Source organism: Gymnoscopelus braueri, assembly GCF_963280865.1.
Source record: "Gymnoscopelus braueri genome assembly, chromosome: 12".
Classification (NCBI taxonomy): Eukaryota; Metazoa; Chordata; class Actinopteri; order Myctophiformes; family Myctophidae; genus Gymnoscopelus; species Gymnoscopelus braueri.
In genome coordinates this window covers 26,906,420-26,978,508 of record NC_137614.1, presented here as the reverse complement: position 1 = coordinate 26,978,508, position 72,089 = coordinate 26,906,420, and the positions used below count along the sequence as shown (strand labels likewise).

The window sequence follows — 72,089 nt, the reverse complement described above, 5'->3', positions numbered from 1 at the left end:
GCCATAGAGAAAATGCAGGCATTAGCAGAGCCGGCTGCCAATGAAACTGAGGGAGAAAAGGTGTCTCCGAAAAATGCTGCCCCCAAGGACGCTGAGAAGGACAGCCAGGGGGAAGGCACGTCTGACAAAATGGAAGAAGCTGAAGTAAAAGACGACAAGCAAGAGGGTGGTGAGCAAAAGGTAGACAATGGGGCTTTTAAATATCCTTATCTCCGTGAGGAGGATCTTGAACAGGGCTCTGGCGGAGGAGGGGACATCCTCAAGTCTTTAGCCAACACAGTAGCCTCTGCCATTAACAAAGCTCAAACAGGGACACCGAGCTGGAGTGCCTACCCCAGCATCCATGCTGCATATCAACTCTCTGGGATCATCAAAAGCGCCCCCCTCTCAGCATCTCCCCTTATTCCATTAAAGCAGACATTCAACCACAAGCTGAGGCCCATCGCCCCAAAGGAGAAATCTTACCACGGTGCCGTGGGAGTTGAAACTCCCCCGGGACAGCATCAAACCATGGACATCAAAAAAGAAAAGGTTGGCATTAGCGATGGTAAAGAAAGTCAGCACATTAAGTTTGATCTGGCGGAGAACGATGACAGCGATTGTCAGGATGACTCCTCTTCCTCTTCAAAGCTTGATGCCGACTGTGTGAATGAAGGGAGTGAAGCGATCAAAGGGAAGTTGAGCCCAGATTTCTCTGACAGAGGCAAGACGCCGAGTCCCACTGGCAGCAATGGACGCAGCGCTGCTTCAGAGCTCCTCAGTGACACTTCGGATATTCTTGGCATAAACCCTCTTAGCGCGCTGCAATCGGTTCTGAACAATCACCTGGGCAAAGCAAATAAGCCCCACCATTCAAGAGCCGATAAACTATCGGCTCGTACCAAGTCTATTTTTACAGAAATCAACCGCAGCAATGACAAACCTGCTCTAATGCTTGGAAGTCCTGTTAGAAATAGACCTAACAATGCCTTCTTGTTTGTTAGTGATGACCAGCCGATAGATCTGACGAAATCGAAGCATAGCAAGTCGAGTTCCTCACTGCTACAGCCCTCCACCCCGATGCCACAGAAATATGCTCTTTCTGACATCGCTGATATGGTCAAAGTTCTTCCTAAAGCCACCACACCAAAAGCCTCCATGCCAGCAAGGATCCCCACCATGAAACTGGAATCTGATGTCAGGCGCTTCGAGGACATGTCAGCTGAGGTGTATTCCGTCCACAAACGTAAAGGCAGACAGTCCAACTGGAATCCTCGCCATCTTCTCATCCTCCAAGCGCAGTTCGCTTCCAGTCTCTTTCAGACCTCTGAGGGGAAATATTTACTCTCAGATCTCGGCCCTCAGGAACGCATGCACATCTCCAAATTCACTGGGCTGTCTATGACCACCATAAGCCATTGGTTAGCAAACGTAAAATACCAGTTACGGAAAACCGGAGGGACAAAATTCCTCAAGAGCATGGATACCGGCCACCCGATCTTCTACTGTAATGACTGTGCATCCCAGTTCAGGTCGCCTCCCATTTTCATTTCCCACCTGGAATCCCATCTCGGGTTCCCACTCAAAGACATGTGCAAAATGCCAGTAGAGCACCTCACAAAGGTGGAGGAGCCAGAACTGTCAAAGGCCCTCAGTGTCAGGGCCACAGAGGCCCTGATCACAGACGAGGACACTGACTCAAAGTTCAGATGTAAACTCTGCTGTAGGACATTTGCCAGTAACCATGCAGTCAAACTACACTTGAGTAAAACTCACAGCAAATCCCCTGACAACCATTCACAATATGTGGAAATGGACAAGGAGTAGAGCTCTTAATATTACTGTCACATTTTGGTTTGTTGTTTTGATTTTAATACACGGGTCAGATATTTCAACTTTCTTTTTCCTTCCAAGTTGCATTGTATAGTATGCATCTTTTAAAACATTTCATTGAGTACAACAAGGACACACTGGTTAGAAATTGTATAAGGAAACAGTAAAAAGATATCTTTGCACCCTGCTCAATTGCATCACCACCAGTAATGAAACGTATTACTGCTTGAAGAAACATAATTGCTGATGTTTGCATGCAATAGCTCTGGCTATGACTACTATTTATTTGTATGATATGTCAAGTTTCAATTGTATTTCAAAGACCAAGTAATGAATTAATTGTACTTTACAACTTCTGTGATACGATACACCTGCATAAATGTGCAGCTGTTAAAACAGGTAGCCAGACACATAACACACATACTGAACTGTACAGTGTATTGCTATGTAAAGATGTTTTGTGTTGCAATGATAGAACAGAAAAAAGCACTTTAATAAATGTTTAATCACCAGTTTAGACTCGGATTCTGTATATGACTAAAACAAAAAATTAGATAGTTTGGAAACAAGAATATTTCACATGTAAATATATTTTACGGGAAGAAAACAGTGTGTTAAAAGAATAACAGCAAGACATGGTACCTGCACCTTTTTTACCTATTCAAATAAAGAGTTAACATTTGATAACAGCTTGTATCCTTTTAGTTTTTAAAGTCTTAACAGTTTTTTTTTAATATACTGCTTTTACATACATACATACATACATACATACACACATACATACATACATACATACATACATACATACATACATACATACATACATACATACATACATACATACATACATACATACATGCATACATATGTATATATATTAAGATTAGCGTGTGTGTGTGTGTGTGTGTGTGTGTGTGTGTGTGTGTGTGTGTGTGTGTGTGTGTGTGTGTGTGTGTGTGTGTGTGTGTGTGTGTGTGTGTGTGTGTGTGTGTGTGTGTGTGTGTGTGTTTTCAATTAAGATAATTGGTATGGTTCTACATTATTATGAAAAGAAGATATCCCTGAACAGCTAACCTTATATAACTCACTTAAAATGACATAAATGTTATATTCAATTTTGTATTTTCATAGTAAGGTTAGTACAATTTAACATAAATCATATCTAAAGTTGTTTTAGTTTGTTTACACTGCCCATAACTATCATACACAAACCATAACAATTAAAGATGATTTTATCGTATCCACCGTGTTGCACCCACAGATATGTTTTAATAAAGGCAGCACACTTACTGCATGAGACAAAGCACAACATCGTCATATTGCAGGCTACATCCTCTTTCTTACCTTTTGAATTCTAGATACATCTCAAAGATAGGCTATATTCTTGTCAGATGTTATTGCTTTACGGTGAATGCTGCTGATGCTACTGCTGCATTGTGTTATCATAACAATTAAACATATTTCCTCCAGTTCTATTATTTCAAACCTATTAAAAATAATTGCCTGCTAAATTCATAAACATTTTATGCAATTCATCTCTTTTCAAGCAATCAAGTCTCCAATTACCTCCGCCCATCAGATCTGTTTTATAACAGGCAACTGACATTTGATGGTAAATGGGAAAAAGCACATGGGCACTGTGATGATTTGAATACTGTGACACCGACTTGCCCCCTATTGTTGGAAATGAGCAGGCAATCACGTTGTTCATCAGATGACTCCTAATGCAGTTAAAGTATTCAGCTATAATTTCTCTCTGCATTTATAATTACTGTCATAGACCACACACCTCAGTGAGCAGATTAAAGCTATAAATTATTTAGTGCCTTTCTTCACCAGTGGATCTCTGATTTGTCTGTGCAGCCATTATGGTTTAGAATAGCGACTTATTCTAAATTGAAGCAAGCAATGGTCTAAGATATGGCAGAATGGCTTAAAAAGATTGCAATATCCTTGGCCGTTTATGTTAAGTAATTGTAATTAAAAGTGATGATTAACTGTATTATTGAAAGCATATACAATATGCTACTGTATATCACTCTATACTGTAATTCAGAATTTACCAATTTAGTTTGTCTTTTTCCTCTTCCTTTGAAGTTATGTCCTATATGTTTTAATTATTATTCATAGAGTAAGCTTACAAGTTCATTTTGAAGATTCAGCAAAAGGCTATCAAAAGAACAATGCTACATCAGTACAATTTGCAGAAAGAAATAGTTTTTTTGTTTTAGTTTTTTTATGTTCATTTAGCCTAATATAAGTCACAGCAATGTGTTGTTATATGGACAAGAAACAATCTATGAGGTCAATATGAATCATCACATAATCACTAAATCTTTAAACGGTGTAGAAGATGTTGTGGGTCAAAATAGAAAAGGAAATAGCAATTTGGTGACATCGTTCAAACATGCACTATCCACTTCAATATTATGATGATCAGTTACATTAATATACATCAGGTAATTAAGCATTTTTTTCTTTTGCTGATTTATATTCATTCATTTTGGATGTTACATATCAACAGTTAATCATACTGTATCTAACATGTCATGGCTAATTACAGACCACAGTGAGATCCACACGCATGCACGCACGCACACACGCACGCACGCACGCAAGCAAGCGCACACACACACACACACACACACACACACACACACACACACACACACACACACACACATTGCACTGATTTATTGATTTATTTATTGAGTGATTGACTAATTGATTGATTTTATGCACATACAATAACACATGCTAACACGTGCATACCTACACATGCTTATATGACACACAATCTTCACAGGGGGAAAAAATGCAGACATTTTATGTTCCAGCTCTGTGCACCAGACACGAAATCTGGCAAATGACTTGATTGTATGTTTCATGATTATACTCTAATACATACTAATTCTGCTGGATGGAAGATGATTAAATAGAACATGGGCTTTTGTCATGACATTTGTTTGTTTTTTAAACATAAGACTCATGAATGCCATTTAGTCTGGTTCAACATTTCAAAACCGCTTACATTTCCATGTTAGTGCTCCTTTATAAAACTGTCCTAATAGCTTAGTTGATAAGCTTAGTTGAAAAATCTAATTATGCACCTAAGTACACAAATGCAGTGAAAATTGAACATAGCAAAATTGATGCCATGTCATATTTGCAAATCCTTTGTCAATCTGTCATTAAACATGCTATCAAATAATGATACGTGTACACTCCTTGCTTGCACTAGCGTGCATCCCCCTGATGTTGATGTGCTGTAATAGGGCAAATGTGCATCAGAATTTTCCTGCTTGGATACACACAAAACATTTACAATGTGCCTGACTTTGCTTTGTCCTATGGTAGACAAGCATGGCTTGCATCATCTGGCCTGTAAACCAGGGAGGCGGAACGAGAATGTAAGTTATACTTGGTTGTGCGTGGGTGTCGCACACCGAAAATAGACGATCTACAAACTCACAACACGCTGCGCTGTGATGCATTGTGAGCTTGTAGATATGCTATTTTGGGTGTGAGACACACAAGCACAACTAAGTATAAATCAGGCTTAAAAAGGTTCATCACACAGCAGTCGGGTGACAAAGTAGTTCATGTGCTCATTGAAGGTATTTAGAACTTGTAGCTAGCATGGCCACAGGCAGCATCCTAAAACAACAACCGTTCTTCCATTTGTCCTTCTCAAAGTCTATACATTACCAAGTCCCTGTGAGAGATAACCCAGATAGAGCATCGCATCTGCACATACAGTATCACAGCTTTTTATTGTCCCTTTGCCTTTGGTTTTACAGAACAGGTGCTAGAGTGTTACAGGGATGATGTCTTTTTGTAGGCCAACCCGGAAGTTATGCCGCCATGGGTTCCTACCACCCCTACTGTATGTGAAGTTGTAACAGCATTTTTGCATTGTTTCTTGAATAAAGGATACAAAAAGAAGCTCTGTAGCAAACAAAGGCATGACATTCACACGTTTCATTGATCTCCACAAATCAAAACGCTTTAAATGATTTTCGGAACCACACATGCATTAGACTTAAAAACAACAACATTATAACGTCAATTGACAGTTGAGATCTTAACGCATGCAATTTATGTCATACACACAAAAACGTTTCTAAATTGCACTAAAAGCGGCTTATGGCTCATAATCATGGGGGAACATGTTATCAGAGATGGGCAGTATTTTAATTACATGTATTTATTATTAATTTTGTAATTTGTATTAGGCTGGGATGGAAAGAATGAGATGTTATTTGTATCAAGATACTTTCAAACCTAGTATTTTCTGTATTTTAAATACATAAAATACATCTGTTATTATGTCATTTTATTCTCAAATTGACACATTTAAACATTTACACAGGTTAAATAAATAAATAAAACACAATGTAAGATGTCACTTCTACTCCGCCTCTGATTGGCTTACCCACCCTCAGAACAAAATTAATCACAAATAGCAGTGTAGGGCGGGTCTTGAGACAGACTTCATCACCTTGCCTCAACTAGTGAATGAAGCCTCGTGGAAATGTCCTTATGCATCACATAACTTCATTACTGCATAACTCATAAATGGTCAGATAAGCCTTATATTTGATTATTTGTGATGCTATGTGTCAGTATACTGCTCAGTATCAAGGTCCTGGTGTCAGTATCCTAGTGTCAGTATCCTGGTCAATATCCTGGTCAGTGTCCTGGTGTCAGTATCCTATTCAGTATCCTGGTCAGAATCCTGGTGTCATTATCCTGGTGTCAGTATCATGGTGTCAGTATCCTGGTCAGTATCCTGGTGTCAGTATCCTGTTGTCAGTATCCTGTTGTCAGTATCCTGGTGTCAGTATCCTGGTCAGTATCCTGGTGTCAGTATCATGGTCAGTTTCCTGGTGTCAGTATCCTGGTGTCAGTATCCTGGTGTCAGTATCCTGGTGTCAGTATCCTGGTGTCAGTATCCTAGTCAATATACTGGTCAGTATCCTGGTGTCAGTATCATGGTCAGTCTCCTGGTGTCAGTATCCTGGTGTCTGTGAAGTACAGGCGTAGAGGGAGCTCTGCTCTGTGTAGCTCTGTGTAGCTCTGTGTAAGAACATGATCAGCCTCATGCCATAGTTCTTGTCTAGCTTAACAAGGTAACTCTGGTAACTCTGAGTTAACTCTGGCCTGCGCTCTCACACACAATGGTAAATATTTTTGTCTGCCTGCTCCAAACACCATGAAAAACACTCTGCTTGTATGATCAATTTATTCTTATAAATTCTGACATAGGCAATTCATTTAATATTTTGCGATCAATCTATGAATTGACTAATCATTTCATCAGCTACAAAATACGTATTCGTGTCTAAAAAAATAATCTCAGAGCAGTATTTTGTATTGTGATAATGTCCTTGTAGTCCTAAAACACAGTTTTAGGACTACAAACTGTAAGAACAGAGAGCAGATGCTTGGATTTAAGAATATACTGTATGTTGGTAAGCTTCTTCAATTTGAAAAACAATTTGTATAACAACCCTTTCGTTAAGTGTCTCACTCTCAACATTGAATTACAGCAGAATCATTCAGGGTATGTTTGATAAGACAGAAGAATACAAGTACATCTTATCTCTTATTAGATACATCTTATCTCACAAATACCCCATGGCTCTCAACTGGTAGATAACAGCATTGCTTCAAATATGCTAATTAAGCCAAACAAGTGATGAATGGAATATATTTGATCAATCAAGTAGGCCTAAGCCCCTGGTACTGCATATTCATTGTGCATCATGAATATGAAACCCAAGTCATTCATCAAATATCTATTGCACATTTGTATCTTATTAATCATACACGCTGAAATCTCTGTCTTGTCAAAAAGAAGTCTCAAGGTTGATGAAGTACTTGCAAGCAGGATAATATTCAACAAAACAAGGTGGAGATTTGGTTGAGGTGTTTTGAAACTGCCATTATCTAAAACAGACAATCCATAGCTTACAATTAAGGTAAGTTTCTGTTTATTTAAAAGTTATCTCTGAAGTTTTTCCTTGACCTTTGACAGTAGCATTACAGTGCACAGCTTGCATCTTATCCTGAGAAACATTTTTACATTAGCCACTTAAGTGGAGGAAAGATGTAGGAACTTTTATGTAGAACTTATGTGGGTTAACCTGCAAAATGTGTAATAATTGTGTTTAATTACCGACATTCTTGTTTCATTATCATTCTAGGAGCCAATCAGGGAAAAAATTACTTCAAGGATGTGACTGAAGAACATGTGCAGTCGTCACTAACTGAAAGGGGCTTCAGGTCGAAATGGCCGGGGGACGAAAACAAGGGCCGAAGGACAAAGAATGACCATACTATAGTTGCAAAGTGTGACACACTAGCAACCACCGTGTCAGAACCTCTGTGTTATTAACTTAGCTTTTCTTGTTGTATAATCAAAGGGCTTAGTCGGACTCATTCATGATAACAGAGCCACAAACGTCCTACTGAAAAACTGGAATAGCCTAAACATTCACTTTGAAAATATCACAAGAAAAAAACATTGTGATACGTTTGAAGTGAGTATTTATCCCCTCATATATCACTATATACTTACCATTTCCGTGTTTTGTCACTTGATGTATAAATAATGATTAAGCCCTATTCCTTTTCTTCCTTTTTTTTAAAGGTTCATGACTGAGTGATGTCATAGCTGCTGTATTTTTAACAGTATTTCATTTAAATACTTTACCAGTTTGAAGTACAATGAAGTAATTTGCACCATCAGCACAGAATACAAAGCTATGAGTAGCATTTTATTTTGAGAAAAAGAATCATAAGCAATGGACACATTCTCTAAAACTGTCATACAGTACTGAGTGTCCTGCAAGGCACTGCTTTATCAGCAAATTATTCTTTGTCATTTGTTCAGTGGTACAGGTCTTTCCCAACTGTTATTGCTAGTAATTGATAGGCTAGTGTCCGACCCACTGAACGTCTTTGCAAAGCTGTGCAGGGTTGCCTAGCCATGTAATGAGTGAAAGCCATGTGACTGAAAGGACAATTTATGAAGGTACTCTAGATAGGAAGGCAGGTAGCCTGTTTGCAAGTTTGGCACCATTATTTTAATTTAATCTAAAAAGCAAAACTATAAAACATAATGTGATAACATTTCTAATACAAAGAAAGAAAGCTGTTCTTGTTTTTGTTGGGGGTTTTTTTCTTCCCAGTTAGCATTATCCACAAAATCTCTTTGTTAGAATGCATGGAGGCTTTTATTACCATCATATACTGGTTGACAGAACTAACACTTGATTGCCAGCAGTTCATCAGTGCATCCTTCAAATGTGTCACCCAGCCTGCCTCAAGGCAGCATGCTTGCTCAAATTGAAGCTGACATCTCCCAAATATGAAAGCAACAAATCACACATTTTTATTGGGCTTAATCTCCAGCCTAGCCCCTTGCAGACGTCAGCACAATCATGGACGTTGCTCTAATTCTTGCCGACTGGCTGCTTGTGCCTCCCAAGCATCTCTGGACTCACAGGCCAATCGCAAAATGGCCAGGCGCCAGAGACGGGGGTGACACCTACGCTTATTAGAAGCCTTTAATACGGTGGTATGATCGTGTGCAGCTAAAAGAGACTAAAAGAGAGGCTTCCTCCTCGAGTGATTCATGGATGAGTTGGGCACAGAAAGTGCATTTGACATTGTATTTTGTGACACGATGTGACATGAAAGAAATGTCATATAGCACATACAGCATCATACTAGCATTACCCTATGTTTTTATTTATAGACTTTTCTACTACGCCTACGCCTGCCAATGGAGATGGATGGAGGGTATGTTTTCACTCCATTGTGTTTATCCGTTAACTTCTGTTGTTAACCTGCAAACAGAAGCAGATTATGTCAAAACGTTATGATCCAATGATTTGTATGAAACTTTGAGGAAACTTTGGTCACTGGGCAAGGAAGAAATTATAAACATTTCACACAGACTGACCAAAGGGGGTGGAGTGGGGTGGGGGGTGACTGCACATCTTCTCATAGAAACGCATACACGTACAGTAATGTAGCATGGCATTTTTTATGTTTTTTACATTGGACAACATAATGTGGCATGTGATTTTTGTCTCCGCCAGGCCGAAAGGCATGGCGAGAGAGTATGTTTTACCCCCTGTCCGTCCGTCCGTGTGTGTGTGTGTCCGTCCGTCATTCTGTCATTTTGTGGACAGCTAATCTCTGGCACCGTTGGCTTGATCGCAGCGAAACTGTGCACACACATTCCCTGGATGCCAGAGCAGAACCTCTGCTCCAAATTTTTCACATGGGCCTTTTATAGCGCCATCAGGAGGCCGATTTGTGCAAAACACATTTCGGAACAGTACTCCTACAGATTTTGGCCAAAAATCCCCCAAATCGGTACACAGTATCTCTATAGTCATTAAAAGAAACGGCTCATTTCAGATTTTTCATATTCCATCCTGATTGGCAAAAATTGTCTTTCAAAGTTTGCAGGAGTACTCCGTTTCGAACAAAATGCCTCAAATCATGAACACAGCATGCAATTTCCGTGAAATTTTGCACACACATTCCCATTAGGCCGAGGAAGAAATGCCATTTGAAAATGTTCAAATCAGCTTCATGGTGGCGCTGTAACAGGCCGATTTGTGTTTTTACCTATAACTGCACCAATCAGTGTAAAACTTTGTATGCACACTCTCTAGAGGCCAAGGAAAAACATTTGCCCTGCATTTTTCACATTTGCCTTTTATAGCGCCACCAGGAGGCAGACTTATGTAAAACAATTTTTTTGATATTAAGCCTTCAGATTTGATCCAAATTTCACGCAAATCGGAACACATGATCTTTATAGTCATGTGATCAAGACTGATCTGTTTGATTTTTCATATTCCATACTGATTGGCTAACATTGACAAGTAATGTTTGCAGGAGTGGCCCGTTTTGAACAAAATGCTGCAAATCATGAACGCAGCGTCCGATTGCGGTGAAACTTTGAATGCACATTTGCACTACGTTGAGGAACAAATGCCACCCTTTTAAGATTGGCCTGTTATAGCGCCACCAGTAGGTCAAATTTAGCAAAACACATTTTTAGAACAAAATTTCTCAAATCATGCATGCAGTGTCCGATTGCTGTGCACGGCCTAGGAATAAATGGCACCCTTTTCACATTGGCCTATTATAGCGCCACCAGGAGGCCATAATAACCTACCTGACCTGGCGGAGACTTGTGCTCCGAGGAGCACTTTTTCTAGTTTTAAATGTTTTTTACATTTGACGACATAGTGTGGTAACAGGAAGGGTGGGAACTAGGTAAAATTGGGTCAACAGCGTAGCATGGCCTTTTTTGTCTCTGCCAGGCCGAAAGGCATGGCGAGAGAGTATGTTTTACCCCATGTCCGTCCGTCCGTGTGTCCGTGTGTGCGTGTGTCCATCTGTCTGTGAACAGCTAATCTCCGGCACCATTGGCCCGCTCGCTGCGAAACTGTGCACACACACTCCCTGGATGCCAATTCAGAACCTCATTTTTCACATGGGCCTGTTATAGCGCCACCAGGAGGCCGATTTGTGGAAAACATTTTTTTTTATATTACTCCTACAGATTTTATCCAAACATCACGCAAATCGGTACACAGTATCTCTATAGTCATGTGATCAACATAGATCTGTCCGATTTTCCATATTCCATCCTGATTGGCTAAGATTGGCTTCCAAAGTTTGCAGGATTGAAACTTTGCACGCACTCTCCTTAGAGGCCAAGGAAAAACCTTTTTTCACATCTGCCTTTTAGAGCGCCACCAGGAGGCTGACTTTTGTAAAACAAATGTTTTGCTATTACTCCTTCAGAATCTGTCCAAAAATCACGCAAATCGGTACACAGTATCTCTATAGTCATGTGATCAAGATGGAAGATGGAAAACTTTTTTCTAGTTTTGTATTAAATTATAAACAGTTGAATAAACACATGAATGCATGTTTTCATTAACTAATGGTATCTGATGACGCACGTCTTCTCCTCCACGTCATCAGCGCACATACCCTAGGTGGGGTTGGCGAAAGGGCCTACTCTGTGTGGAGTTTGCATGTTCTCCCCGTATCTCCTAGGGTAGTTAAAGGAGAAATCCGGTCATTTTAAGTGTTATCTTTGATGTGTCGTTACTCACCTACCGACGTAAACAGTGGCATTGTTTATTTCCAGAGATTCCCCTGTCGTCATATTTTCAACCCCCTCTCATGATAGTCAAACATGCAGTGAAAGTTCCTGAGAGGCTACCGCTAATGACGAACGAGCTAACGCTAGTTGCTTGTTTCTCAACATGGCAACACCAAGTTGCCAGGTTCTGGGAGAGAAACAAGCAACTAGCGTTAGCTCGTTCGTCATTAGCGGTAGCCTCTCAGGAACTTTCACTGCATGTTTGACTATCAAGAGACTCCACAATGAGTAGTAGTAGAGGAAAAAATAACTTTTCATCGGTTATAATAGACGAATTTCCCTATGACACGCGCTCCCATTATGACAACGGAGGGGGTTGAAAATATGACGACAGGGGAATCTCTGGAAATAAACAATGCCACTGTTTACGTCGGTAGGTGAGTAACGACACATCAAAGATAACACTTCAAATGTCCGGATTTCTCCTTTAATACCCTCACAAAAACATGTAGTAATGCTGGTCGCTATACTGCCTCCCCCATGACAGACGGGCGCCTGATGGAGGGGAAAGGAACTGGTTGGAATAACGTGTTCCTTCCACACGCTACGTCCTACCGGGGAAACTCCCCGACACATAGCATCACAGATAATCAAATATTAGGCTTTCCCTTTATGGGTTATGTAGTAATAGTTATCACAAAAGTAAACTATCTATAATGCATAAGGACATTTCTTTGAGGCTTCATTCACTAGCTGAGGCAAGGTGATATGAAGTCTGTTTCAAGACCGCCCTACTCTCATTTGTGGTTATATTTGTTCTGAGGGTGTGTAAGCCAATCAGAGGCGGAGTAGAAGTGACATCTCACATTCTGTTTTTAATCTATTCCACTGTATAAACCTGTGTAAATGTTGAAAATGTGTCAATTTCACGTATTCCAAATTTCATGTATTTGGAATACGTATTTCAAATACATGTATTTCAAATACTGCCCACCTCTGACCATAGGACGCACCATAAGACACGGAAGCACCATAGATGACAGGGAAGAACCATAGCAAGTACCATAGAAGGCAGGGAAGCACAATAGGAAGCACCATAGAAGACAGGGAAGCACCATAGAAGACAGGGAAGCACCATAGATGACAGGGAAGCACCATAGGAAGCACCATAGAAGACAGGGAAGCACCATGGGAAGCACCATAGAAGATAGGGAAGCACCATAAGAAGCACCATAGAAGAAAGGGAAGCACCATAGGAAGCACCATAGAAGACAGGGAAGCACCATAGGAACCTAGGCTGTGTGTTTTCCACTTCCTGTCGGATTTGTGACCAGTTTCATTGGATTTCATTGGATCAAATCGACAGGAAGTGGAAAAAACACACAGGAAGTGGAAAGCCTAGGAAACAGGTGAATAGAAGAAAGGGAAGCATCATAGGAAGCACCATAGAAGACAGGTAAGTACCATAGGAAGCACATAAAAGACAGGGAAGCACCATAGGAAGCACTATAGAAGACAGGGAAGCATCATAGGAAGCATCATAGATGACAGGGAAGCACCATAGGAAGCACCATAGAAGACAGGAAAGCACCATAGGAAGCACCATAGAAGACAGGGAAGAACCAAAGGAAGCACCATGGATTTTTGTTTTATTGATTGAATACCGGTACTTTATTAACAGTTTGCAAAAAAGGCACGGCGGCACAGATTTATACAAAAGAATGCTAAAAGGATAACCCAATAAGCCCAGGGCTTATTTCCATTGAAGTCCTGTGTATTCAATTCATCGAGACATTTAAAGACAAACAATAATATGACAAACATCATATATACAAGTAGTAATAAAAAAAAGAAAAATATGTACAGTAAACATGTTGGGGGGGGGGGGGGGTCATTTCCAGTGATAAGCTTAGACTTTTTACAGGGGCCTTTTTGAAGGAGGGTAAGGAGTCACACTTTATGACTGTTGGTATGCATTCCACATTCTGGTGGCATAGCAGTAGAATGAATTTGACCCAATGTTTGTGCCAAAACTGGGTTCAGTGAAATCAGAGGAGCTCCTTCTGGTGTTGTGCCTGTGTGTGTCATTTACGCTATTGAACTAGTCTGACAGGTACATGGGTATCCCTGTTTTCTTTAAGACCAGGCCCATTGCAAGTTGCTTTACTCTGTCTTCTACCCTGAGCCATCACACACTATGATGGGCAGGGGTTAGGTGAGTTCTGGGTGTAAGGCCTAGTAGTAACCTCACTCATCCATAGTCAAAATGACATTGGATGAGTGCTACAGATGTCCTCAGTGTATTCCTACTGACCACCGAGGAAATCCTGAATAGAAAACGTGTTCTTTGGTTGACCTTTCTGATTACTTTTGTCGCCATTTTTTCACTTGAGATGTTGTCCTCTAAGACAGTGGTTCTCCCCACATGATTTTGAGGGGGTCCCTCAGATAACAGTGCAGTGACAATTTAAGGACTTTTAAGACCGTTTTAATACCTTAAAAAAAGAAAGATAGAAAAGAAAAAGACCTTTACTGCATCAAAAATAATCAACAAAAAAACTAGTCATTGGCCAAATTGTCAAATAATAAAAGATCAGAGCAAAAAGTTCTACAAGCTCACAACGCCCTTTGACTCTGTAGAACCGAGTCAAACTAAATTGAACGCCTCAACTCCTACATTGCAAGTGCTTGTCAGGGTGGGGGTCCCCAGTTCAAATATGATTATTTTGGAGGGTCACGGCTTGAAAAGGTTGAGAACCACTGCTCTAAGAAACAACCCAGGTTTATTCTAGACCCAAAAAGAATGGATTCAGTTTTGCCTAGGTGTAATGATAGTTTGTTATCAGTAGTAAGCCAGGTGCAGATTCTACCGAGTTCAGAGCTAAGGGCTTCCTCAATCTGCAATCTGTCCTCGCCCGAGACCAGGAGTGCAGAGTCATCCGTGAACAAGAACCGATTGCAGTCACATGCTGATGGCATGTCGTTTACGTACACTATAGGAACAGTAAAGGTCCTATGCTTCCTTGAGGAACGCCACAGCTCCCTGGGAGGGGGGAGAACAGGGTTCCGTTCACCTCCACCACCTTCTCTCCCCTCCAGATATAGGATCTCATCCAGCCCACTGATGTAGGCCTACTATCAAAACCGATGGCCTTCAACTCAGTATGGAGTGATTTACAGTGTCAAATGCCTTTAGGAGGTCAAAATTAGGAGGTCAAAATTTCCCCATCCACTTTAATGGGAATTGCAAAAACTCCCATTCAAGTATTTTTTTCTCGGAAACCGTAAGGGCTACAGTTACAAGACTTGGAGGGGAGGTTCATAGTTTATTGCAAAATTATTAAAAAAAAGAATCACACCAGTCGGCCACATGGTGGCGCTATAACAGCCCACTTTACCTTTTGGCCTATAACTCTTGAACCATAGGTCATAGAATAAAAAATATTTTCCCCTGGATTCCTTGGGTCATGACGCAACTCCCCATATAGGCCACGCCCATTTCCGTCACGATAGATTTTCCGCCATTTTCAATTTTCTTCAAAACACACTTTTAGCTCCTCCTCCTACAGATTTTGTCAAAATCTCACAAAAATCGGTACACATGATCTATGGACCCATGCCATAAACAAGCGGTTTTTGATAGTCTATACCGTTCGGCCGTAATTGGATTCCAAAGTTAGCGGGAGGGGCCTGTTTTACAAAAAATGCTAAAAAACGCGAACGAAACGTCCAGTCAATCCCAAATTTGAATCTCATGTCGAGGATGGTTTACTCAACTAATCCCCGAAAGCATTTCCACATTTCCACTTTGACCCATAGGGTCATAGGGGGCGCCACAAATGCGCAAAATGTAACCGTTTGACACAAAAACATGATTTTTGGAGGGATCAGTTCTCTCAAAAAGAAAAGCAAGTGATCTCAGGAGTGACATGATGATGTCATTGGCCTGCTACATTTGTGGGAGGGGCCTATTTCCTCAAATCAAAACGTCACGTGTCACGAATTCCCGAATTCGAATCGCACGTCGCGCGGCCTCCGACGGTATCCTCCAGGCGTATTCCTCGAGTCCCGGCGGCCGCGACCCGCGACCGGCGTCGGCGCAACCACACTTTGCAATTTCCCAGAATTGTGACGCGTCTAGTTTTATTGTAAGTATATCCTAGTGGAAAAAAAGATCTTCTACATATAGCAATATTACATGACCTAATGTTGACCTGAGTCCTAAACCAGGTTCAATGTAATCACTATGGAAATTGTATTGTGCTGTGACAGTAAACAAGCAGAACTGTAATCTGTCCGAAATCCTTAACTAGAATTGTATTCTATACAACAGAATGTTCTCCTTTTCCTCCTGTCTATCAGGCTGCCTGAGTCCATACCAGTTGAGGGGGGGGGTGGGGTTGATGGATGGATGAAGGGACGGAGGGGGTTGAGTACAGGGCTATCCACCTCTTGCCCTCCTCTGCTGTCATCTGTTGCCCCACAGCAGGCCAGAGGTTGTTGGCGTTTTGCTCACTTGTAATCCGTCTCACTGTCTGGCCGCCGGGCTCCCAGGTCACGCGTCACTCAAAGTGACATGAATCAGCATTGACGTGTTTTTGCGAAACAACTTTGGTATAATGTGGAATGGCGATTCCAGTTGTTTTGATGTTACATGGCATGTTGCAGTCCACTTTCACAGACGCCAGAGAGAGTTAAAGGCTCTCTGGGCATGAAGATTATTCCCCCGGCCCTGCCTGCCCTGCTGTGAATAATCCTCACCAAGACCTGGAGGGTTGTCCTCCTCCAGACCTTATGGTGTTTGCTTTCACATAATTACGTATTCAATAAGAGTAGCCAATGTTTTTTTTAGACTACCTTGCATTATACTATTACCAGTTTCAAGGTAATAAAATGATTGTTATGTCATAAAAAGCTGGAGAGTTCCGTAAAAGAAAACATATTTACATTGCATTTCTTACAGCATTTCTTTATAAAAGACCAGAACTAGTTACAGTACATACTTAGTTACACAGTACTACATTTCATGTTGAGAAATCTTCAAATAGCCCTCCAGAACATTAGGTTACTTAATAAGATTCAATGAAATATAGTATTACGCGAATTTGGTATGAATAAGCAGTAAATAAGGGATACTCCTCAAATTACCTGAATACATAGCAACTGTTGACTGTCTCCATTGGTTTTGGTTTATTTCAGGAGGTTAAGTGTCAATGTTAAATGTCACTTGTTTAAAGTTTAATGTCTGTGACATATGGATATATAGTTGCATGCTTATTCATGAAGCAGAGCTACAGTTTATTAATGGTAAATTATCGATTTTGGAGAAAATTATAGAATTCATGAGATCTTTTCCTCATGTATACCACTGCAGAGTCACAAACTATTACTACATGCTCAAAAGGCAGAAAGCACTACAGCATTTCTATGGTTTTTGAAATATAATAGGACATAGGAAGTGGACATACAGGTAAGCGTATTTTATGCATGCAGATTAGAATACAAGACATACTAGAGCTTCAAAGCTACTCCTCGGATTGGGGCCCATGACCCACCTTTCTCCCACCCATTTTGCCAGCCTAGGCTGGCTCAGGGTGGAAGACAGGGTTAAACAACTAAAAATGGGACTGGCCTTCAAAATTGTAAATGCAAATTTGCCCGATATGCCCCCTATTCCCGCATATCTGAGTAAATACCTCCAAAAGGTTAGCGACACCCACAGTCACAATACCAGAGGGAGCGTTAACAACAATTTGGTACCACCCACCCATAAAACAAACATGGGCAAATTCTCCTTCTACAGCACTGCCACCCAGGATTGGAATAGTCTAACTCCATCCCTCAAAAAATGCAGTTCGCTGGGCTCATTTAAAAGAGCCTTAAAAAATCACCTTTCAGGAGGCCAAAAGAGGAGGTAGTACCATTTTCCCGTTAGACAGCAGACCCTCCCCCCCCCTGTTCTTGTACATATTTCCCCCCCCCCCCCCTTTTTTTTTTTTTTTTTTTTGTTGTACATAGTGTTATTTTTGTTTGCTGTTTTTTTTTTTTTATGATATTTGAACTGTGGTGCCACTATATATGTCTATGAATTGAATACCAAGGCCCTCATTGGAAACAAGTCCGCAAGGACTTTTATGAACGGACCTGTTAGACAAAGTATTTTAAATGTAACTGTGCTGTTTTACATTTTTTGCCTAATAAAATAATCAATCAATCAAAAATATATGGGTTTAAACAAGATAATAACAATGATAAATATAATATATTTGTACGATTAAAACAATTAATTAGGTAAAAATTAAAATAAGAACAGAACAAATTGAACAGGTTAAGATAGACAGATAACGGTCAAGAGATTGGTACAGTATTTGAACAATTTGATCAGAGAAATACACCACATAACACACTTTGATTGCTTTAAGACATTTAACAAATCCATAATGCATACAGCATATGTGCAATCACAGAAAATAAACTGCTGATCCAACAGAAGAAAATGTATGTGTAAATGTCAGCAGCAGCAGCTAACAGTTGTCTTGTCATTGCGGCCAAGATTCAGACATGGACATGTGCAATCTTAAAAACCCAGCCACTGTGCAGACAGGGAAATCAATACAGCATTTTGTTATCTATCTCTATCTTACAACTTAAAAGAGAAGGATTATATGTCATAGAATGAGCCTGAGCAGGCTAAGGTGGAAATCTATCATTGTAGAGAGTCACTGGCCTTTTCCTGTGTAAATCATGTGTCACATGAGCAGCAAGTTCATTCTCCGGCCATGGAATACATTTAGGCCTTGGACACGGCCCTTCATTTTTCTCTTTTGATTGAGTGCTTCCTGCAGAGCAGGACCTGTAAGTAGATTATTTTCTAACGTGCACCTTTCATCGCTTGTTTTGTTATCGCCTGGCCATATCAAATCAAAGCGAGAGAGAGAGAGAGAAAAACTTTATGTACTAAAAGGCGTGATTGATATATTTTAATTATTATGCTTCTCCTAGGAATGTAACTGTCAGGGCTGCTGAGGTTTTAATGTGACAAACACTTGACAGTGAGACAAGCAAGGCGAATGACACACCTGTGGCAAAGTTTTTTAAGGCACTAAATCTGTCCCATCTGGGCACTCAGTGCTGTACGTGTCAAATGTTTCAGTGCTACCGCAGAACCCTCGTAAACCCAAATCACAGATGGAGCCGAGACAGTGAGTGATGTGACTTCATCGTTTACAGAACCCCCATCCTTGTAGACGCTTGAGGGCCATCTCTCATGTGCAACATAATGCTGACCATGCTAGGTGGAAAAGTAGCCACACACATACACAATATGAACTGCCACACACTGTAATGCATTGTTTGAGCTGAAGATAAGCATTACTATCTAAGAAAGTGTGTGAATGATTCTTGACCAAAAAACATTGCCGCAGCCATAAAAATGTTTTCATCAATGCAGATATAATTGCAAACATCCATGACTTATTAACTACAATGATATTCATCCAACGTTGAGTCAAGTAGCCCAGTGCCCGATTGGAGCACATGACCATTCAGAGCAGAAGATCAGGGCAGGCTCTGTACATAACTGTAGTCCAGTATAGAACCAGAATCAGAGGCAGGTGGATATATACCTTGAGAAACCCAGGACTAAATGCACAGTGCCTATTATATTGCACCATTGTCGGGGGCGTTGCCATTTGGAGCGCATGGCCATTTGTAGGTCCCCACAGCAGGTTCAGTCCCTACTGTCCTCAGAGACATCGTCACAAGCAAGGCAAATGACACACCAGTGGCAAAGTTTTTGAAGGCACTAAATCTGTCCCATCTGGGCCCATTCAGAGCGGACCAATTGCTTGGGTCCCTGGAAGTGCTGGTTGCATCAGTGTCATCTAGAACTGTGCTATGTCTGCTTTCAGTGTTCTTCAGTGTGAAATACTACTCCAATCGACTTCACTTTTTGTCTCCGACAGGCCGAAAGGCATGGCGAGAGAGTATGTTTTACCCCCTGTCCGTCCGTCCGTCCGTCCGTCCGTGTGTGTGTCCGTCCGTCCGTCCGTCTGTGAGCAGCTAATCTTTGGCACCGTTGGCTTGATCGCAGCGAAACTGTGCACACACACTCCCTGGATGCCAATTCAGAACCTCTGCCCCAAAATTTTCACATGGGCCTGTTATAGCGCCACCAGGAGGCCGATTTGTGCAAAACCCATTTTTTTATATTACTCATACAGATTGTATCCAAACGTCATACAAATCGGTACACAGTATCTCTATAGTCATGTGATCAACCCGGATCTGTCCGATTTCCCAGATTTCATCCTCATTGGCTAAGGTTGGCCTCCAAAGTTTGCAGGATTTGTCCGTTTTGAACAAAATGCCTCAAATCATGAACGCAGCTTGCAATTTCCGTGAAATTTGACACGCACATTCCCAATAGGCCGAGGAAGAAATGCCACTTAAAATTGTTCAAATCTGCCTCATGGTGGCGCTATAACAGGCCGATTCGTGTTTTTACCAATAACTGCACCGATCTGTGTAAAACTTTGTTTGCACACTCTCTAGAGGCCAAGGAAAAACCTTTGCCCTGCATTTTTCACATTTGCCTTTTATAGCGCCACCAGGAGGCCGTCTAAAGTAAAATACATTTTTTGATATTAAGCCTTCAGATTTTATCCAAATTTCACGCAAATCGGTACACATGATCTCTATAATCATGTGATCAAGACGGATCTCTTTGATTTCTCATATTCCATCCTGATTAGCTAAGATTGACATCTAAACTTTGCAGGAGTGGCCCGTTTTGAACAAAATGCCGCAAATCATGAACCCAGCGTCCGATTGCGGTAAAACTTTGCACACACATTCGCACTTTGTTGAGGAACAAATGCCACTCTTTTAACATTGCCCTATTATAGCGCCACCAGGAGGCAGATTTTTGCAACACTTTTCTTTTTTATATTACGCCAACACATTTTGTCCAGACATCATGCAAATCGGTACATATTATCTTTGTAGTCAAGTGATCAAGATGGTTCCGTCCGATTTTTCCTATTCCATCCTGATTGGCGAATTCCGAACATTGCTGGCCCACAACAACCTACCTGACCTGGCGGAGACCTGTGCTCCGAGGAGCACTTTTTCTAGTTTACATTGTACTCCCCTTAGATTATTCAGGTACATTCAGTAAAGTTTTTATGACTTTGGAGAAAATGTAAATTCTAAATCCCAAATAAAACCCTTAATGGGAAAATGGTCTATGGTCAAAGCTGTCAATCGACTATGACATTTATTGATGCTGGTATAGTCCTTTAAGTCACATTTTATTTTTCAACTGTGTCACTCTAAAAAAAATAACTGATTCTTGGTTATTTTAAGTTGTATTATGTAGTATAAATTACGCAGTAAATGACCCATAGACCACTTTCAACCCAGCATCCCTGTTTTGGGCATGTCATCAGGCAAAATTCTCAAAATTCTCTTAAAATTTCTAGAATAGCCGTCTACAAGTTCACCGTTATCTCTGTGCTCACACACGTAGGAAGTCTCTCCGACTCTCTCGCGTACAGAAGTTACAGCTGGAGCCACACTCTGCAGGTACTGTATTGTATATTCTCTATCTCAATCTTATAGGTACATAGCCAGACCAGCAGGTAGTCACTCATTCACGACATCTATATTACATCTGTGAGATGGGTTCTTCCAGAGACAATCATTTCTACGATTCACTTTCAGCACGCAAGAATCATCTTATGTCATGAAAGTATGTGAGCACTGAAATTGTCAGACAGCTCCCACTCTCAGCTTTCATCATCCCTTTCTTACGCATTTCTATTTCATTTAAGTGTGCAGGGAAGTACTTTCATTTTGTTTTAATGAAGTTTAAAAAGTTGACTGATCTGTAATGTAAGCTGCGCCAGTCCAAGTTTTTTACTCTACTATCATTAATTCTCTATATGACTGCCATAGAGTACAATGTGGTGATCTGTCAGCCACTGCAATTTGTAGGATATTCCCTAAACTTCACTTTAAAGTTGATCATGGGCACATTTGGGGGGGAGGGGACAAACAAAGAAGTAATTTGATATGCCTATTTTATGCCAAATTCACTGTCTGTCTGCATGACTGTCTATCTGTTTGTTTGTTTATTTATTTATTTGGAAAAATATCCAATTGGGACATTATTTTCATCCACACTGAGCTAAAAAAAAACACTTGATTTAAAAATCTTTGATTATTAGGACAGCAACAAGAATCTTCAAGGGAACCAGCGATCAAAACATTTTGGACTAGAATGGTGGATACAAGAGCACTTTAGATACATTGAAAGCTGAACCTGTAGGAGAATGTAACCATCCACATTTCATATCATCCTCGTACACTTCTACAAACAGGCACCCGCTGAATATCCTCAGTACTGACATATACTGATGTGCAATGCGCTCTTGTAGTGGTTAAAGTCACCCAAGATTAAACAAAGGCATGGCAAATGGCGTCATCTGCACAAAGACAATGAGATGTTACATCCAGTGTCATGGCATTATGGTGGAGAATTTTCTACAAAGAATCGAACGATATCTGCTTGGAAATAGAGAAGGGTCTTAGCTGCCACATCAAAATGGAGAAAAAAAGCCATAGCATTTGAAGGCCTAAAGGCTTAAACTAATACAAAAAGTCTAATCACACCAGCAATCCCTGATGTTAATGAAGGTGTCACACATTGCACAAAGAAAGTTGTGCCTGGCAATCTTCCATTTTTCGGCTGCCTACACCAGTGACATTTCATCTCACATTCAAAGAGCGCAGAGGCCCCTTAATGAAATGCATAATTAACATATTCTAATTGTGCTGAGCACAGTGATGGTTTTGACAGAGCTCACTTTCCATGTCTAATTCAATGCTAATTTAATCTGTTCTTTTCCCGCCGACATGACCTTTCTTGATTGAGTTTCACCGCAAAGAATATTTTGATGGATTGATTTATCAACCTCTTGGAATGCAACAAAAGTGCCCGTTTCAGAGAGACGGATGGAGAGAAAAAAAGAAATAAATAAAACAAGATGAAGAAAATGAAGACAACAGAAAGAGCAGACACAATCAGGTGACTGAGTGGAAGAAGAAAAAAACAATTAAACTGAATTAAGTCAAGCGAGCTGAAACTGTGTCCAGTGATGCATTGTGGTATAAAACCTTGCCTCTGCGACACTTATCGTTTTGAATCCTGCAGGTCTAATGGCGTCATTTCCCAGTCACTTGCTGAACATTGCTTAAAGGACCATACCAGTCTAATTTTGACTTCTAGCCATTAGCAGAGATTGCCCCTGTCTTCAAAAAATGTTGTGTACATAAATGCATGCAGTGTTACATTGAATGAAAGAGTGAATGTTTAACCACTTAAACCCGACTTTGACAAAGATTCAAGATTTTATTGTTACATTACATCTTACATAGGAGTACACAAGAGTTACATTATTTTGGTTGAGTTCCTCAACATTGTGGCAGCTGTAATGATAACAAGTAGTTTTTTGTATGTTAAATAGTGAAAATTGCATGTAGCAACTCATAATGTAATAACCGTTCATATTAATGTAATAACCTAAATGTAATAAAAGCTCATCATGTAATAATGAGCTCATAATGTAATAACATCATGAGCGTAATAATGTATTTTTGTATGATGTAATAATGTGTTACATGAAAAGTTAATCATGTAAAAATGGCTGTTACATCGTAATAATCAGTATCAGTATCATGTCAGTACCATGGTCAGTACCATGGTCAGTATCATGTCAGTACCATGATCAGTACCATGTTCAGTACCATGGCCAGTATTATGGTCAGTATCATTGTCAGTATCATGTCAGTACCATGGTCAGTATCATGTCAGTATAATGGTCAGTAACATGTCAGCATCATGGTCAGTATTATGTCAGTATCATGTCAGAATCATGTCAGTATCATGGTCAATATCATGTCAGTATCATGGTCAGTATCATGGTCATTATTATGTCAGTATCATGTCAGTATAATGGTCAGTAACATGTCAGCATCATGGTCAGTATCATGTCAGAATCATGTCAGTATCATGGTCAATATCATGTCAGTATCATGTCAGTATCTATCATGTCAGAATCATGGTCAGTTTCATGTCAGTATCATGGTTAGTACATTATAAACTGTTATTACATTATGCGTTTAGGTTCATAATTTAATACATTATTACATTATCCAAAAATCAGTTATTGTCTTTACCAGGCAGAAGGAGTGGCCGAGACTTGTTTTGGCCCCTGACCGTCCGTTCGTGCATGTGTGTGTGTCCGTCCGTCGGTGTACAGCTAATATCCGGCATCGTTTGCCCAATCTACGTGAAACTGTGCACACACACCCCCTGGAGGCCAGAGCAGAACCTTGCCCAAAATGTTTCACATTGGCCTGTTATAGCGCCACCAGGAGGCCATTTATATTACTCCTACAGATTTTGTTCAAACATCACGCAAATCTCTATTGTCATGTGATCAAGACGAATCTGTCCAATTTTTCATACTCCATCCTGATTGTCTAAGATTGGCTTCCAAAGTTTGCAGGAGTGGCCCGTTTTGTATAAAATGCATCGAATCATGAAATGCCTCAAATCATGTCTGATTGCCGTGAAAATGTGCACGCACATCTCTACTAGGCCAAGTAGGAAATGCCAACCTACATTTTTTAAATCAACCTCATGGTGGCGCTATAACAGGCTGAAACATCACGCAAATCGGTACACATTATCTCCATAGTCATGTGATCAAAACGGATCTGTCCGATTTTTCATATTCCATCCTGATTGACTAAGATTGGCATCTAAAGTTTGCAGGAGTGGTCCGTTTTGAACAAAATGCCTCAAATAATTCCATTCTACTTTCTGATTGCCTTGAAACTTCACATTGGCCTGTTGTAGCACCACCAGGAGGCTGATTTTTGCAAAACACATTTTTGGATATTACTCCAACAGATTTTGTCCAAACATCACTCAAATCAGTACACATATTCATGTCAGACAGACCTGTCCGAATTTTCATATTTTTATCCTGATTGACTTCTACTACCTGGCCTGGTGGAGACATTACATTATGAGTTGCTACATAGCTGATCTAGCTACAACTACTACAACAAAAAGTATGTGTTTTAGAGATATTTGTCGGGACTCGAGACAGAGACACACGCTGCTTGAAATCGGGACAATCCGGGACGTCCGGTCACCCTACCAAGCCATTCTGCTGGCTTTACCTATAACATATGGATTCTGGAGGAAAGTCTAAGGTTTTCTGTATGACAGAAATAATTAAAAGAGACCTCATCTGTATAACAGATCTTCTTAATTAGAGTATTTGAGGCTAGTGCCTCTTGCCCACTCATATGGAGAAATTTCCTTTGTCTCAAAGTTGTAGGCCTAAGAAGGGCTAAAAAAGTATCAATTTGGGGAAACCATGATGATACTAGCAATCAATGGAGGAGTCTTTAAAACTGCACATTTTTTGCTTTGTGTACAATACTTTTGTTTGTGATCATTTATTTCCATTCTAAATGCCCATATCCATTTCATACATTCCATCAGATGTCAGATAAGATGACCCCCCCCCCCCTGCCCCCCCTTTATGCTGTTACAAATTGAAATGGTAATGACAGAAATTCCCTCCAATGGCTGATTCTAGGATATGTCCCAATCTGTGCCAAAACTAGGTAGTGAAATTAGGGGAGAAAGCTGGAGATGAGGAGGAATGTGGAGCTGTCAGTCAGTCAGTGGGAAAGGGGATTATGCAGAGCTCAGAGCAGTAATTGAACACCGTCGTGCCCGCCCTCATTTACATCTCTCCCTTCCGCTGGCTTTGATTGGCAGCTGTACATGAAATGCCACATCAGTTGAAAGTATGTTGTGAGCTGGCACTAACAATCCTGTGGCTCCAGGGAGACCTGCCATATTGTAATTTGGTTATCAGGCATGAAGGAAATAATTCTAAGTGCCAGGAAATGTGAGGCAGAATAAATGCTTCATTGCCGCAAGTTGCCCAGGGTGACAGTTCTTATTTAATGTACAAGAGCGTCCTGTTGCCTGTAGATTTGGGGAACAGGGGAGGGGAAGGGACTAGGTGGGTGGGTGAGTGAATGCTGGTGACGGTAGGGGTTACAAAGAATTTCTGAGTCTTTCTCTGAGATGAGGGATTTGAAACATTAGGCATAAATGTAATGCAAGTAGTGTACATTATTATTATAATTACTTTGCATTTTGGGATCCATTTGGAATTGTATCTAGACAATTTGAACAAATGTGCAATAGTATATTCTACTGTACATAAAATGCACTTGATTTCTTCAAATCAAATCTCAAGGCACATGCATGGGACTTACAGAACACAGTTTAAGGTCACATGGTGAGCTCCTATAAGAAAAGAAGTGATGCACTTCTGTGCGTGCTCTTGCATCATGCGGTTGACATGTTGTGAAAATGGGTCCTGATCGCAGCCACGTCTCTTAAGTAGCTCAGGCCTTATTTGTTTTGATGCACTGTTTTTGCATGGGGAGTCTTTTCTCTTGAGATGGAGCTGTCACATTGTAAAAAGGAGCCCCCGACGCTGGCAGCAGCCCCCAGGCAAAATGAAAACAAGTAAGTGGCATAGATAAATCATGCCAACCAACGTCTTGTTGATGAATCAAATAAGATCACAGCATCTCGGGATCACTGGGCTTAATGGAGGTCCCAATGGCAGCAGTGGGTGTGTTTATGAACATGGTGTATTTCAATAATTTTAGATAGATAGATAGATAGATAGATAGATAGATAGATAGATAGATAGATAGATAGATAGATAGATTTAAGAGAGACATTCACTCCTCTTTCACATAACTAAGCTAATTATTCATAAACTAATAGGGTTAAGACAGAGTGACCTCTGCCATCATCTCTCATATGAATGGAGTGACTGAGAGGCGTGATGGCTGACATTCCCTGGCAGAGTGTGGATCATTTGTCCGCAGGAACAGGGGCCGCTCAGTTCCAAATGCCATGGTGTGGGGTGCCCAGACAATGGACTCAATGCTGGGCTATTATCCCCTGTGTCAGCAGGGATTGGCCTCCCATTTGAAGAGGTCCGTTCGTCTGCATCCATGCCACTTTGAGGAACATCATTAGGTGGGCCTGTCAATTTCCAGCCTAGTGTTATCTGGAGGCTATAAATACCGTGCATCACTCTCCTCCTCATATTCCTTTTCCTACCTCATATCGTCCTCTTGCCTACCATCCAGACCATCAGAATGGTCTGCAGGGTGCCAAATGATCTCCGGATTGCTCCTCCATTTGTTTTTTAACAGATATGGACGAAATGGTCAAGTTGATAGGCCAATGATTAAACACCTACATTGGATTTACACCATTTATTATTATTATTATTATTATTATTTACAATTCTCCACATTGTACACAAAGATATTGTCGCTGTCGGGCAGAAAACTGTTACTTTTCAGTAAATGGAAAAAATAAATGGGTTCCAACAATATAGCTATTATTTATTCACAAGCTCAAATATTTATTAAAAAAAACACCACTTTCAACCAGGTGTCCCATATTGCACATTATAAGCAAAGATTGTCCACAGAAATTGTATCTACAAATTTCCATATGGAGATGCAAGGTTTCTGTCCGACAGTGACGATATACATCTGTCCACATTCAGCCCACTCACCCTCACCCCCCACCCCGACCCCAGAGACAAATAAACATACTGTATTCTAAGGCCAAGCTGGATCCATTGAAATTATGCTGAATAGATCAACAACAATATTGGTGTTTCAAGCAAGTAAATGATGCGTTGGATGGATGGTGATTCGTTATTACACAGTGAGGTTGCAGATGACATGCTGCCATGCTCAGCCAATGGCCAGATTGAATGAATGTCAGTTTGTCTGTCTGCCATGAGGCGTTAACTCCCATAATGGTGCCTGCTCTCTGTTGCTCCATTGTATGAATATTGATCCTGCTTAGGGTGAGCTAGGGAGCAGCCTGTTCATCTCTCTCTCTCTTACTGGACATAGTAACAGGCTGAATATCACAGTCATGTACGCATGATGCATCATTATAATGGAACATTGCAACATTTCAACGTGGCTCTGTGGATGAGGTGTTCATGTGAGCTTGAAAGATAACAAGTCAAAGGTATCATTAGCAAGATGAAGTCTCACAAGTTCCCAATAAGCAAATACAATATGTCCTTCCCCCTGGTGTAAACCATATTTCATCACATGGCCTTAAGCTCAGACATCAACACAGTGAATGACCTTAGTGTTCCTGAAGTGCCATGTTGGTGTTCGTGCAATCAGAGAGAGAGAGAGGGGGGGGGGGGGGTGAAATAGAAAGAAAGAAAGAAAGAAAGAAAGGAAGGAAAGAAGAGATTTATGTGTGGTGCCATTTTCTGACACAACTCTTACTCATGCTCTTGGCGTGTCTTTAAACCTCCCTTTGGCATTGCCAGACTAAGTTATGTGGATTGCCTGTGAAGATGGGATATCTTGGAAGCACTCAGACTGCCCCCTGAGAATTGGCCTGTAAACCGTCATTAGCAAGCATAGAAGGATAGTCTTTAAGATGTTAGATCCTGCTGATGTCCTACGTAACCCCCTCTATTCCCGATGACACACCAAACCATCTGAAATCATGTATAATTATGCTGAAGCAAATCTAATTTACCCCTTTTGAATACAAGGTTTTCTATACAAATGAATTATAGATTCTTAAACATAACAGGGCTGAGTACTGCATACAAAGGATATTTCTTCAATCCAATCTGTAACATCCTTAGCGTACTTCTGTTCCACAAAGAATGGAAAAGTTTTGTTGTCATGTCATTCCTTGGTTTGATTGGGTGAAGCTGAACAAAGAAATCCCAAAACAAAAAATAAACAAAACAAAAAACATGGCAATGTGTTATGCTTTGTTCCAACTTTTGTGAGGCTATGGACTTCAAAAAAGATTGCACTGACTCCTGATGCAGCCATGCCAGGGCAGAATTTCATATTTAGCTTTGACATATTTGACAATTGGGGGAGAGAGGCAACCTTCACAACTTTGAAGTGCACATAAAACTTAGATCAATTGAATTCTGAAAGGTGGAAAGTGAAGTCACCATAGTCCTATACCTGCCTAAATCAACATTTCAAAGTCCTCATGGAGCCAATGACTTTTGTGGCGGATCACAGAGGAGTGGATTGGCATGACATCATTTACACAGTTTAGAGAGATAGGCAGTCTCTCCTGGAAAGGTAAGATACCCATTACCAGGCTTAGATAAAAACCTTTCTTCTCCCACACGTCAATGCAAAAGATGAAAAGTAAATACCCAGACGCATCATGATCAATTGAAATGTTATGTGTGTACTAATACGTCATAACTGAACAAGACTTAGAAGGAGCCAAGAATAGGAAGGAAGTAGCCGTTTCAAGAGGAAAACGTAATTTTCTGACACGTGCTGTACACGTGGTCACAAAAGTGGATGAAGGCTTTAAAATTTAGAAAGAGAGAGACTGTTTGAGTGACTCCTTGAGCGAGCCAGAGCTGTGGACCTGTCAGTTGATTAGTCTTCTTGATTACCATTTATAAGGGGCCCCATCGCTCTATTATTTGCATTCCTATTTAGCCACGATTTTGCAGAGGGCACACCGTGATTAAACTTGTCACTAGGCCTGATTGACAGGGTCAAATCTTCACATTCCACCCTGCTGAAACGAGAAAAACGAAAGTAAAACCCTGAATGTGTCAGCTTCCTTTTCCTTTCTCTGTCGCACCAAGCTTAAGCTGAGCAAACCCTCTCTCTCTCGCTCTCTCTCTCTCTCTCTCTCCCTCTGACTGTCTTGTCATCTCAGATAGGTCAGGAATGTTTTAATTTTAGGGATAGATTCTGCCTGTCAAGCAAGAGTGGATGGCCCGTAGTTCAGGAGATGAGATGTGAAGGGTGTAAAACAATAAAAAAAGAGAAAAGAAAGTGGGAGATGGGAGAGAACAAAGAGGAAAAGAGCTCACTTTATTGGACAGATTTAATTACACTGAATAGAGATTAAGGCAGGCAATCCACTGAGGTGTGAAATTAACCCTTGATTACTGATGAAGCTCTGAGCAGAGAGTCAGAAAACAACAGTTTAAAAGAAAAGAAAAAAGAGAAAAGAAAAGAAAGAGAAAATTAGATTGACCACTTGGTAAAGGTAATTAATTCAGAGATCACATTTTGACTGAATATCAGCAGGTAATGCTGACATGCATAAATGATTGGGGAAAAGGGGCTACATTATTTACTATGGTGAAAATGCTAACAGAGGGAGACTTGACATGATCTGAAATCTAGAAGCTTGCTTGCATCATAGATACTAACCTTTCTGTTAGACTGGGCATTTTTCCTGGGGGAAAGAGGGCTGTGGGAGAAAAAGAAGAAGAAGAAGAAGAAGAAGAAAACAATTAAATATTCAAAAATGAGGAGATGCAATATGGTCTCTGAATGTTCTCCGTACTCATTCTCATGAAATGTCAAATATCTCACTGCATCATCTGTGTTTCAGAGAAGGGTTTCCTGAGAGCCAATACGGATATTAAGTTTAAAAAAGGGGGATGGGGGGAATAATAAATGTAATAAGCTGTAATAAGCATGAAACATTCAAAAAACATTTTTTTGGGCCATGAAAAATATCAACTGGTATGGGCTATAATGCAATCGTGTGCATTCATCTCACCATGGTCAGACATTTTCATCCAGTCATCGAGGAGGGTACGAGGATACCTCTCAGCTTAAACCTGATGTTCACAACTCAAAGGCACCAAATGCTCTACCCTGACAAGGGTAGCTGTTCGTATAATTAGCGGTAATTAATGAACAGAAAGTGAAGACTCGTTTGTATTTTAAATGATCTTAAATGATCCCATTAGCACTTGTCATACTCGTGTACACTAAACAGCATGAGTTCAATTAGATTTTTGTCATATTAAAGCGGTTTTATGATGCTACATTTGAAGTCTTCCAGTAATGTTCGTTCAAATTATCCAGTTGCAACAAACTGTACCACTCTCCCAGGCAATGAGCCTTTAGGCCTGCAGACTTAAATCTGCAGCATACTTCTTGCGGAAATGGCGTTCGGCAAGGTCATACGAATTAAATTGACATGAAATGCAGAGAAAACTGAAAAACGCATTCCCAGATGGCATCCTGTGTGATTGGTCAGAAATTCATATTCCATAGTAAATAGACAGGGTCGTCTTAAATAATGGAACATTCAGTATTCAAAGAGGAACCGCATCGAGTAAAACGGGTAGCATTATTCAAAATACGTTTTTGGTTTGTCGAAACCAAAGACGCTCTTTCCGGCCAAAATCGTTTTATAGCCTATTCGATACAGTTCACTGTGAGTGCTTAACATTCTATTATAGTTAAAGGAGTAGTTAAAGGAGTAGAGTAGTACCCAAAAAATGACTTATTTTCTATCTATTACACACCCCATGAAGCCTTGAATTCATGGCGATTTTTTAGTTTTTGTCAAAAATGTTATGACCGGGTCATCGGTCAATAGGAGACTCAGACTCTTTGAGTCTCCTACCAGAGAGACAAAAAAATCTATCTGTGTAATTGATAGAAAATACGATTTTTTTGGAGTGAACTACTCCTTTAAGATCCTGTTTATTCCGTATGGAATAAGAAGTTCTGAACAATCACACCCGATGTTCGCATTGGTGTCTGTGCAGTGATTTTGGCTAGTTAGAAAATCTTGAAGGTGCCAGAAGTGAGCCCTTTAAAGGTTCTATGACATTCATTTTCACTTTTTTTTTTTTTAATGTTTTTTGGGGGGTTTTATGACCTCAATTACACCCAAAAAATCTGAACTTTGAACATTCAGTGGATTTTCTGTGGTCTGGGGTTTTCTGAATAATTAGGCTGAAAAGTAATCTTAGCTTGGCCCTTGGGCAGTGAAGTCACAGCCGATTAATCCCGCCCACTCTCCTCCTCGCCCCTCCCCTCCCCTATCCTTTCCTTTGGGGGGGCGGAGCAGAGGCGATGATTGACAGGCAAAATCCCTCAACAGCGACACCCGCAGGCAAAGATTTCTTTTTTCATTGCAGTTGAAAAGGCTTTAGAAATGTGAGAGAAAAACACCTGCCATGGATCAATGGAGTGGAATTTTTTGTTAAAACCTTTTATACACATTTGAAGGACCATGACAAAGACTTTTAATGTGTGGTAAAACTGAACGTCATGAAACCTTTAAGCGGCTATCGCTTAGTGGGTAAAGAGGGTAGAGAGTCCGTCTGGTAATCAGAAGGTCATCAGTTCACCTACCGGCCCGGTTTATGAGTGTCACTGAGCAAGACACTTAACCCCTAACTGCTCCCCCTGAGCACTTATCATACCCATCTGAGTATAGCCATCAGCTGGGTGACGCTGAAAACTGAATTTTCCCCAAAGGACTAATAAAGTAATTACAAATAAAAGTGGGAAAAAAATCTTTGGAAAGGGAGTGTGTTCGTTTTTGACGCAATTACGTCATTTCAGAAAGTAGTATGGTCTGCTTTATATGCACGAGCAATTTTTTTTTGTATTTTGTCATTTGTATTTGGCTGGGACGAAAACAAATTAGATGTCATTGTATTAAGATACTTTCAAATCTTGTATTTTTTGTATTTTAAATACATAAAATAATTGTTAATATGTCATTTTATTCTCAAATTGATTCATTTTACACAGGTTTGTACTGTGGAATAAATACATTAAAAAAACACAATGTGCGATGTCACTTCTACTCTGCCTCTGATTGGCTTACCCACCCTCAGAACAAATTCAACCACAAATGAGAGGCAGAGTATAGGGCGGGTCTTGAGAAACACTAAATGCAGTATCACCTTGCCTCAACTAGTGATTGAAGCCTCGTGGAAATGTCCATATATGCATTAAAGACAGACCCATAAATGGTCAAACAAGCCTAATATTTGATTATTTGTGATGCTATGTGTCAGTATCCTGGTCAGTATTTTTTTCTTATTTTTTTCGTTTAGTTTGTTTAGAGTCTAGAGTTCGGGCCGCAACGCGGCCCTCACACTTACGTCGCACTGCCGACCCGACCAATATGTCTGAGTCATAGTGTTGGGGGCTTTGTCAGAGTAACCATTGTACCCATCTGTCTGTGCCCATAAATGGATATATTTGTATCTACAGTCCTTGTCCCTTTTATGCCCATATATGGAGATCCCTGATGTCATCGGTATATGCCCATGTATGGGCATTCCAATATATGGTGGTTGGTGAAATATAGCAAACAGTGATCAGAATATATGATTATTGGGTAGTTAGGCCCAAAACACTTTAGCCTATACCTATTACACCCTTAACTATGCTTGCATGACAGCATGCATATAATAAAATATGTACCCTGTCTACAACATGTCATTCCTGCTGCTGAATGGACAAGGGAGGAGGACAGAGAGGAGAAATAAAGTGCCATAATGAATCTAAAAGGCATAATTCATTCTGATCAAACGCACTCAGGGATGAGTCATGCTCCGGTAACCCCTCTGACCAGTGACGGGTCTACAGCAGAGGAAAGGAGGGGGTGGGAGTTGACGAGCACGAGCATGCATAAATTCTAATTATTCCCAATGTATGTGATCCTGCAAATGGTTGTCCTCACAGTGGTGTATGGCCAATGAACCTATCCCGTCTAAAGCCTGATTTATACTTCGTTGTACGATGGTGTTGCACACCGTAAATAACAGATCTACAAGCTCACTGTGTGTCACGGATGCGACACGTTGTGGGCTTGTAGATCGGCTATTTTGGTGCACCACACCGTCGTACAACAGAGCATAAATCCGGCATAGCAAAACCCATCTCTCAATGTTTCATCCAAATCTTTTTCTTTTCTTTTCTTTTCTTTTCTTTTCTTTTCTTTTCTTTTCTTTTCTTTTCTTTTCTTTTCTTTTCTTTTCTTTTCTTTTCTCTCCTTTCCTTTCCTTTTCTTTTCTTTTAAGAGCATGAGTGTAAACGGTGGAGAGAAGGCATAAGGGACAGGGAAGGATGAAAGCAGCAGCGTGTAGTGTGGCTGGTGGAGAGGAGAAAAACGCCACACCGGCAATTGGTTTTGGTGCAGGGGAAAGAAAGGTACGATGATCAATTAATCCAGGCGGTAATTGGATGAGTGTGTGAGTGTAAAGCGGTAATGCAGTAATGAAAGTCATCCATTGTGCACATTCTCTCCCTGGTCGGTGAACCATCCCCCTCATCATCCTCTGGATCTCAGGTGCTTAGCCATGCAAATCTGTCTGACAGCCCAGTACATCTCTGTCTGCCTAATTGGACAGTATAGAGTTGTTTATGGATATTGCAGACATTTAGGACTCAGTTGGGGGCTGCTCAAAAATCATTAGCAAACGGCCCCTGTAACTGGACTGTCAACTTCACTTCGCCAGCGTCAAAGCCTGTGTTAAAAAAAAAGAAGAAAAAATATTTATCTCTGTCAGCCACGGCAAAGGATTCTTTTAAAATGGAACAGTACTTGCTGAACATTCAGACATGTTATGAAACAGGAGTATCTGGATTCTAGCAGCTTGTTATAACACTCCCACTGCTAGTTTTTTGATGTGTAAGTGAAGGTGGTGTTTTTGTTAATTAGCAAGACAATCCTTCTGTACAATTTGCGGGGGCTTATTTACCCAGTAACTCACACGGGAGGTCACAAGACTATACTCTCCTCATGTTGAGTTCAACCTTTGCACCCCCCTTTCAAATCAATGAGGATCATAGAATTCACCGTGAATTCTGGTCAGAGCAGGTGGTTTGAATATGTTGTATCCCCAGTATAAATGAGTGTTTAAAAGAGTAGGTTTTTAACCCATTAAAATCGAGAAAGCATCTGTGTCATTTTAGATTTTAGCGTTGGCTATTCAAAAAAAGCAGATCTACAAGCTTTTACATCTGCTATTTTTGAATATTTTTGAAAAATCTTGAAAGTGTGAGAATTACTGATTTAGACGGCATTTGTAGAATCGGCCTCGGGTCTTAATGGGTTAATGTGGTGGCAGTTAGACATACACAGCCGAGCAAAAGTATTTACATACTACACAATATTCCATAATCAAAGTCTATCCACACACACACACACACACACATTGTTATTTCATTCTGATCATGATCCATCACACATAAGTAGGCCTACACACGACTCCAACATTACATTGCGTCTATGCAGCATAGTGAGCATGTTAAGTTAAATTATATTAATTTACCACAGGTGCAATTTTACTCTTTCTGAGTTAAAGGAAATCATAAAGGCACAGATAGATCCTAAATGATCTCACCCTGGTCGTTTAAAATGTCCCACCCACATCTCAAACTCTATCCATTCAGATAATATGGCTCTAAAAATGAAAAGGCCACCCATTTTGCATCCGGCTGCACGACACCGACTCCCACTGGAAACCCGAAACACAAATGGCAGGTTTTGGTTTATGAATCTCCAAATTAAAGGCGACGCAGATCACATAGCGTGGCAGGGGAACAGGCTAGAAGGGTGCAGGAGTCCAGACGCAAGCTTTTAAAGCGAAAAGTCCGTGCCAAACCACACGGAGGTGATGTGTTCATGCTCTGACCCCAACACACACAGAGCTTGACTACATTGCAGGGAGAAGAGTTTGAAAAGATCACAAACCCAACAGACAGAGGAATGGACGACATTGTGAGGTACGCAACCTATGCAGTCTGTGGCCGAACAGCAAGGGGTGATCACTATCGTTGTCTTTGTTTAAGACTTAAACAAACACAAAGCCATCCGAAAGGAACAGAACCATCAGTCAGTAATGACCATGATGTCCCGGCATGGTGCATTCACGGTGGAGAAACTCCTCTATCATTTCATTTATCTCTGTCTGTTACAGATTATTTTTGAGCATGGATTGATTGCGCTGATGCCAAAGATCACAAGGTACTGCCACAGTCATGCGTATTAGGAGCACAAAAACGATGACAAGACAAGGGCAAATTCAGAGGAGAAACTAACTCATATAGAGTCTCTCTCTCCCCCTTTTCCTCTCTCCTCTCTTTATACCCTTCTGTCTTTATTGCTGAAGTCCAATCAATGGCAAACCAGTGTCTATTGTCTGTTCTGTGCTCAGTCCTCTGCCCTGCTCCTGCACCCCCCATTACAGAGATGTTTCTTCCCATCAGTGCCTTTACTTATCACTTCCCGGGTGACATTGAACTTCCCATGCCCCGGCCGCTGAGACACATCTCTGAACTCACACAATTACTCTTCATCCCCACTAACAATTTAGTAATGAAGTATTGATTTCCAGATTCCTCTCTTATGGATGATATTAGATTTTGTTTGATAAACTGTGCCTGGGCCTCTAATCTGCACTGTCCCTTTCCCCACTGTCTGTAAAACAAAGTGCCACTGGAGAGATAATGACCAGGGAACATCGATGAACTCATTTCATCAATTTGTAACACTTGACAATGAAAAAGGGCAGGCATTTTTCAAGCAGCAATGTCAAAGTTTATTGCTCTGGGTACGGTCTTATTGGAAGCCAGACATCTTGAGCAGCGTTCAGCTCTAATTTATGGGTCCCAATGTGCCAGTTACTTTTAAAGGAAATGTTTGGATACTGGGAGGATATTAGTGTTGCACCTGGGTTGTCTGATTTCCAGGGCCACCGGGGATTCATGTGTCACGTCAGAAAATACAAAAACAGGAGAGGAGAGGCTGAGACTCTGGCTATTTGCAATGCAAGAAAATGCTGTTCAGGACATAAATCATACTGAAATGTTACATGCAAGTCACATGCACAGATGTAAGGGCCACATGAATCCTTGAATTCCAATGTTTGTGGGCCAGAAATGTGTTCTTACAGTGCTGCTATTGTATTTCATACATACAAAGTGGGAAAAGATAATTTAAGAGTCGAGTTTCAATTCTTGGGAAACATTTGAACTGCTTGCAGACATCTCATGAACATGAAATATACATGAAATATAACACAATATAGCATAGTTATATTGTGTTAATAAGTAAAGACCTGGCTAACAGTAGGAAATTCACATGGGTTACCCTTTAACATAACCACCGTTTAAAGCAGTGTTTCTCAAACATTTTCATGTCAAGGAGTGCCAAATACGTATTAGACCTCCATTTGAAAAGATTCAGTCTCAGAGACCCCCATAAGAGAAGATTTTTGTTATTTAACTGTCTATGCTGTAGGTGGGGCAAGAGAACCCTGTGATCTGAATAGTGAATGTTATATATTCTATGGACTAACTTCTAGTGGGTAAAATAATACTGGAATCAAACTGTTCCTCATTTTGCTATGGACCCCTAGGACCCCTAGAACCCTTTTAAGGGCCTCTGGTGGGGTCCGCTGATTTAAAGCACCATACCAGCATCAGTACAGTACATGCCATTGTCTGTTTACACCTTCGGCCATATATTATACATAGACATAAAACATTTTCTTAATGGCTTCATTTTAAGATGTTACATATTTTCTCCAGTCACTAAAACAGTACCGAACTTACCTGAATATTTGAGTTAATGTTGGCTAAACTTCGATGCATGGTTAAGAAGTCATGAGCGTTTGAATTTCATTCAACAATTTCTGGCTATACAAGTTTCAAGTCTCTGCAAATCAATTTTCGCACCACTAAAATGAACTGCATCCAGTGGCTTCCTTGAAAATAAAACAAACCATGGTATGCCTTCGCAAATGGTCGGCCGTAATGTCAAGTATACAGTGAGTCACAGTCAATGGGGTAAACATGCCAGACCACCGGTATGGTCCTTGAACAAATTAGTAATTTTTCCTGTTTTGCTTTTGAGAGGCAATACAATGTGGAACTGCTGTAGCCTACAAGATAATCTCTGGGAACCAAGACAATGCTTACATGGATCGTCTATATTTCTTTTTTCATTTCACATTTTTGAATTTCAATATACTGTATGTGAACAGTGGCTTATCATATTTTCAAAGGCTATTCCTTTCCCGATATAGCTCTAGAATTGTTTTCTTTACCTTAATACAGGCTATTGCACAGACTATTTATCTGTTGCAAAGTCAAATCATTTATTTCCCCTCATTCATCCTGATAGAATGAGGGACCCAAGGAACGTCAGCCAATTTAGACTGAAAATCCCAGTTCAGCTCGGAGTAATCTGATTTCCCTCCTCCCTAGAAATCTACATGTATAGTGCTTATCAACTGGATTACTGGCAGGTAGGAAGAATAACCCAATTTGAGGTTACTTGTTTCTCTGTGTGTAGTATTCAGTGTCACATTGCATTAGAGAAGGAGGGCTATTGCTTTGTGAAATAGAGGTGTAACTGCCTCACCCTGGCCTTCCACAGCTTTATCTACACATGTCTGTACATTACATTCATTTGGACCGTATACAAAGGAAAACAAAATCAGTGATAGATACTCAGATCAAATGCAAATATACAGTGATCTGTCACTGGCCCCCTCATACACCCATGACCTACATCAGCTGAACGCAGTTTAAAGGACACTACATGATTGTGGCAGACCGTAGAGAATATCCCATCCTGCATAGTATTTAAGGCATCTGATATGTGCACCCTGTCCCTTTGTCCTACCACCAGGTATGTGGTGGGGAAGTGACAGATCCGGGATGGGTTTAGTGGAGTGGTGACCGCCGGGGCTAGGAAGGCTCCCGTGTGGCTCAACTCCATGGCTGGGCAGTCAGGGTGCACCCCCGCCCCAGGGTCTCCCCCCACCCCTGCAGTCATGCAGGACCTAATAGGACCTAGACCAGCAGGGAACAGATGACCCTCACCCATGGACTCTTATCACTGCAGAGGTCAATCCCCCCGCCCCCCCCCCCCCCCCCCCCCCATAATGATAGCAGCACTCTCTCCGAGGCGATTATTGATAAAGAATGACACGCCAATATAGACACATGGGGGAAAATGCACTCTGGGGGCCAATCACCTCTCAGCTCCTGTTTCTGTGGCGGGAAACCAGCCTAATGTATAAATGCTGGGCAGGGGGACACTATTCCCTTACCTATCGAGCCACCATAAAGAAAACAAAGTGGAAACCATCAGTGATGCAGGGACCCATGTCAGTCTCATTTAGACACAGGCATCCTAATATCTTTTAAAGGAAACAATCATCTTTTCTGATGTACCAAAAATATCCAGTGACAGGCGAGGTCAAGATATCTACACCACCACAACAAATACAGTACATGAAGTGGCCAAGAGTGCATTATGCTCTTTCGGCCCCCCGCGTGTATAGTGTAAGCCTACACTTCAAGCCACTGTTTTCAGAATGCAGAGAGTCTATCCTTAATTCTTCAAATGTATACATGCATACAACAGGGCCAATATGCAGCGTTAAAACTTTCTCAGTTCCATTTCAGCCCAGTGATGTATTGTTTGAGCTTAGCAAAAAATAAGTCTAAAGGCTGCAGTGAAGTACGGTGAGGCGAACACAAGCAGGCACCTGGATAATTCTATTCTGGGTATTCTACACCTTGAATAATTGTTTCTTTCAGAAAACTGTACGACAGGAATGCATCAATATTTACAGAAAATAGACTGTGTTGTAAAATGCCCTGACCAAAGTACAAAATAATACCGGTGAGACTAAGAGGCTGCTGGAAGCCTAGAAAACCGTGACAATGTATCATTTTCTAGGCCACACTGTATATCTATGGTAGCTTGTTGGAGAGCGCTAACTTAGGAGAAAGCAGTTGCTTAGGAGGTGCCATGTCCTACCAATCACTCTCCTCTTCTAAAGGGGCTCCAATGGCACCTGAGGGGGAATCTCATGGCTGTCATCCCAGAAAGCCTGCCGCACTGATGCCTGCTTACCATCTGCTCCCCGTATGATCGAAAAAACAGGCAATTGTCTCAGAGAAGGGACCTCAATCACGCTATCATTGAACTAATATACGTTTGCATGTTTTCTGGAACATTTATATGACGTCGAGAATCTACAATGCTGAGAAATTCTATTTGGCTCGGACAGATAACGTTAAATGATCGAGCGTGTGTATGTTCTGTGTAGGTCGAGTGCTTTGGAAATGTATATCACAGCCTTGCCCTGTCGCAGCTTGGACCTGGCATCTGACAGAGAGTGAAGAAAAAGAAGCAGTGGGACCCTGTCAGTGTTCCACTTCCTGTAAATAACCCCCTCCATGCCTTTGGTTTTATCATTCCCTGCAAATTATTCTGGGGGCCCCTCCAGAGTCGACAAGAAATAGCATTATTTTATGGCATGGAGAAAAAAAACAAAAAAGAAGAGATAAAAAAAAGAGCAGTCAGAGGGAGAAAAAGGGAGATGGGGCTAAAAAAGGTCCTTCAGGGAACATGGTGTAAATGAAGTTCCAGGAATGACACGGGCGAGCAATGAGGCGTGGATGGAAAATATACGCTGCACATCATCGGATAGAGATGCCAGTGGAAATGGCTTCATTGAAGTGTCAGCCCTCATCCATCAATCAATCATCCGCAAGAAACAATAACGCTGCGGCGATGGGGCAGCTTTTATGGGGCTTACTCATGGGTATCGGAAGCAGCACTTAAGTGTAGTTCTGACACTGGGAGAAAAACAGAGGTGAGGTGCTTGGCTTATTCCACATGCAGGTAGAGTACATAGAGGAGGGGGGGCAGGGGGCTAAGTAGACAATGCACCCCTGGCACAAAAAAAAAGAGGTAAAAAAAAAGTTATATCTTCATAAATGTAGATTTCCATTTTTGTCCACCCTGGTGTTTACCTTTTATGTTGAATGGTGGGGGATATGGCCTGGATAATAATAAAAATATAATCATAGCCCACATTCTCTTGGGATGATAACTGATCTGTTTTTTTGTTTTTGTTTATTTACTTTTTGCTTTTCATAATTTCTACTGTTGTTACTGTTGACTTCGATGTATATTTCAAAATTCATATTTTCAGAGTACAGGTGGTTGGTTAATCATGATTATAAAGCTAAATATAATGCGTACCTAATTAAATTAATGAATACATGTTTGAAATCAATAAGAGAACAATGTAGGAAGTAAAACTATGGTCCCATAGGCACACATATGCTAACTAAGCGGTATCTCCTGTTCTGAATGATCGGCACGTTTATTACAATACTTTGACAAAAACAAAAACTGAAAGAAAACTGTGAAAAAAGAAAGCAACCTATTTTTTTCTTATTACAATGAAAAGTCCAAACACTAAGGATCATAGAAAAATGAGCAAGAAAATGTTAAATGGTCCAACAGTCGCTTTTGCTGTATGTAAGTCTTTTGATTTCCCCAAACCAAGTCTCTTGATGGCTTCTCGGCAACATGAAACATGACACGTCATCCATTATTCTGTACGTGTGCCTTGCTATCTCAGCCCGCTCCATATGGCCCCTGTTGTCTCCAGACACCCAAATCCCTTTCCTGAGGCCAGGGGCTGTTTTTGTGGGAACCATTACATTGCTCCTCTTCCTCAGAGGGATGGGGTGACGATGATGAGCAATCACAGCCACCACAGACTTTCTGCCTCAAAATTCTGACAGGATATACAACAATTGTCCGTATCCGCTTTGCTGGCCCGATTCTTAATTCATTCAAGTTGACAATCTGGAGGCAACAATTATGAGTGACGAAAGAACATAATATAACAGGAGAGAGCACTTAAGGGGGAGAAACAAACATGAAGTTTACTATAAGAGTGAGTAAGGAGGTAACACACAAAGAGCTGTGTTTGAGAACAGTTCTAAAGCAGCTACACATCTGTGTTTTCTATCAGTCAGAAATGAGTCTGTCCACAACTGCTGAACACAACCTCTACTAAAGCACTTTGAACAGATGAATGGATGGCAATGCAAGCATAAAATGACATTTGTGTGCTGAATTGTGTGCTAAAATGACTGCTGAGTGCTCATGTGAATCTTTATGACAAAAAAATGAGATAGAACCTGAGAAATCAGGTGTTTATCATGTCTATTGTGAAAATGTTAAGCACTGATAATACTTTGCATTAATGATTGATGAGTCCATTCTTTGAAAACAAATAACTCGTCACAAATAATTAAAAGAGTTACATTGACGTACGTAACATCACTATTCTCTATCAAAATTAGCTAAAGAATATACTCATGCAAAACTGTTCAGCATGGGCTATACAATACATTAAGATTACAGGTGACCCTGTTTTTCTTCTCTTCATAAGAAAAGAGAGATACAGCTAAATGAGGGGATGGGATCTCTGTGAAAATGGGTCTGAGAATCAAATAAATTTATTTTAGACTGCTACAAGGAAACGCTGTTATTTGATACAACAGGTAAGCCTACAAGATGTAGAAAAGGTTTGGACTAAACACTGTTCATGTTCACTCATACACATGAACATCAATTTAGCAGAGACCCTAAGCTTACAAGGAAAGGAAAAAGGACATAACCCAAATAAACAGTGTGAAAATGCATACTGTATCTTTGCTTGTTAAAGGGACTTCTTGACATAAAACCCTTGCAGCAAGTTTTGATAAGCGGAAAATCTTACAAGAGCATCTTTCTGGACATGGATTGAGAATAACAGGACGCATGTCACAATGTGTAGTCGGCCTCTGTTCTCTGCCATGCATCTGTACTGAGTTTGCCACAGTGTGAGGGAATATGAGGGTGATGCTAAGTGAAATGCTCATTTTGCGTTTGTGATTACCAAGGCCCATGGGCGATATGCACTAATGTGAGCTAATGCAATAGATTACACAGTGCTGGCCCAGGGGAACAGACAGCAAACAGATGTGGTACAGTCAAAAGGAGAGAAGAGAGGGGGGGGTAACTTTAAAGTGTTCATTGTGCTGCAGAATGCCCATTGTACTTCAGTGGACAGAATCCAAAATTATGACAGGCTCTGTCAGTCACCTTCTTTTATTAGAGAAAATCAACAGTAGCACAGCACTCTCCTACTATTGTAAAGGCTATTAATGTGCACCTTTTAAGACACACATTTTTTATAGGAGTTTTTATTCATTTTGGGAACAGAAAATTGTTTGGAAAAAAAAGTATTTTTTTATGCTTCGGTTCTCTCACTTCACTTTGTCTTCTCTATGTCCTTAAAGACTCATCAACTTGATCATTCATAACTCATACCAGCCACATCTAGATATGTAAACTGAACTTTAAAAGCACCCAACATAAACCATTGCAAGTTGCGAAAGCCACCTCATGTGAGAAAGCTGTACTCTAGAGTTTGCATGTACTGCCATCTAGTGGTCAGAGGCTGGATGAACAGATGTTCCTCAAAACCTGCAAATTCTAGGCAATGACTTCCTGCTCAGTTTGGGATGCAAAGCCCTATAACTATGTGCAAAGCTAGTTGGATGTTTGCAGGAAAAGGGTTAACTTGTGAAAACTGTCAGTTTAGTATCAACCTTTCTTTATAGAGGCCTACTTTTGGTTTATGCATGTTTAGTTGAACAGTTGAAACAAGAATTGAAGATACTAGCCAGTAGTACAACAAATTTGGGTGACTCCAGTTTCCTCGTTTTAGTGCACAGTTTTATAGCTCCAAATATACAGTAGTTGACAATAATTAAACTTTAAGATTATCTCAGTTCATCTTTAGACTGCTTGAAACATTGTTGCAGACAGAATTTAGCACTTTCAAAATAGAATTGAACCGGTTTTCATATTGTGCGATTTATGAATGCCTTGGCCTCAAGTTGAATGACCAGTGGTAAGCCTAAGGCCAAATTCTCTTTTTGATAAATCCAACATTCCCAGAACTCGGTGAAACAAGGAAAAACTGGTAAAATAAGCAAGGTAATTAAGTAGTGATCATATCTCTGACAGATATAAACCAAAAGTAAATTTTAACTCTAGACAACAGTATATATCCATGAAATTACCATCATAGACCGTTTTGTGCTGGCTCCATCACTACCAAAACAAATGGTAGTGTGGATGACACAATCCACGATTCACCAGTTTCCCATCACTTATGTATAGACTCATGCCACAAAGCTCATTGACTCACTTTATTGTAATGCGTCATACAAATCTCAAACAATATTTTCAATTTTACATACATACACATGGATGTGAGAGAAAAAAACTAAGGAAATAACTTGGGTCTCTCAAGATGGAAATATACCAAATTACAAAAAGGTATGCACCCAATTTTTTTTTTATATTGCTTGACCTGAGACAAATTTATTTCACAGTGTACAACATATTGAGCCATTCCTCATTTGAGGTAACTATTTCAATCAATCCAGGAAAAACAACAAAGCCCCATTTTAGACCTGGATCTATAATTATGAAGCATTTCAGGAATCCTCAATCCCATGTTAACTTTCAGTTCACAAGTCAGATAGTAAACATGACCAGACAAGTGGTCAGTTAATATTACCAGTTCAGTTCAATCTGAGGCACTTAATATGTCCATCCAGTGTTAACTATTAAAAGTCACACAAGACTTTTGGTTCTCGTTTCAGCTAGGTAGACCGGCTCAGATGAATGATAGCTACAGCAGCTTTACAAAAGAAAACAGTGTTTTTAAGTCAATAAATTGAGGTAGACCATTTTAACATATATAGTAGGCTGGTCACTGTGGCCTGTTAAACCACTGGGCCTTAGACAACATATTTGACAGATAAAACCTCACCCTTCAGTGCTTAAGGGAAGAAATACTAAAAGGGGGGGGGAAAAAGAAAAACAAAGGGAGTTCTTGATTACCGCCTGCACAATTGTATAACTTAACAGAGCATACTATTATCACGAATGAATCTTTGAACAATGTTTTCTGTTACTTAATACAAATGTTCTCTTTACAGGAAACTTTATTCCATGTAAAACATAACTTGACTGTTATGCCATGGACTCATTTCTCAAAAGGTCACTCGCTGTTATCAAGTGGAGCACTATATTTAAAGAAGAGAGGATCTGCTTTGATCCCCTATGAAAACGATAAAGGCCTTAACTCTGAAAATATTTAAATAATAATAATTTTGTTTTCTTTGTGGTAAAAAACAACAACAAAACAATACAAAAGAGGTCAGTGAGTGCAGTCCACCACGCTTCTTAAATCAACCAATTAAATAAATCCTCCAAATGAGGCCTCCAAAAGTGGTAGTAGCACAATTGAAACCTAAAAAGACACAAATAAATACATTTAATACATCATACTTTGTGGACTGTCAAAGATTGTTTATGGCTCGGCACTCTAAAATGGAATCCTACCTTACCATGTGTGCCATTTCAGGTACTTTTTTCTGTGGGTCCATAACGCTCATTAGGGAACGGACGTGTGAGGTCGTTCCCTAATGTGATCTGTAGGTTGGGTAGAGTAGGTAAGTGCTGGTATAGAGTTCTGCTTCCTGAGAAAAGACAATATGACTGTTAAACTGGTGGCTTCAGAATGAAAGAGAAAGGTTATTTCCATGAGCCAGCTAACTGGGTACTACTCACCAGCTCTGTTGGATAGCCCTCCATGACTGGAGTTTGGTATTGTGCTATGGTAGAGAGATGACAGGTCACTGTGAGTATATGAGCGCAGGATGTTCATCATGTTCCATTCTGTGTCAATACTGCCTCCAATAGTAGAAGTTGTAGTCTTCACATGTCCCAAGGCCTCAGAGACTGTGGAAGATGACCCAAGTGGAAATGCAGCGTTCACATTTCTCGCCATTGCAGGCAGTCTGTTGGATCCATCCCCTCCTGGATGCCTAAAGCCAGGCTTCTCAGAGCTGTCAGTTTCTCTGCCTAGAGGCATAGTGTACTTCAGTCTCTTGTTGGAAGATTCACCCAAGTCCATGTGGGGGAGACTTCCAAATCGGGTGGAGAGGCACAGTCTCGCAGCATCCGAGGACCAGTCGACACCACCTCTCACTGGATAGATAATCTCTCCAACCCCGACTTTATCTGGTGGGTTAAGATTGTCCATTACAGTCTTGCTGCTGCTGGTGGATTTCTTAACCAGTTCGGTAAATGCAGGGGATCCCTTAGGAACAAATGTATCAACCATTTTCCTATATTGCTGGGTCTCCTGGGCAGCCTCATTCTGGGGCAAAGGGTTAGGGGACCGTTTCAGAGCATTTGGTGGGTTGAAGGAGTGAGTCCTTTCTTGGCGCTTTGCGGGTTGAGGAGTTGGAGACTGGGTTCGACGAGGATGGCTCCTGTCAATCATAGGAAGTGGGGCGACGTCCTTCCCATTAAGGGCAGGTGGGCAGCCAGTATAACGTTTCTGTTTCATACTGCCTCTGAATCCATTCTTTATAGTAATGTCTGACTTGTCTTTATGACTCAGCTTTTTGTGCATAATCAAGACCTCTGGGTACAGGGTTTTATATGCACAGGACGAACAGGCTAAAGGAATTAATGCATTTCTGGGTTCTGAGTTGGCAGAGAGAGAGAGTGACACTTTTAAGGACAGATTTAATGGGGCCTCAGAGCTCTCATCTTTTATCTCCTTCGGTTCCATCTTCAAGCTAACAGGTATGGGGCATTTTATGTGCACATCATCAGCTAGAGAGTAGGAATGCTTAGCAATTAATGTCCCATACTCAGCATTCATTTGGGTGAGTGGTTTGGCAAGCTTGCCACTTGAACCATCAAATATGTCCTCTGGTTTTCCTGTGGTGCATAATTTGGGTCCTGGTACCCATAGTTTGGATCTATTTGGAGTTGGAACACTTTTTTCATTGTTAAGAAATGGCACAGGTCCGCTGACGATCTCTTGGCAAGGCTTGTCCTTGTGACGTCGCACCACGTGATATTTCAGTGATGTTTTTTGGGCAGCAGCATAGGTACAGTACATACACTTGAATGGCTTCTCACCTGAAATATGAAAAATAAATTAGAATACATCATAATTTAGCTTTTTAATTATAATACATGTACCGTAGCAGATAATTGCTTAATATACCTGTATGAGTCCTCAGATGATTAGTGAGGTAATAGTTTGAGCGGAATGCCTTGCCACAGTAACTGCATTCTCTGGATTTGACTTTTGATCTTTCAAAACCCTTTTCGCCTTTTTCTGTGAAAAAAAGAGAAGAAAACTCACTATGTATAGGATTGAACAGAATATCAGAGCAAAGAGAAAGGGCTCGGACTGAACAGCATAGGGAGCACATGTAACCCAAGAACCACTTTCTATGGAATTCAGGGTGCTTTAAGTGATTTTTTTTGTTTTGTTAAAAGTGTGTTAAATAGCTCTAGATAGTAATCATCGCTATAAACTAAAGTGTTTGTTCAGTTACAGGGGTCTCGATCTCATTAGTGAACAGAAAATACATTTACAGCACCTAAATAATTCCATTCAATTTTGATCAAACTGTTCCAGAAACATAACAGAAAGATGGTCTTTTCGTTTGTCCCATAGACAAAAGAATTACCTGAACCTAAGGTCTCTTCAGAACCGTCTTCAGAGCCCTCCTCTGCATGGTCCAGTGAGCCTGCTCTCGACAACTTCCCTTCGCTTGAGGCAGTCGGGCTCACCTCTCCGCCTCTCTCCCTCTTGTGCACCCTTGAGTGTAGCACCAACTGGTGGTAGGTCCTGAAAGTTCTCCCGCAATCCTCGCAGGTGGTTGGCCTTTCCTTGTCCTTATCTTTTTGCATCAGCATCCTCGCGTCTGGCTCAGGTGTTGGAGCTACTGCTGTCTGTTGCTGGGGCCTAAGCTCTTTCCCCAAGTCCTCTTTCATAGCCTTGTCCCCATGGACTTCAGACCAAATATTACTCAGTTCTTCTTTGTCAGAGCCACTATCTTCATTGTCCGTGCTGGCATCGAGGGCCATATCTTTAGCATTATTTGGACCAACTGCTATCTTGCCTTTTGTAGCAAGTTGCCAGGCCTGGTATGTGTTGAAAGGATCTAGCTGGGCAATCCATTTGGATGATCTCTTAAGTTGCAAATCATTTCCCTCAGAGCAGGGCTGAAGCTTGAGACTCTGCAGAAATGTTTCCTGTCCGACAAGGGATTTAGTAACAGCAACTTGGTTGTCCTTGGATTCCTCTTTGTCTGGCTCTGTCTCTCGATTATGTACTTTACTGTGTTCTACTAAACTATCTTGATCAGGGAAAAAGAATCCACAGACCATGCACATTTTGTAAATTGTGACTACAGGCTCAGTGGTTTGGTCTTTAATAACACCATTGATCATTACTGGGGTCTCCAAATCTTGCTGTGCCTTGTTCTTAGCTCCTTGCTTATTTCCATGCATCTTCATATGGTTCTTGAGAAACCATGGCTCCCTGAAGCGTCGTCCACAGATGTTGCAAGAGTAAGTGAAGTAGTCCTTGTGTTTCCTCAAGTGAGTCTCTAGTTCGGTGGCATCTTGTGATACCTGACCACAAACGACGCAGGTGAACATCTCCCTTTCAAGAGGGAGGCTACCTGGTTTCGTTCGGGCCCTGTCCCCTGGGATGCGGAATTCAGCCTCCACTCGAAGCACAGCTGGTTCGAACAGTGTGGTGGGGTGTTGATTTAAGACGTGAGGTCCAAGCTCTTCCTGATGAGTAAAGGTCTTCTCGCAGAACATGCAGGTGAGTGGCACACTTTCTCCAGCTATTGGCATGGCCTTTTCTACAGTGCTGTGAGGTGTCATGCTAGAGCCAAGTCCAGGCATGCTAGCACTGCTACTGACCAGGCTGTCTTGGCCTAGCCCATCAGGGATCTCCACAAAGGGTAACAACAGATGAGTCGGCATTGTCCTCCAAAAGGTGGAGTTACTTTGGTAATCTCCAGATTAATGCCAACCTGTAAACAATTGGAGAAGAAAAAGTTGCTGGTCGTTAGTATCGAAAGATGCCTCGGTGAGCCAATGTCAGAGCTAAGCCTAGCAAGTTTTTCAAGACAAAACAAATTAAAATAACGCAAGGATTTTAAACCATGTAGAAGTAACGTTTTTTCCCTCTTTTTTTTGCCAATGTTGAAACAGGAAATGTCTCCCTTTTAGCAATGAACAACATAGAAGACTCATTTCCTCTGCGTAAACCACTGATGTAGATAATGAAATGTCTCACTTTGGTTAAATATGTTTTTTACCACGTTAATGTCTATGGTTCTCACAAGGTGAGTTTTCACACTCTACACTTAAATTGTGCAACTGGAAATTGACTGGAACATCATGAATTGTAATTAAAGTATTATTCCCACATGAATATCACTTTGAAGTCTTTGAAAAAGCATCAGAATATCTACATACTAATTGTAATTTAGTGATTTTTGTACTGTCATTCTTTAATAGTTGAAATTGTTTACATAGATGATACAATTGTTTATACACTGATCTTCACTATATGGGCAGAGGCATAACTTCTCTAAAGAACTATGACCTCAAGTTGTAGTTGCTTGATGCACACTTGCTCCTTAAAAACGTTTCCTGTCATTTTTCTCCAACTCTTGAAAAAGCTTCACAACCACTTAAACCCATTATGTCATTGACTGCAGTCCCCCCAGGGGTCAATACTAGGCACATTGTGTAGATCTCTTTTTTTGCCAAATGTTGAGAATATGGACACAATTGGTTTTTTTGTGGTTAACAGCCTCAAATCCACCTAGTATGAGCTATTGTATATCACTATGTACATTGTATTTTATAAGGAAAATGAACTAAATAAAGCCTTGCCAACTCCTTATTCCAATTTGCCCTGGGACATATATTGTTCTTTCACAAGTTCCACTACTTTAAAAAGGTGGAGTAACTGGACCAACGAGTTAAAAGTCTTCAGATTGATGGCAAAAGGAAACAAGCACTCACTATAGCTCATTAAAGTCAGTCACACACTAAACAACTTAAAATGCCCATAGAATGAATAAGTCATATCAGTTGTAACAGTGTGATAAGACTACATAGGCCTACTTCGAACTGATTGTTGCAGTTCATTGATGATTAACAGTCGGGTTCCCTATTTTGTCAATGAAGTCCATTCCAAATAAATACAAATGAAACTTATGACTAAGTATCTTTTCCCCAATTTCACTCTTCACTCATGTATCCATAGGTTAGGTTATATCAACGGATGTATGTACTATTCACACATTTCAAGGCGTTAAGTTAACGTACCGTCCAGCCAGGTGAGCAGCTGCAGAGAATGAGGAGTGATTTGTTCACATGCAACTGTGAGATAAAGGATGTGGGTTCGCCCGTTTACACTTCGCAGTACGACGGTGTCTCTCGCCGAAAATGGCAGATCTACAAGCTCACAACCCGTAGCGTCGCGACGCGTTGTGAGATTGTAGATCTGCCATTTTCCAGACACTTGTTAAGCAGTGTGGCTCGCGTCTCGTGGCTTTAGTATGATTAAACGCAACAATGGTTAAACAAAAAAACACGTTATACTAGTTATGTTGGCCGTTCTGGCCGTTGGTGAACAAGTACTTCTTACCGTTATATATGTATAATAAACGCAACCCCCGCTGACTCAATTAATTAATTCAAAATCTAAATGATAAATTACGTTACAATGTTCTACGCCCTTTAAGAACAACCGTGATTCAGTTGGGAAGGAACCCCCCCCCCAAAAAAAACGTAATTATTAACACGTTTTAAAGTTACGTTACTACACACATGTCTAACTTAACGTAACTTAAAGTTCGTGACGAGTTAACGTTGCTTAACGCTGATCACGTCGCATTGCTTTAAATTTAGATATCGCCAATACATCTACGTTACTTTTCAAAAGTGAGATAATTCGTTACCGAGTCGTGTTAACTCCAAGAAGCAGCAGCAGAGGTAATCGTGTAATTTAAACGTTATTATCTGACGACAACAACAACAACCAGCCACATTCTCATCTGATGTCTGAAACTCACCAGCAACAATACCCACCACCAAATGCACAGTTTCCGGGATGTAAACTTATCACCACTGACTTTGAGTTAAATAACTACCTATCTAATCGTGTATATGACTCGCTTCTTCTCCTCCATTGATCAAACGGCTGTTGTTTTTCAGTTTACCTACTTACTCAACGGTGTGATCATGTGTGAGTTGAGTATTATTGAACTCAAAGAAGACGATCAGGTTGTTGAATCATTATTTGGATCTTAAATCCTCCTCCATGCACACACACACACTGTCTGCAGCTGTTGAATTCTGGGGCGCGTTCTCGTCATCAACGACTCTTCTCTTTCTTCTCTTCTCTCTCACAGGGAAGAAGATGCAGGAGGCGCGGGCACGTCACAGCCGACTACTACCAGAGGTGGAAAAAGTACTCAAATGTTTTTTACTTAAGTAAAAGTATCAGTACTGCAATGAAACACTTAGTTACAAGTAAGAAGTCTTGTAATCAAAATTTACTTGAGTAAAAGTACACAAGTATTGGTATAAAAATGTACTTAAAGTACCAAAAGTAGAAAGTACTGAGTCATTATGCAGGATGCCCCATTTCACAAGTTTTCAAATGTATAAAATGTTAAGAAGTATTTTGAAAATAGAAGATACAAGCTCACAATGCATCGATGGAGGCATTGTGAGCTTGTAGATCTGCTATTTTCAAATGGCCGAAATGTGGGATGAGGTGGTTTAATGTATGTTTTGTAATAATAATCACAATCTACAAAGTAGCCTAACTAACAAAGTTTTCAAAGAATTGTAGTGGAGTAAAATAACAATATTTGCCTCTGAGATGTAGTGGAGTAGAAGTAAGAGTACAGACAATTGGAAGTACTATTGTAAAGTAAAAATACCTCAAAAGTCAAAAGTGTACTTAAGTACAGTACTTGAGTAAATGTACTAAGTTACTTTACACCACTCACTACCGACACAACGGCCCCCAAAAACCCCACAGCAGGGCAGAGTCACGTGGTCACGGATAACAGAAAATGATTAGCTCCGATTAGCCCACATGTGCCAAACAGAGACGAGCATGGTCTTCATACTTTAAAGTACAACGGTGTCGCGTGTTGACCATAATATTATCCGATCTACACGCTCTCAATGCGTGGCGCCGGTGGCTGTACGACGAGTTTTGAGCGTGTAGATCGACTTGTATCTAGCAAGCTTGGCTGTTGTGTGGATAATCTGTGGTTTATGAATTGTGGAAGTTGCACCATTATAAATACATGTGGGCTAGGCTACTTACTTGGCACTTGTCCTTTCTCTGGAACACTGTTTGAGAACACTATTCATGCATTGAGGATATAACTATACATTATATTGATTTAAACCACATAAAGTCAGACAAGACAATTTGGCAAATGTAATCGCAGCAGCCTATATCTTTTAGGCTTCCACAAGGGGGGGGTATACAATTTGTAGGTTTAAGATGGTTAGAGTTGCCTATTAAATTGTATAATTTGTCCCACCATGCTTACCAAACTACACATGGGGGGATATACACTATAACAAAAATTGCCACTTTATTTAGGTTTTCTAACAATGTGGCTCTCTGTTCCTGTGCACAGCCCATCACTCACTTAAAAGTAGCTACCTACTGTTGAGTTGAGTAAGAGCCCATCCCCCACTCCTAAACCTAAAGTCTTCCAAACAGACACCAGGCAGAGTTGTGAGATTACAATATGCAATACAGTCTTCTAGGTCAGGCCATCTTAATATGTGTAATCTTATGCCATATATAGTCCATATATTTGGATGCATTTTCACTATTTGTTTTTCATTATGAGAAGTGATTCCTATTGTTTTCCTAATCATTAAAATGTAGTAATGAAGGCTTTTAATCAATGAAGTCTTTCATTAGACCCATACATAAATTGTAGTTATTGAGACTTTTTCTCACGGAATGGTTGAATATAACAGTGTGGCAGTGTCTAGGAGGAAGGAAAAAAATATCAGTTAGCCATTCACAGCTGTCCAGTGTGACGAACAGTGAACAAAGAGGCAAGGCACGCTTTGCCAAAACAGCATCTGCCTGGAGTGCTGTCACACAACTTTGCTCTTCTTCTTGACCACACTTTGGTGACTAGATGTTAGTACAATTGGTTTTCCGAAAATACCAAACAGGCCTGGCCGTGGCAAGTTCGCTGACTGAAGAAAATGACATGCAGATCCACAGCATTAAGGCAAGCATAGAAAATGTCTGAAAACCCCCATGAAGGATTATACTTTCATTTCTCATTATACAGAAAGGTTATGTCATTTCTTCCAAAATGGGAAATTCATCAACCCCATGATTTCATGAAACTATGGACTATGTTTGCTTGCATAGCACAAACATAACAAATAATACATTAGCCTGGGTTCCATGCAGGGCAAAATTACTGATTATCTTGTCCTTTATTGAACTGAAGAATGTGATGTGCCCAGCATATTGCTTACTTTTTTGTTTCACTTTCATGATATCCTCTTGTCTCGCCCTGAGATCCTGTTGCACAAACAAGTCTAGAATGTTAATCAAAGGCACCACATGTGATGAACAGAAGCCTCCCGCTCATTTCCTATTGTTCTGTTTCCACAAAGGCTTTGTGCAGAGCTATCAATCTGGAGTAGCATTATGATGTCTGAAGATGAAGATATGTAGTAAGAATACTTGCAGCTTGTATGAGTTTGTGCATATTTATAACTGCCATTTAGAAAACGATTAATGCAATTTTTTATTGAATCTATTGAATCAAGTACAATGATTTGCAAACTTATTTAGGATTAATTTTGAGGATGTTAAATGAAACGGCAAATTCAAACTGTTAACTTTTTCTTCCCCAAAAAATCCTATATTGAAGGCTATAATGAAGACAGTAATTTACAGAAAATATACAAACATTCATATATATATATATATATATGTATATATACAAGGTTGTATACCTAGTTATATAACATTTCTACCAGTTTAATTAGTGGATAATTTTGTATTCAGTAGCCAGACACTCCTGATAAGAATTGGATGAAGGAATGGGCGAGGCTTGACTGTGTGGGCTTGTTTTGGTGTGTCAGGAGCAGCTGACTGCATTGTTCTCCCCCAAACTCACAGCCTGGCTTCTTTTATAACCATGATGTGGCTCCTGAAAGACACTGATAATATATGATCTCTCCCCTCCCATAGATTGGTTTGTTTATTCATCACCACATCTAGCTCTACTGGGAGTACAAAAATGTTGCTGCTTACCGTATAGATGCCCTATACACCGGGTGCAGCTTTTCAAAATGACATTTTGTTACAATGTTCTCTTCACTTCTTTCCAGAAGATACTGTAAGAAAAATGCATTACCTCGTCCTATCCACATTCAACTTAATTCTATAACAAAACCAAGTTACAAATATATTTGAACTGAAAATATAAATTATAATATAATGGAAATGTTTCAACGTTTGGAATATCATTATTTTAGCTTAGTCTTCAATAGATTTTCCAATATCACACTACATTCAGAGACGTGTTTGACCTTCCATCAGCTCAACATTGGTCTGCAAGCATCTAAAAGGCTTATTCATTTCCAGTAATCCATGGCAATAAAATAAACTAAGGAAACTTAGCTATATGCACATCGACTGTGGGTGCTGGGCTAAAGAGTTAAAAAAAAAAAAATAAGTAGAGCCCGCACACCAACGTCTGTAAAAGATACTTCCTTATTACAAAACTGACAACGTTTGGATCTGCTGTGGATCTTCTTCAGGTCATAACAGATAATAAAATAAACTATCTCAGGTGCCACACCTCAAAGACTGACTCACTCCAGAGTATTCTGAATTCCCTACACATGCACGCATGCACACACTCTGCCTGTATGATGACCTTTGAAAACAGGTCGCAGTGAGTCAGAATGTCCTGCAGAGGCTGGATATTACAATTAACGTGCCATTATGCGGCCCAGGATTTGGACTTTTTACACTGTCTTCTAGGTCCCTAGAATCATTTTTTCCCCAATGTTCTCACTGTAGACCTACTGCTAACAGAGCATGGTTGGCTGTGATACACATAGTGCTGACAGCAGGCTTCTCTGACAGGCCTCCCTACCCACTGTTCCCTTGTTCCACCCCCTCTGCTCTGAACTGGGTGCATTCACACAGTCACATGCATTGTCCTACGATGAACTGGAGCAACAGGGTGGTTGAGCAGACAGTGTGAAGAGTCTTTCCATCATTCTATTGGTAGCTGCTGTTTAGATTTCAGCAATATTCTCAATATAGAGATTAATGGATGGTTACACTACTTTCTGAGGATTTGCCAGAATGAGTAACCAGTGGCAATTGATTTATTGAATTAATGATATACCCATCTTCTTGCTTACTACATTATGATAACTACCAGAAGGTTGTCCTGTCATACAATATATGACCTTACATTTTTTTCCCCTCACTGTGTACTTGGAATTGTACAAGACAGTGACATGAAAGGCTATGGACTTGGTATATGGCATCAATTTTTTGTCAGATTTTCAGTTAAGTTTTATGTGTACAATGTTATATCTCATTTAATTTAACCGGAGAAACAGTGAAATTACTGTGGTTCAGCGTTGTTAACACATTTCATTGTTTTATGTATAGATTGAACTAATTCATGAATATACAGAAAATAACAGTTTCTAGGTCTTTCAGTGCCACTATTTACTCTGGTAATGAATTTGAATATACAAAGTCTCCTCTTCTCAAACACTAATACTGCTGTCAGCAAAAACCTGATATTGAATCCTGAACTGAAACTATCCTCAGGGAAAAGGACAGACAGTGGACCAAATAAATGTCTAGTACCGTACAACCGGTCTACCGCCTTTTCCCTATCCAGTACCAGGGCAATTACTTTGATGCACAATTTGAAGTGATCGTACCTATTACAGAGGGCAATGCAAGAACAGTGTGCCTCCTTGATAACAAAGGTGCAGTGTGAGTTATGCCTTCAGGGAGTGAAACTCATCACTGCGGGTGATCTCAGACATCACAATCTAAAACACGTCCTCCCGAAGATAGCGCACTACAGAATCAATCACCAAAATCATATTGTAGAAGCACACAGTTCTAGATGCATTTATCTAGTTTTACATTGTTCATCTACAAGGCGTTCTATAAAGTGTGTCCATGTGAACCTATGAAAACATCTCAGAATATAAATTAATCCTGCGACAGCATTTTAGAGAGTAAATTTGAATTAATCTTGTCATATTTTACGTTATGTTGTACCTCTATCAAAGACTTAATGCGTTTCTTGCTACCTGAGTAAGAATTGCTGCTTATTTCCACAACTAGTAAGGTGTTGTTCTTCCAACCTGAGCAACAGGTTGTGGAGTGACTTTGGGCTTACACTGAGTTCACATCATCATGCAAATTTCAATAGGGAGTTGTCGCTTTCTGTCCCATATGCTATGATTACAACCCCACTGTCTAACTCACTAGTTTTGGTGTTCAAGTGTACCAGCAATGTAAAAAACAACAACAATAGCATAAGTTTATGTTTAAAGCATGGTGTATGATTTGAGTAAGATATCCTATTGCATGTTTGCCAAACTTGTTCAGTCATGTCTTATATACAAGTTATGCAACACAACCATTCATTTATTCATGAACTGGAGACAAATAGTCTTTATTGTCTTTATAAAGGTTACAGAAATATACCCAAAAAGAATAACGTTAATATCACACATATGGCAGACAAAAATAACAAACCAAGCCAACCAACATTTATCATAAGATGACACAAAGCATGGCAGTCAAATTGAAAGTTAGTAAGCTGTGATTTATGACTATGGAAGAAGATACCACAAAGAAACCATTGCCATTGATTCCTCACTGGACTGTAAAACCCTATAAGTTAAATTGCAGCCAAATACTTATATGAACATGCTTCCCTATTTAATCAGTATTACCTATCATGACTAATATTGAAGCTATATTTGCTGTTGAATGTTCATGTTATATTTCCGTAATTATCGTTTCCGTAACAAAAATCACCATATCCTCTGAAATTGCCACACTGTAATGCCATTACAATATGTTCTTCAGACAAATTAACATCTAAAAGCAAAGCTTTGTATTATTAGACTATTAAGTGTATTAAGTTCCAATAATAAATAATCATAGTCACAGAGAGAAGTCACATTTAACAGCCACCTATAGAAAAGGTTTCTCACTCACATCCCTATACTGTACTTGTCATGACATATATATGACCAAAAATATATATTTAAACATCCTCACAACCAAGAAGCTATTAACCACTTGAACCCCATAGCACCCCTATTCCGGGGGGGAACATTTGCGAAAAATACGCGTCACATAGCAATGCATTGTGAGCTTGTAGATATTGTAGCTTGTAGCTATCTTTCTTGAAGAGATTTGGTGTAGAATGAAAGAAGAGTGCACCAAGTACAGAGGCAACTCATTTCCAGTTTACAAAGTATAGAGGGTTTAAGTGGTTAAACTATTTCAAAACACCAATCGAATCAACCACCTGCAAAATGCTCCTGTTCCTTTAAACTACCGTACTCACTTGCGGTTTTCCCCTTTAAACAACCTTCTTTTTCCATTGTGTAACTGTTGGAAATTATAGTTTTAAAAAATTCATAGTTCATGGTGGCATGGGTGGGTGTTGGGTGGGAAGGAGGAGGAGGTGTGGGTCGGGGCTGTTGGGACAGGGAAACTTAAGGCAAAACTTTGTTATATATCCGTGTCATGAGCAATAGGATCATGATGAAGTATACATTTAAAAAATCATTTGGCCTTTTCAGCTGCTGGTGCAGTGGTCACTTGCTCTGTTTGGATTCCGGCATCTGTGGAGTTACGCTTCTGACTCTGTAATTGAAGAGAAAACATAAAGGATGTTTAGTAAATGGGTTATTTGCGCATTTATTATGTGAAATGGGATGCTTCACAGCACACACAATTCATCTAAATTTTGTCCCACCCTTCAGTTGATTTTCCAGACAGATTTATGCTTTTTGGTTCATGGTCTGTCATTTGAATTCCAAAGAAAGCCATACCGACTGTGGTATAGTTACATTATGCACTTTGAGATTTTTGTCAAATATAAAGTGTGTTACAAATAAAATGTATTATTATTATTAAGACAAGTTATATTTGAACTTTTTATCATTTCACTAAGCTGCATTTAACATCACATTGGAGGTAGTGTTGTCTGGGTGACATCACGCAAAGTAAAACTTCAATCATGGTGATTCCAAAAATGTCATTATATTATGGATAAACCAGTTTTGTTTTTCAGTACACATTCAATTTGCACAAAAACTAATTTCACCCAGTGATGTGACAATAAAATTCTGATTCTGAAGTTGCTTTGTTCATGGCACAACAATGAATTATTTATGCCATCTAGTGGAGATGGAGGTGAACAACATACGGTACCACAACAGTCACCCTGTGCATATCAGCTACTTTAATCTTGATGATCATCATATAAAAGATTTTATTTGTGTATGCATGGCGATGCACCCTAATAATTCTTCATGGCAGGACCCAGGAGCAGTGAATAAAAGAGATGCTCACCCTACCAGATTTTTGAAGAACAAGTGGATGGAGTTCCTCTTCTCCAATTTCCTCGGGACATTTGGTGATTCCTGGGAAGGCCCTGACTTATCCGCAGGAGCCTCTGGTGCTTTAGGGTCCTCCTTGGCTTTCACTGTCTGCGCCGCTTCTGCTGCCACCGGAGGAGGTGGAGTGTCTTTCTTCTTGGGCTCAGCAGCCTGACAGAGTTGAGGTAGAAAATGTCATTATATTTAGAGCAACATTACAAATTGATTAGCCAGTTTTGTCATCAAATTTGCTCTGTTTAAAAAGCTTAGTTGGACAGTGTGACACATTAACTGCTGTTAGGAAAACAGTCAACATAATTTCTTAGTTATTGTATAAGCAATGACAAATCAAGCATCGCTGCGCATCTAGTTGTGAGTATCACGAATAACAGAGGTTTGAAAAGACTTCAGACAAAACAGCTGTTTTAGAGCATTGGTTCTCAAAGTGGGGTCCGGGGACCCCCAGGGACAGGGGTCCGTGGGGGGGTACCAGGAGGTCCCCAGCTAAATTTGTTAATATAGTGTCACAATGATTTTAACCACTTTAACCAGATTTTATACATTGGCTATTCAAAAATAGCAGATATACAAGCTCATAGCGCGGCATGCCGCGCTATGAGCTTGTAGATCTGCTTTTGAAAAATCCCTAGCACAAAATATTTTTGAGATGGGGGGGGGGGGGGTCCGCAGCCAAATACATATCATTTTGGGGGTCCTTGACATGAAAAAGTTTGAGAACCACTTTTTTAGAGCACATAATGAAGTAGGCTACAAAAAACAATACCAGCATGAGCTCATAAAATCACTCTTGTTAAAAAAAAACACTCTGATTGGGCGGCAATTATTCTATATTTACCACTCCAGTAGTTTTCCTGAGCAGCTGAACTCCACTGGTAGAAGCTGCGTTGACTTTTGAGGCCATTTGGTTTAACAGTACCTCAAATTCACATTACTCTGTTACTCTCAATTCTGTGACGTCTTTGGAAAATGTGTATTTCACTCATTCAGAGATCACACATTATGGGTGGATGAAGTTTAAACAAATAAATTCCTTACCTTTGGTTTGAAAAAGGAAAGGAAGGCAGATGGTTTTGAGGGGTTTTTCTTGTCCTCCTGAGCTGTGGGCGCCACCTCTGGCTTTGCAGCAGCCTCCAGAGTGCTAGCTTTAGAGGCATCTGCTTTCTTTATGAGCACAGCAAAAGAGGAATAATTATAGAATTAATTATTTATAGTTTTAATGGCAGTTAAAAATGACCACTGTGAAGCAGAACTGCCACCTGCAAAAGAAAAAGAGGAAATAACGTCGGGCGGGAAAGACACCAGCACCAGATAGGAGAAGCAGAAAGATCTGTGTAAGAGAAATGTCAGATCCACCCTGAAACCAGAAAAATGAAAAGTGTTTCTTTAGAAGAGGTAGAATGTTTCGATATTATAACGGAAGATCTTTTAAGATTGTCCTTTGCTGATTTACCTGAACTTCTACATCGGGAAGTGGCTCCTCCTCAGTTGTCTGAAGGACAACAAAATCAATTTAATTTTGATCAATTCAAATTAAGCAGAATTAGAAATGGTAGAATTTGTGGGTAAAACCTAAATTATAGTTTGACCACCCTATCATTCTACAAAATCAATTCATTTTCAGACTTATATACAGTAGGCCTAAGGGTTGAGAAGTATTAAGCCAGTAAATAGTGTTGTGATGTTGGGAATATTGTATAGTTTATGTTAACTCAAATTATGAATCTGATGAACAGAAGAACTACAGAGAGGAAATCTATACCACTGAGAGATTTTACTTTTGATGATTTGTGATATTCTGTACCAGGCCTTCAAGTCAAAAGATTGAGCGACAATTGTCTGAAAAGACTGAAAGATTCCAAGAGTGAACATTCTCCGCCTATTTACCAGAATTTCTACAAGTGGCTCTGCCGCCTCCTCAACTGGCTTTGCCGCCTCCACTGGCTGTGGGAGAATGTGAGATGAGGTGAGATGAGAGGGATGAATTAAATGAAATGAGTAATTTTTTTTACTTAGAACTTGATCGAAGGAGATTATTTGTTTGGCAGAGTCAATGCTGCCAACCTGGCCTTCCATTTAGTTATATACTATGGGGAGATGTCATCCGACTGAAAGAAGCTTAGTTTGAAGTTAGATTTTTTTTTCAATAGGCCAACAAGGGCCATCAAAATATTAAATCTTGAAAATATGGAATATTCCATGAGTGTTCCTGTAAATTTTGCTTTCACAAAAAAACTGTAGGGGAGACAATTTACTGTATGAAGCAGGTTATAATATATTCCAGTGCGTCCGAAGCTTTTGACCCCTAGAGTCGGGGTCAGGAGCTTCGGACGCACTGGGTCGTCTAGGGCGTTTCATCTATGGCCTTTGTTCCTCAGGGAATTTAAAAGTCTAAGTAAGTAAGTTATAACATATTCAGTAACTGATGAGGCGAGAAAGAATGTGATGTAAATGTGTAGGACTGTAGATACATTCTCATTCCCATACATTTTATGCATATTTAATATCTATGTTTTATTTTCCAAAGAGACTGCGGAACACATACATTATATATATTTTATGTACTGCATGTACATTTGATATTTGTACTCTTATGTTCACTCTTATTCTTATTCTTTATTTAAAATGTAACAGCAATTTGTGGGAAGCTTACACAAAAGAACTGCACCCTCTCTTTTAGACCTGGTGTAAACTTGTGATTTGATAATAAACTGAAGTTGAAGTTGAAGTTGGTCAACTTCAAGAAGTAACAAATTAATTAAAAGTATTTGGGGCTATGCTGATGTGAATTTGCCTTTGGTTGGATGATGAATCTGATGATATGACCTACAAAGAGAAGAATCACACTATGGAAAAAAGGAAGTCAGTTTTGAAGTCTGCACAGGCTAATTGTCCTCTACTCCTAACAATTACGCAAACATTCCCTGAAAAGAAAAAACAAGCTTCTAACAAGCTTTAACATTTTGCACTGGTTTACCTGAACTTCTACAACTGGCTGAAGCACCTCCTCGACTTCCTATGGGAGAATGAAATGATTTTATTTTTATTCTGATTCACATGTCAAGACATGTCAATAATAAATGACAAAGCACACACATGAAATGATGTCATTTATGTCTGGTATGGTACGGTGCGGTACGGTACGGTACGGTACGGTACGGTACGGTATGGTATGGTATGGTATGGTATGGTATGGTATGGTATGGTATGGTGCGGTATGGCTGGTCTGTTATAATGGCAAGGTGGAGAGAATGGTGACTGACTGTAAAAGGATGTTCAGTGTCCAGTTGTGTAGTGAAGAGCAATGTGGTAGACAACGCGACACAACGCTGCCAACTTCAGATACTCCACAATGAAACCAATTAAGAAAAGTTGTTGTTTGGAGATGTCTTACTGGGGAGAATGTTTTGTGGTACTGCACTTGCTGTACCTAATCTCACATCTTCTAGTTTGTACAGAGGGAATGACCATTATCTTACAAAAGGGAGACAGCGACTGTATGTAGTGTCTGCCACCACAAGTCAGATTAAATGATTGACAGGATGAGCCACAGCCGGTTAGTTTGAGATGACTATAGTATTGTAATCTACTATACCCCTGATGCAGTCTTGGCTGGGACTTTGGCTCCACTTGTTGAGACACCCTTGGCTTTAGATCTTTTACCTAACAGTGCCTCAAATTCATATCAATATGTTTATGTTATAATCAGACACAATGTCAATATTCTATTAAGCCACCCCATTAGACAGTAATATAGTTTATTTACCTTTGGACGAAAGAATTTGGTCAATGTATCCACGGAAAATGTTCCCTTTGCGGCCTTAGAATCCTTCGCAGCAGCTTTTGGTTCTGCTTTTGGCGAGGCCATTACGGGTTTGGCAGCTATTTCCCCTTTGATTTCCATCTTTGGTGGCTCTGGAGGAGGTGGTGGTGGGATAGACATTCCTTTGGGTGCTGCAGGGGGATCGGCTACTTGTGCAGCCTATTGAATCGAGAGATTTGATGCAAAGGCAATAACAGCAGATGATCATCACATGATTTAATGCTAACTTTTCATGTCAATTTTATAGGGATGTACCTTATGTTATAATGTTTTTGTTTTTTTTAATAGCTTTAATCATATCTTCTTACAAAATTCAAATACAAAAAAGCTTTTGGAATGAGTAGATTGGCATAATTGGCAAATTAAACAGTAACAAATGTGACACATGAGTAAATCAGAGTTAGGGTTTACCATTATACACAACTGTATAACAAGAAAGGGTCTAAAAGCCCTGCTAGCGGCCCCTAGAGGCTGTGCTGCTCCTTACACGCAATCCGACCAAAATGGTTTGAACCAACCAACATTGGCTATCTTAAGTTGCATATACCATACATCAGATGTGCAAAAAAATAATCACTCACTTGAATGGTGGGAAATGTGTCCCCCTGTTGAATTCACACTGTATGCAACATTTTCACTTTAAGTGATATTTGCTGAAATTGACGCATCCACTTATAGGGTCCTGCATGGATTTGAATAGCTCTGTTCGTCTCGTTTGAGTTGAAAATGTTTGAACTTGCGTGATTGCTCTAGTATTCGCATTACTTTTGGCAGATGCAATTTATTACTCGGTGTTGCATCTTTACATTGACTTAATATTGAGTCACCTTGCTCAAAATTGTGTAGTGTCTGGAGTGAATTCCCCTTTAGAGCTCCTCAGATTAAAAAAAGAATAAATAAATAACTGAACACAAGTATGATTTCATATCCTGTACAAATCTACTGCCGAGCCAATCAAACGATGCTGGGAAACTGAACCGGAACAGGAAACGGGTATACCACCTTCTGGAAACCCCGGACTACAGTTAAGCGCAGAGCCTATATCTGATTTGGGAGTTGGGAGTTGGGACCAAAGTGTTGACAGACAGAACAACCGACCGGCCGACCAACTGGCAATCTGGCATCCTAGGCCTATAATGTCGCTAACAGGGCAACTTTGCAATTGCAATTAAAGTGCAATTCATAACAGCAAGCATAATGAGAAACAAAATTAAAATGATATAAAATAAAATACTACTTTAACAGGCAATGTGCTCACAGTAGTAGCTGCTGCTGGTTGGATCTCCTTCTGCAACTATTTGATAACAAGAAAAGGAAGCTGTTAGATGTGCTAGTTAAGATTAGAGTGAGCAATGTGGATCTACCAAAAAAAAGAATCTAATATGCTTGGGAGAAGCTGAAAGAAATTAACAAACAATAATAAAATTTCTGAGGCCATTACAACAACTCTCTGAAATTGTAATTAGGTTAATGCTATTTCTATATCTGTATTATTTAATTACACATTTTTCCCCTCAATAACATAAAAGTGTCGTCTAATAAATAATGATCCAGATTGAAAGAGACTTTGTATCCTTTGGTGTAGTTTTGAAAAACAAAGATATGGCAAATTGAATAAGTGAAGTTTAAGTTTAAAAAAAGAAAAAAAAGAACATGAAGCATTTAGTATGTCGTTCTCATATTCTGATGTGTTGTGACCACGTGTTCACCTGATCTTTTGTAGCATCAGGCGTGGTTGTTTCTGTTTTGGGTGTCTTAGTAGGTTTCCCCTGCGTAATGAAGGAAGCAAAATGAATGGTCTATTTAATTCTTAGCATGATAAAAGATAGTACAAAAATAAGTCAAAACTTTTATGTAAGCATTAATGAGCATTGTATTGTTGGAACTACCAAAGCAGTTAAGATGAAAGCTTAAATGATAACAAAATAAAATAAAATAAAGATAATCATGTCTGCTGTAGCAACAGAGAAATTATTTTGTTGATGAAAAAGAAGCCATTCAGTAATGTAGACGTACTGTAGGCCTCTATGACAAGCTAACAGAGTTACAGAGTGCACACTGAGGTCCCTGATAGAGCACATACAGTACATGCGCTGTCATTGTGACAGCCATTGTGCACTGGAGATGGCGTAGGCCTTCCCTCGCTCTATCTTCACACATCTCAACTTCCAATCGCACAGTCCTCCCTTGTGAGCTCACACTATGGCCTAAACAAAAGGCCACCACATTCCCGCATGTTCAAAGATTTGATTAGCATGGGGCTGGGGGGCTATGGTCTTTAAAGAAGAATGATTCCAAAGGAAGGCATGATGAAGAGGACAAAACAATAGCTGTTTGTTGTCCACTTTCCATCAGGCTCTGTCACCACACAGATTTTTTAATGGATGCTTTCATTTCCCCCAAGTTCTCATACAGTACGTACCGTCACAAAGAATAACCCCAATCATTGACTTAAGACACTGTTTAAAGACAGAACCCCCACTGATACGGTCCTGTCATTTATTTCGGCATCTTTGACCCCCAATTTATGTCTACCCCAAAGTGTGAAACTTAATCAAGCCTTAGTCAAGTTCTAGAATCATACATTTTATTGCATGATCAATTAATAACATTAATACCTTTATTTTCTAGTTGACCATTCAGCTTTCTGACTGATCAAAATTATTTAGCCACAAAATTTATAAAAATAACAAGGCTATATTATGTACTGGCGTTAGTGCTTCTTTCAAGATTGTTCAATCTTCCTTTGCACATTAGTCCAGCTCCACCATTGAAAAGTTTAAATCCACCCTGAAAATTCACCTCTTCTCCTTTGTTTTTGGCTCAGTCTGAGGGCAACTAACTTATGGTCTACTTTGATCATTGAATGTATTTGAACTTTTGTGTTTAAATTGTATTGCTTTTTATGTTCTTTTATTATGCTGTATTTGTATGAGGTATTTATTATTTATTGAGGTATATATGTTTCTTTTACTATGTTGTATTTTATGAGGTGTTTATGATGTTATCTTGAATGGAAAGCACTTTGGGTCAACATCTGTTGTTTTTAAATGTGCTATACAAATAAAGGTGACTTGACTTGACTTCAAACTATTTTTTAAACTGTTACACAGTTTGAAACATTAACTGCCCAATTCTATTAGATAAATATGATTTATCATCAGGTATAAATTAATTGTAGCCAAACAACCACTGAATTTGCTTTAAATATAGCTGACTTACTAGTGTTTTGAAGAAGTTCATAACTGGATTCTCTTCTGCGTGACTTTCCTCTTCGTTTTCCACAAGCTGATTGTTTTCTTTGCCAGTATCTTGAGTTTCTCCTTCCTCTGGACTAGGGTCTAGAGACACACTTTTTGGTTCCTTAAATGTTTCTGCGTCTTGCTTTATGTCGGCAGCCTCCTATACACAGCCACAAAGAATATGCCTTTGAGAATGTGGTGGAGCTGTGGAGCTGATATGCAAGCAGCGAGTCTGTTAATCACAGCATTGAGATGGGTGCACAATTCCAACCATGCCTCTGCCTACTCGGGGCATTGTCAACAATCACCCTTTTATTAATGTCTGCGTTCCCCCCCACACTCATTGATATTCAGCAATGTCTGAGAGTTATGCTATGAGAAATGTCAGGAAAATTAAATACCTTACTTTATGGGGATGGAGAACATCTTTAGAATAAAAAAACAGTCAAACCTGATTGTAGCCATTTAAAAAAGAAAGCTAATTCTTTCTAGATACTACTTTATAACAGTAGTGTTAATGTCCACCATTTGGAAATGGTTACACTCGAATTATATTCCCACCTGAAATCCCAATGTTTAATATGGAAAGTATGTTAGTATGTTATGTATGTTAAATTTACAATTTGACCATTCTATGCACATGGTCATTTTGTTTATTTCATCAAATACAGCCCTGCCATCACAATTAAGCTCCACTGATGACAGGGATGCTGAAACATATAAACCATGAAGTAAAACTAAAGTAAGAAGCCAAAACTTCCAGCATAACATTTAGATTTTTAGTTTCAAAATGGTGCAATATAACAATGTTAAATCATTAGATTGTAATTATTTATTTAAAACTCTTTAAAGAAGTAGAGAATAAAAACAAGAATATTATCATTGCACATCCAAAGATATGCATCAAAGAAACTGGACATTTTTAGAGAAATCCAGTTCTTTGTTTTGAGATACATTGGTGGTAATGGCAACACAACTGTTGAACATGCTGAGAGAAGTTGTCTGAACAAAGATGTAATTTTGCCCTGCTGTGAATTTCTGCTTCTATCTCCATTCTGGCCACTGCTGCTGAAGTGGCAGAGAGGGATAATTATTTGTACCTATCTGGCTGAAAGGCATTCCTTTGCATATTGTGTGCTTGTGAGAGGTAATGAAACTGAATTGTGATCCCTCAACTTTGTACAGGACAACAGAACCGCCTGTTCTTTTTTAATTTTTTGTTTGGGGGGGGGGGGGGGTTAGGTCATCCACCATAACTGCCCACTGTTGTGTCCTTTTGACAGATATGTACAAATATATGTTCATGTATATGCATTTTCATCTGTAAAAGCATCAATCAATCATCACAGGCCTCTCCTTCTTATTGTAGTCTGGAGGGACAATGGGTGGGAGGTAATACATTCACAAAACCTACTGACAGGAAAAGATTGCTGCTGATCACACACACACACACACACACACACACACACACACACACACACACACACACACACACACACACACACACACACACACACACACACACACACACACACACACACACACACACACACACACACACACACACACACACACACACACACACACATATCTCTGTCCCCCCAACATCAAATTTAACAAAGATTATACTCACAAACTGTGAATCGGTAACTGGAGCACCTGCATCGGTCTGATCTACAGTTGAGCTCTCATCTTGTTCAACATCACACTCTCTAGATGGAGGCTCTGTTGTCTTTTTGAAAATGTTACCAAAGAAACTAACTTTTTTCCCTTTCTTTTGTTGAGCCTCTTCCTCTTGAGCTGTAGACTTGTGGTTTTCAGAGGTGGCGTGAGATTCAGAATCTGTTTCAAGATTCTTCTGATCGGTGGAATCGGGACTCCCAGAAATGGCTTGAGCTCCAGCAATCTGGCTCTCTGGTTCAATAATCACACAGTCGCCCTCATTTGATTCTTTGTTAGAGATTAATGAGGGGGGCGCACCATTTTGTTGCGTACCAATTGTGTTGCTGGTGACTGCAAATGAGAAACCATAGTTATTATATAGCACTTGATCATGCTTATAAATTACAAACTAAAACTTTTTAATTTGTACATGTAATTTCTACAATATGCTGTTGGTCAAAACTCTGATTTGCTAAAGGAGTTCCCTACAGTATTGGTGCAACTGCAACACTGACAAATCATTTTTTCCAGTTGTTAATGTTAACCTCATTGCAAAGTAACCCATCCTAATTATGACAAGCAAACATGGGCTAGTCTGTTAGGTAAAGAGTGACGCAAGTTTCAAAAGTCTGAGATCAATATTATGTCTTAGATAAACCCCATGAAGAGCCACTGTGAGTCCAGCAGTGAAATTGTTAATCAAAGGCAACAAACTACTGTACACTATGACAGATCAAACAGATAGCAGTATCATGTGTGTCCATGTCTGAGACAACGCCTATAGTTTACATTTTAAGATGCAATACCCAATGCAAATGGGAGTCTGCTGTTTGTCAGAGCATTATCAAAGTCCAATTCAACATAATACACTAAATTGGAAATGTTAGTTCATTGTGACAACGAATAACACTGCACTCTCATATTAAAGGGATATTTCACTTTTGAAAAAAATTTGGGTAATTTTATCATCTACCCAGGCTTTTGTGAGCACCCTAGACAGTTTTTAAGTTGCTTGATTCAGTATTTAGATATTTGATATTCATTTTATCAGACACGCCCCCTTCCAATACAAACCCATTGTAACTTCAAACACCATTTTAACCATGTTAGATTCATCAGAAACACCCGTCCATGGTTGTGGTGACTGATATTGTCCTTCTAATACGTGAGGAGACTGTGTTTTTTCAATTACTTTTTTCCATTTATTTTGTATTTAAAAAAAGAAAATATGAAAAAAATTAAATACAATAACAACATTTAATTAAGTAAATGAAAAAAGTAATGGAAAAAACACGGCCCCTCACGTATTAGGAGGGCTGGATGAGTCACCAGAACCAAGGACGGGTGTTTTTGATCTAACATGTTAAAAAGAGTTTGAGTTTGAGTTTGAAGTTATAATGGGTTTGAAGTTATAATGGGTTTGTATAGGAAGGGGCGTGCGTGTCTGATAAAATGAATATCAAATATCGAAATACTGAATCAAGTAACCTAAAAACTGTTTGGGGGGCTCGCATAAGCCTGAGTAGGCGATAAAATGACCCTTTTTTTTTTTTTTTGTGAAATATCCCTTTAAGTAGACATGAATTAAAATAAAGTAATGTCTTCCTTATTTAGATTTATATGAACTGTTTATTAGTTTGATTAGTAACACTTTTCTGCACCGTTAATGCATTTGCTACAATGAATAGTAACACAAATAAAAGATTAATTCACATTAAATATTAATACAAATGTTTGTTCAATCTAACTTCATGTGAATGAATGCCTACTTAATTCACATGATTTAACCTTGAGCTCATAATGATTCAGAATTTTAACTAATATCTATATTATTGCATTGACCAGGTAGGCCTTCCGCAAACTCTTGCCACAAAACTGGAAGCACACAATTATCAAATGTCATCTTAGGTGTTGCATTAAGGTTTCATTCACTGGACAAAAGGATACTAATTAGAAATACTTATTAAAATGTGTTTCCAGTGACTTTTGGTTGTAATAATGTATGTACTCTCTAAGCACTGACAGAGCATGCTCCTCTAACTTCATGTCTTGACCTGCTTTCTCACATTCTATATTGACTTCTGTTTGTGAGTCTATTTACTGTATGTCTTGGTATTTACTCCTGTCATGTCTTAGTGTGCTATTTTTATATAGAGATCTAGATGCTTACCATCCAAGCCATTGGATGAGATGTTTACAGCGAGGCCATTCACCCCTCCATTTGCATGTTTCCCAAGACTTGTCTCTTCCTGCGATAAAAGAGAAATGTTACTCACTACTCTACAGTTAATTTACAGTACAGTTAAATATATTTCTCCATAGAGCATCCTGATAGCCAAGTGGTTAAGGTGCATGCATGCATACTACATGACTTATATGAATAACATATGAATATGAATATGTTATTTGAGCAATTGTACCGTATATTCATTGCTGGACTGCTCGTTACCCATATTTGTTCCAGCAGAGACTGCAAAAATGAGCAGAGCAGAACTGGTTCCTTTTGTTATTGACGTATTCCCTTCAATAAATAGAAAAATAAGTAATGGTTGTACAGATATTCCCAATTAATGTTTCCATTGAGTAAGCTACATTAGGATTCATACTATAAACAAATGTCTTACCTTGTGTGCCCTCTGTAATTCAAACAACTCCTGAAGAAAAGGTGACAAGTGACTATCATATTCAGATCACTTGTGCAACATGCTGACCTGTATGAGCAGGGCAGAATGTTTTCAAAAGTGGGTGGGGCCTTCAGTAATCAATTTTATTCCCCCATTTAGGTCACCAAAAATTTAAACACTTTGTCAAAGTACAGTACGTTGCCAGTGATTAATTCACTATACTCTCCTAATGAGTTCTCTAAAAAAAAAAAACCCAATGTGTTTCTGATTAGTTTATAGCCCAACCAAGTTACACATAGTAAAATGTGATAAGGCACAAGGCAGTCCAGCACAGTTTCGCCAAGAAGAAACAGGATGTGAATAAAGGATATCCAAAGCTCAGGTGAGTCATTTGATGTTAGGCCTGGCACACTTCCTAACAACTGGTGACTGAATGCATTGCAACAGTTTTTTGTAAGTATGGGAATTATAGGCCATTTCTGAATGAAGTCTTATGAATAAAGTCTAAGCATTACAATATGATTCATTGGCTTGTGACTGTTTATTGAACATTATTGATCAGATTTGAATTTGGTTTGCATATAAAGTAGACTGCATATATTGATAGACTATATCCAGATCCAATGATAAGGGCCAGCCAACACATATTATACAATCTCATCTCCGATGGTGATAGGTTCATAGGCAATATATGTATATTCATGCATACTACTATATTAACTGGTGATATATTACACACTATACTTATTAATAGACTATGCATGCTGATTGGTGCATTTATATAGTGCCTTTACATTCACTCACACCATGCAAGGCAGCAACCTGCTCATCGGGAGCAGTTAGGGTTTCAATGTCTTGCTCAAGGACACTTCGACACTGACCCAGGCGGAGCCGGGGCTCAAACTGGGAACCTTCTGAAGAAGCCCAAGCAGCTGTTCTACCTACTGAGCCATTGACTGTCTGGGGTCAGGCTCTATTTTAATGTATTCTTTATTTATAATCTTACTCGCTCTACTCTTACATGATGTACCTATCCTGTGTTTCATGATTACTGCCGTAGCTACTACATTACCAGAATTTCTCCCTTGGGGATCATCAATAACAGTCTAGATCACTGATTCCCAAACCGTTTAGCTCGAGACCCAAAAGAGACATTTGATGTATCCCCAGGACCCAAACAAGTGAAAATAGCAGATCTACATTTGTCTTCTAATTTATGGAATTTATTTTATTTTATTTATGACATTCTTTTGAAAAATCATTGAATTTATTTCTAATTCATGAAAGCTGTTGCTTTCTTAATGTTTTGAAATGATAATGACTAACAAAATGTAGGAAACAAACAATAAAGGGATATTTATTTACCTGTGACCCATAAAAGTGGACTCCATTTTTGTCTTTTATACATTTGATTGAATATTTATTTGGATATCAGAGGCATCCCCTATTACAATACATCTGAGTTAATCAAGGCAAACATAGTTGTCTCAAATTAATTGTTCTCAATTAGGCCTACTTTCAAATTTATATTGGCCTTCATTTAAATATTTGCTATTGCAGTAATATACCATACATATCTGAAAGACTTTCAGTGAACAAAGTCAAAGTGATAATTTGTTAAATATGCCAACAATAGCTGTTTAAAATACAGACAATAACAATACATAAACGTTATATTTCAATGTTGAATTCATATTAGTGTTACTTGTAGGCCTAATCAGCAGTATTCAGGGCCATTCTACCCTGTTCTGTATAACAACGTATCTGCATAATAATTTTACATGTAGAAATCCAAAAAGAAGGCATGATGGTTTTGACACTTGAATTACCTTGTTCCAATCAGTGATTTGAAATAATAGAACAACTCACAAGAAAAAAAAGAAAGTAACAAATGTGCAGTGTTGATTTACATTTTTATTATGGAGCTTGGAATCCATGAACACAATGTCCCATTGTATCATATAGCCTGCATGTTGAGGTGGGAGTTGGATTCCCCTAGTTGTACTGTGAACTTTTGATTTCATGCAAGACATGGTGGTGCTTGACACAGCTAGGAGACCTCAAACAACCTCTTTCCACTCATTTCTAGTTCTAGTTTGGATTAGGGATTCTTTCAGAAAACTGTCTGAAACCATTGATTTTGTTACTCTGGTGTGTATTGTATTGTATTGCTGTGCATCTTCTTCTTCTTCTCTCTAGCTTTGTCGATACATTCAGTAAATATTTGAACTTGGGTGCAGTCCTGTTTGCTGTAGAAATATTTGCAGAGCTGAAGTTCCGGTTGATTCAATCACATGTTTGAGTCATTGCCAATTTGCCATTGTGGATGCTTAATTCTGATAGTCTGCCC

General features: G+C 39.7%; 3 protein-coding genes across 14 annotated transcripts in view; 1 reads left to right on the top strand and 2 right to left on the bottom strand.

The window, feature by feature from the left end:
- Positions 1-2,464, top strand: part of tshz2 (teashirt zinc finger homeobox 2) — a 49,518-nt gene extending 47,054 nt beyond the window's left edge. The window contains exon 2 of the mRNA XM_080444149.1: positions 1-2,464. This exon is cut by the window's left edge and continues 1,232 nt beyond it. Within this exon, the coding sequence (XP_080300275.1) occupies positions 1-1,806 (1,806 nt within the window). The 3' untranslated portion in view covers positions 1,807-2,464.
- Positions 2,465-43,971: 41,507 nt separating this feature from the next.
- znf217 (zinc finger protein 217) lies at positions 43,972-51,055 on the bottom strand. Of its 6 annotated transcripts, none has more exons than XM_080444153.1 (6): positions 50,920-51,055; positions 47,345-48,706; positions 46,873-46,986; positions 45,410-46,784; positions 45,189-45,321; positions 43,972-45,096 (listed from the first exon to the last, which is right to left on the bottom strand). In XM_080444153.1, exons 2-5 carry the CDS (start codon positions 48,654-48,656, stop codon positions 45,207-45,209), a joined length of 2,916 nt encoding a protein of 971 aa, XP_080300279.1. In that variant the 5' UTR covers positions 48,657-48,706; positions 50,920-51,055; the 3' UTR covers positions 43,972-45,096; positions 45,189-45,206. The 6 variants fall into 6 exon arrangements, with proteins under 6 accessions (XP_080300279.1, XP_080300276.1, XP_080300281.1 ...); XM_080444150.1 differs by having other exon boundaries at positions 45,194-45,321; XM_080444155.1 differs by having other exon boundaries at positions 45,194-45,325; positions 45,417-46,784.
- Positions 51,056-56,392: 5,337 nt separating this feature from the next.
- Positions 56,393-70,060, bottom strand: bcas1 (brain enriched myelin associated protein 1). 7 transcript variants are annotated; one of them, XM_080445880.1, is made up of 16 exons: positions 69,740-70,060; positions 69,536-69,636; positions 69,286-69,364; positions 67,339-67,466; positions 67,087-67,275; positions 65,434-65,613; positions 63,921-63,980; positions 63,470-63,505; positions 62,155-62,370; positions 61,366-61,404; positions 60,276-60,332; positions 59,842-59,880; positions 59,427-59,552; positions 59,227-59,307; positions 58,350-58,541; positions 56,393-57,633 (listed from the first exon to the last, which is right to left on the bottom strand). In XM_080445880.1, the coding sequence occupies exons 2-16, from the start codon at positions 69,566-69,568 to the stop codon at positions 57,553-57,555; spliced, it is 1,536 nt and encodes a 511-aa protein (XP_080302006.1). In that variant the 5' UTR covers positions 69,569-69,636; positions 69,740-70,060; the 3' UTR covers positions 56,393-57,552. The 7 variants fall into 7 exon arrangements, with proteins under 7 accessions (XP_080302006.1, XP_080302004.1, XP_080302003.1 ...); XM_080445878.1 differs by having other exon boundaries at positions 58,345-58,541; positions 67,087-67,466; XM_080445877.1 differs by having other exon boundaries at positions 67,087-67,466.
- Between the last annotated feature and the right edge of the window lie 2,029 nt (positions 70,061-72,089).

Coding starts and splice junctions, on each gene's coding strand:
- znf217 (XM_080444153.1), bottom strand. CDS start 48,656: ATGCCGACTCATCTGTTGTTACCCTTTGTGGAGATCCCTGATGGGCTA. Junction 46,785..46,872: donor TCATCTGAGGACTCATACAG/GTATATTAAGCA, acceptor TTCATATTTCAG/GTGAGAAGCCATTCAAGTGT. Junction 45,322..45,409: donor TCCAACAGAGCTGGTGAGTA/GTACCCAGTTAG, acceptor TTTCTCAGGAAG/CAGAACTCTATACCAGCACT.
- bcas1 (XM_080445877.1), bottom strand. CDS start 69,568: ATGGGTAACGAGCAGTCCAGCAATGAATATACG. Junction 63,506..63,920: donor CTGATGCTACAAAAGATCAG/GTGAACACGTGG, acceptor GTTATCAAATAG/TTGCAGAAGGAGATCCAACC. Junction 59,553..59,841: donor TTCCCGATGTAGAAGTTCAG/GTAAATCAGCAA, acceptor GTGCTCATAAAG/AAAGCAGATGCCTCTAAAGC.